This window comes from Miniopterus schreibersii (assembly GCF_964146895.1).
Source record: "Miniopterus schreibersii genome assembly, chromosome: 5".
Lineage (NCBI taxonomy): Eukaryota > Metazoa > Chordata > Mammalia > Chiroptera > Miniopteridae > Miniopterus > Miniopterus schreibersii.
This window is the reverse complement of record NC_138106.1, coordinates 70805226-70877314: the sequence shown is the minus strand read 5'-3', so window position 1 is coordinate 70877314 and position 72089 is coordinate 70805226. Positions and strand designations below refer to the sequence as shown.

The 72089-nt window shown below is 36.8% G+C and overlaps 1 protein-coding gene across 1 annotated transcript; it reads left to right on the top strand.

The window, feature by feature from the left end:
- The first annotated feature begins 42693 nt into the window (after window positions 1-42693).
- CHMP2B (charged multivesicular body protein 2B) lies at window positions 42694-70841 on the top strand. Its single transcript, XM_081138269.1, has 6 exons — window positions 42694-43172; window positions 56107-56198; window positions 61570-61764; window positions 64899-65001; window positions 68725-68831; window positions 69138-70841. The coding sequence occupies exons 1-6, from the start codon at window positions 43139-43141 to the stop codon at window positions 69246-69248; spliced, it is 642 nt and encodes a 213-aa protein (XP_080994395.1). The 5' UTR covers window positions 42694-43138; the 3' UTR covers window positions 69249-70841.
- The last annotated feature ends 1248 nt before the right edge of the window (window positions 70842-72089 follow it).

Genomic DNA, 72089 nt, shown 5'->3' with positions numbered 1-72089 from the left:
TTCAGAATTACAACTAACCTATACTACAACCATCATTCAGAACCACCTAGCTGAATGGAAGTCCTACAACAGGGCATTTAAAGAAGAAGCCACATCAAGACTGGAAGAAGGAATGGAGATGTGGAATGGGTTGGTGCCATACCCACATGTGGCAGTTTAAAATAGGGAGAGATAAATCAGATGGAGAGGTCCCCCTGAGAAGCAAGGGGTCCCAGCCCCACACCAGGCCTCCCAGCCGAGGAAAAAAGTCCCCTTAACATCAGACTATAAAATCCAGCAAGGATTGTGGCTGAGTGAGACCAAAGTCTTCCAGAGTCCCAGGCAGTTCCTCTTGAAGTGCCCCCACACGAACTTACTCAGACTTTCTCTCAGCTCCAGCACTGAGGCAACAGCTTGAAAGAAACCAAGGATGTTTGGGGAAGAACTGAATTGTCTGGCATCAGGGAAAATGCTGAGAGACAGCTTTCTGCCAGACAAAAGTGATGGCAAAGGCAGCTGATTTCTCAACAAAAACTTTGCAGGCCAGAAAGGAGTGGCAAGAAATATTCAAAGTGATGAAAAGCAAGGACCTACAACCAATATTACTCTACCCAGTAAAGCTATCATTTATAATCTAATGACAGATAAAGAGCTTCCCAGACACGAAAAAGCTAAAGGAGTTCATCACCCCCAAACCAGTATTATAAGAAGTGTTAAAGGGCTTTCTTTAAGAATAAGATAAAGAAGATCAAAAATATGAATAATAAAATGAAAATAAGTACATAACTATCAACAATTACTTTAAATGCAAATGGATTAAATACTCCAATCAAAAGACAAATGAAGGTCGAATGGATAACAAAACAAGACCCTTGCATACACTGTCTACAAGAGACTCACTTCAGATCAAAATACACCAACAGACTGAAAGTAAAGGGATGGAAAAATATATTTCATGAAAATGGAAACAAACAAAATGTTGTAGTAGCAATACTTATACCAGACATACTAGACTTTAAACCAAAGGCTCTAGCTTATGAACCTATGATCCAGGAGATTGTGGTTCAATTCTCAGTCAGGGCACATGCCTGGGTTGCAGGCTAGATCTCCAGTAGGGGTCATGCAGGAGGCAGCTGATCAATGGCTCTCTCATCATTGATGTTTCTATCCCTCTCTCTCCCTCTCCCTTCCTCTCTCTGAAATCAATAAAGATATATTTAAAAAAAATAAAAAAACAAAAGCTCTATAGCAAAAAACAAAGAATGACCCAGCAATTCCACTTCTGTGTATTTATCCGAAGAAACTCAAAACACTAAATCAGAAAGGCATATATATCCACATGTTCATTACAACATTATTTACAGTAGCCAAGATATGGAAGCAACGTAAGTGTCCATTAACAGATAAATGGACAAAGAAGAAGTGGTGATATATATATAGAATGAAATATAACTCAGCCATAAAAAGAATGAAATCTTGCCCTCTGCAACAACATGGATGAACCTAGAAGGTATTGTGCTGAGTGAAATAAGTCAGACAGAGGAAGACAAATGCCATATGATTTCACTTATATGTGAAATCTAAAAGACAAAATAAATGAACAAGCAGAACAGAAACAGAATCATAGATACAGAGAACATTTTGATGGCTGCTAGGTGGGAGGGAGGGTGGTGATTGGGTGAAAAAGGTGAAGGTGAAGTACAGATTGGTAGTTACAGAATAGTCATGGGGATGTAAAGTAAAGCATAGGGATATAGTCAATAATATTATAATAATTATGTATGGTGTCAGATGAGTACTAGATTTATTGGAGTGATCACTTAGTAAGTTATATAAATGTCTAATCAGTGGGTTGTACATCTGAAATTAATACAATAGTGCATGTCAACTGCAATTGTTGTTATTGTTTATTCCTGCTGATTGGCAATTTTTTAAAAAAATTTCATTGAATTCTCAAACTTAACAGCATGTGACTTTCTTTAAGTAATAAAAAGAAAACCACTAATATTATAAGAAATAAGTGCATTTAAAATATCAAAATATCATTTCTAAAGAATTGAACTTGAGAAAAAGAGACTTCAAGAACACTGGTAAACACTAACATCAACTAAAGTAGCAAGTAAGAATTTTTTATATTTTGAAATTTTTAAATACTGTTATTTTACAAAGAACACAGTTTTATATAGAAATAACATAAAATTAAAACAATAGCTCATTGTTAAAGGTTCATTCTAAGGATAGCAGAGATAATTGGGTTACATTAACTCACAGGAAATAGGACCCAGTGGTGATATCCTGATTACCATTCTCAATTAACACCACTGCATTTTTTAATGCTTATGTTTAATGTCAAAGCATTAAGAGTCTTCCAGGATAAGAAATCTATTAGTGTTTCAAAAATATGCTCCAAACCAAAGAGACTAGAAACAGAATGAAACCATATGTCATTTGCACTAAGGTGATAATTTCAGCAATGTGAATTAATCAAGTTCCTCAAGGGAAGGTTATAATTTAAAAAGTGGTAAAGAAATTCAGTGTTGAACACTAGATTGAATCAGCTTGTTTAAGACACAAAACAGCAAATCTGAAAAGACTTGAGAAGCGTTACACAAGAGGGAGAGAACATTTCCATATTCCTAAATGCCAAGTATATCTATTCAAATCAAATGATAATTTTTCCATTTGCTCTTATCACTGGTGAAGCTCACAGGGCCTGGTATTAAGTATGCCCTCAATATATAGTTTTTGAATGAATGAACGATCAAAGAAAAAAATCAGAGAGAAATAATAGTCAAAATTTATAATTATAATGGAAAGAAGACTGGAGCAATGCAATCTAGATCTGGATTCTAGTCCTAACTTTGCCATCAATTATTTTTGCAACTGGAGCAAATTATTTTGCACCCAATTATTGCATCTCTACATTTGGATTACTAGGTCTCTAAAATCCCTCCTAACTCTTCTTTCTGTCACAAAAGCTATGGCTTAGCTTGAAAAAAATTAAGCCATAAAACATTCCAGAAGTTCAGACAAAGAAAAGAAAATATGGAAAGTGGCCAAAAATTAGTAACGGTAGATGATTTGAAAGATTGTGTTTGTTTTTAAGATTGGAACCATCTGAATAAAATTAGATGAAAATAATCCCTTAGGGGCTGCATATATTTAAATAGAAACAACCAATCTAAAATACAAAAAGTATATCCTTGAAGAAAATAAAGAGCAAATTTTCCAAGTAGAAGAGATTATAAGTTTTTCCTTCATACATCCAGTCAACAAATATGTATTAAATGTGTTCTCCATGCCAGCTACCCTGCTAGGCACAGGAGGTTGAGAATAAAAATGAGAGAATTCCTGTTCTCTAGGAAGTACTAATCTGTCAGTGACTTCACAATCTAGTCTAGAAATGTAATTCTGAGGATTAAAAAAACAAATGCCCATAACAAAATTCAGACAATAATAGTGTAGTCTTCAGCTTAAAATTTAGGTATTTTTTGAAACATACAAAAATGGAATATAATTATAATTTTCATCTTGGATTTATTAGGAAAGTCAAATTAATTGATTTGAATATTAATTTGAAATAATGGCAAGTTAAATGAGTAAAATAGGCTAAAATAGTATGTTTTCTTGCCATTTGACCTAGGCAAAATGCAGAAATGCTCTAAAACATCCTTAATTAAGGTCTTAATAAATATATATTGAGATTCTTTTTTTTTTTCCTTCTCAAGCAAGAAATTTATGAAGACTGGAATTATTGGGTAAAGGAAGTAAACACTTAAAACATTTTAAAGGCAAACTAAATTGTTTTGCCAAAATGTTCCATTTAATTTAATGTATTAATTTGTATTGGTTAAAAATTTCCATCCATTCTCATGAACAGAGCATTTTAATTATTTTATATATTTGAGATATTACAAACTGTACTATTTTTAAAATTTTTTTATATGTTTTTATTGATTTCAGAGAGAGGAATGGAGAGGGAGAGAGAGAAACATCAATGATGAGAGAGTCATTGATTGGCTGCCTCCTGCACGCCCCCTACTGGGGATGGAGCCCAAACCAGGCCTGTGCCCTGAGCAGAAAGAGCTGTGTGACCTCCTGGATCATAGGTCTACACTCAACCACTAAGCAACTCCAGCTGGGTGCAAAATTGTACTATTTTTGTTTAAATATTGTTTCTTTCATTACTAGTAAGGTTCAACATATTCCAGTATGTTTACTAATGCGATTTCTCTTATGCAAGGGGTATGTGATGGCATTTTACCACTTTTTAGGGGCTTGCTGTTCTACAGTCTTTTAAATTTTATGTGCTTTTAAAATTGAATGTATTAAATCTTCATTATATTTTCTATAAATATTAATCCCCAATTTAGAAATTGCCTCTTTATTGTAGGCTTCTCTATAATTCTATTTTTATATATTTGAAGTTTAATTTATGAAATATAGTTTTAAAACCATATAATAGAATATTTTACTTAATGCCATTTGTAAAATGTAACATTTTAAATTACAAATACTATGGTTCTTAAAAATAATATAATTCAATGATAAAATGTCAACTTCTGGCATTGCAATGTAATCAATCAATAAATTATTTATAAATAAAATATGTAGTTCAAGTGTTAGAGTCAAAATAAGTCTTGAGAGTTAAAACAGGATTTATGAACAAAATTATTTTAGCTGGTGGGACTACCAACAGAGCTTTCAGTAAAATATAATAATAATACCAGTAAAATAACAACTATGGTTTTTTGAATCCCTTCTGTGTGCCAGGCACTGTGCTAAGTGCTTTATTACAAGTATTTACTCCTCAAATACCATTTGAGAGGAGAGTTTGGCCTTCCCTGGAATAAAGCCTATTATTTGGGGCGAGGGGGAAAAGTTCTGGAAATGTATAAAACATTGTCAGTGTTTGTGGCCTAGGGGAAATTTCTCTGTTCCTCAGATCAGTAGTTCCCTGAAATGTTCATAGGTGCTATTTTTATTTTATTTTTATTGCTGAATTAAAAGGGAAGCCCATGGTCAACGCTTTGGGGAAGTCCTGGGTTAAAACTAAAGTTTTCTTTCCTGCGGTACTTCTAAACACTTTTTACAAACGCCCATGCCCTGCCGCCCTCCGAGGGGACGACCCAAGGTGCAGCATTGCCTAGGCACAGTTGCGCACAGAGCTTATTTTTTTTAAGCCTCGATATTCATGGCTAATCTATGTAAGTAATGGATTAATGTATTTAAGTAATAGATTGCCCATGTGTATGTCGGTCTTACATGGAAAGGGCCGTCAGGAGGTGAGGTCAGTAAGGCCTTTCCCGAGCGGAACTGCGCCCTTGGAGCGCGCGCCCTGGCTGCACCACGCGCCCCGCCGGCCGGGTATGCCGAGGTACCTTCTGCCAGAGGGAGAAACTCAAGCGGCGTGGAGCTCGGAGCAGAAACATGTTACCAAAGGACAGCAGTTCCTCTGCGGCGTCCCAGGGAAAGAATTTCAGGGGCGCTCACGTAGGAGCTTTACCCCGTGGGGAAGCGAGCGCGCTCTGCGAGGCGAGGCTGGGGCGCGGGGGCCTGGCTCTGGAAGCGGCAGGCTTGCTTTCCAACGGGGCCCCTCCCTCCGGGCTTCTCCCAGGCCAGCGCCCCTCCCCTCGGAAGGTGGCGGTGGGGTTCTGCACCCGCATTTGCTGCGCACGCACTTGGTGAGGGCGCCCCCCCCCCAGTTTTCCCCTCCCCAAGCCCAGTGAAGGACGCGGTGGACTCCCCTGGCTGACGGAGAAGCTGTCTGTCCTGCCCGCTCGCGTGCTTTTGTCCGTTTGGCAAAGGATGCGGTTGCTCCCGAGTTAGTCCAGGGGTGACTGAAAAGCCTGTTTCCCCGCCGAGCCAAGCGTTAATCCGATGTCCCCCCTCTCTTGCTAGTATCTCACCAACTGCCTGCTGGAACAAAGGCGACGTGCTTTACAAGAGCCTTCAAAGCGCGAGGTGCTTTTCCACGTTCCTGTGGCCAGGAAGCTCAGAGTGCCCCAGGGGAGGTTTCTAAGTGTGTACACAGTCACAGATCCACCTGGGGACGCCAAGTTGGGGGGGGGGTCCTGGGGGCACTGAGAAAGCGCACCCGGAGCTCCCTCCGGAGGCGTCCGAGGACTGACGGAGAAGGGAGTTTCCACACGGATCTTGGCCCCCGCGCTGCTGGCAGGTGCCCAGGTGGTGGCACGTGCAGGAAGGGCAGTGAGGAACAGGCCTGAGCCCTGGGACAGCCTGCAGGGCGCGGGGGGAGCGGCTGGGGTGGTAGGTCACAGGTAAGGCAGGTGGGACCTGACGCTGGAAAACTAGTCAGGGATCAAATTATAAAGGGCCTTGTTTGTTCCTATGAACAGGATGCATACTCTTTGAAAGATTTTAGGCAGGGGAGTGACCTGAGTGGACAGGACGTTTAGAAAGGTCACCAGGGAACTTTGTAGAGGGTGAGGCTGGGACAGGGTGAGATTGAAGGCAACAGCTTTGGCATGGGACCCTGATAGAGAATTTTCTTTCAAAAGTATCTAAGAATATTGCCTAATTCTAATATAAACATCAGAAAAACTGCATAATCTTTAAGATAAATAGACATATTCATGGTATTTTCATTTTTACGCCTATTTATTCAGATCATAAAAGTAATACATTGAAACATTTAAGGTATAATTGCAGTGATATTTGATATTTCTTTTCAGTCTCTCTAAGCATATGAGTGGGGCAGTGAGTGAGTCTGCATGGTTATGACTATGTACGCTGGAGATCCAACTTTATACCACACTACAGCCTGTTTTTATTTATTTATTATTATGTCATGAATATTTTTCCATCCCTCTTTGTTTGGGCTGCTAGAACAAAAATACCATAGTCTGGGTGGCTTAAGCAACAAACATTTATTTCTTACAGTTCTAGAGGCTGGGAAGTTCAAGATCGAGGTGTTGGCGGATTCAGTTTCTGTGAGAGCTGGCTTTCTGGTTCTCTCCTCACCCTCTCTTCTGTCTAGAATAAACCTAGATAGCCATCTTCCCTCTGTCCCACCGGGTGGAAGGGCGAGGGAGCTTTCTTTCAAGGTCACTCCCAATCTGGAGGCCTGCACCCTCCTGACCCAGTTACCTCCTAAAGTCCCGGCCTCCTCACAGCATTACATTGGGGTTAAGATTTCAACATGTGACTATGACAGGCACACAGGAGTCTACGACACCATCGTTATTGTTCAGCATCGTTAAAGTTTGTTTTTAACTCTATTACATTTTGTTTTATAACTGTCTTACAATGAACGTTTCCCTCTTTTTTGAAAATTAGGTTGTTTCTTACTGTTCTCTCTTTTTTTCCATTTAGAATTCAGTGCCTTGATAAATATCTTTCACTTCTTTTCAGGTTTTTCTGATAATGTACTTGTCCTATATTCCTAAAAGTGAAATTACTTTGTCAGAGGGTATAAACATATTTTATGAATATTGAGATCGTTTTTCAGAAAGCATGAAACCTCATGCTACTTACTTAGTTAATCATTAACCACTTGACTTTTGATGTATTTAACCTATCCCTAAATTCTTTTTTCCAGTTATCATGCAATATTTTAATCCCACTGGTTTTGTATTTTAAAAAGATTAGCTAGAGATTGAATTATTGCTAATTATATTTCCTTAGAAAACGCATTTTTCTCTTCCTAAAATAAACCACATCATTTCTTTACAGATTTTGTTTTTTATATATTTTTAAAAAATAGAAAAATTGATCAAGAACAGAAGTTATTTACCTCTTATATGTTTAATATGTTTTTCTAGTTTCTGCTAAAATTAATATTGCTCATGGTATAAAATTTAGAACAATATGACAATATCTACGGGAAAATTATTACAAATTACAACCCTACCATCCAAAGAGGACCATTGCTAATATGCGTCTCACAATGGTAGTTTGGGCTTTTTTTGTTGTTGTTCAGAAATCTGACCCAAGTGTCTAGAACAGTCTATGGTATATGGCTGGTGTTCAACAAACATTTGTTAAATTCATGAATATTTTTAGTTTAATTTCCAATATTTTACATAGATATTTACAATAGCTGACATGTATTGATTTATATACCAAGTCTCATCATGCTCAATGCTACATGCAACATCTCATTTAATACCCTAGCCTGTTTGGCTCAGTGGTTAGAGTGTCAGCCCTTGGACTAAAGGGTCCTGGGTTCAATTTTGGCCAAAGGCACGTACCTCAGTGGCAGGCTTGATCCCCTGCCCGGGAGAGTACCAGAGGCAACTATTCGATTTGTCTCTCTCACATCGAAGTTCCTCTCTCTCTCCCCCCCCCCCCACTTCCTCTCCCTCTCCCTTCCATTCTCTTTGAAAAAACAATGAAAAAAAATATCCTCGGGTGAAGATTTTAAAAAAATTAAAAATACAGCAACCCTGTTTAGGTCGGAACCAGTATAGGGCTCAACTGGCAGATGTAGAGCCTGAGCTTTAAAATTATTAAGTTGTCCATAAAATGTCCCATGATAGCCAACAGTTTAAACTGTGGCAGGTCCCCAAGCACCCTGCTTATCTATGGAGGACACACTTCTAACCACTAAATGATTCTACCCCCTTGATAAGGCAGATAAATCACAATCATTTTATTAGCGTTTGCTATTTTAAAACTGCTATTTTTTGTAAACCATTTCTTAAATCCCTGAATGTTTGATTCCTTGGATTTAGTAGCACTTACTAAAACATTTTCATTGTTTGGATAATTCCAATATTTTACTATTTTAATATTGTGATGTTTATTATTATAAATAACATTTAGTCTGCCTTCTGATGATTCCTTGAGATTTGATTGTTATTAGTGAAATAATTAGTTCAAGAAAACGATCATTTTTTAAGTTGCTGATTCAAACTAAGTAATTTACTCCCTGAAAGACTGGTGATGTGCTCTCTGAAACTGCATAAGCAGGCCGCAATTTTTTGATCTCAGTACTCCATTAGATTCTTAAAACTTATTGAGGACTCCAGAGAGCTTTTGCTTATGTGAGTCACTGTTGCCTATATTTACCGTGTTCGAAATTAAAGCCAGGAAAAATGGAAACACATAAGCACACATTCCATTAGTTATCAGAATGATCATTCATCATATATTAGGTAACCTCTAGAAAACTCTACAGTACACTTATCAGAGGAGAGTGAAAAGGGAAAATGATGTCATGATGTTATTATGAAAATACTTTGCAGTTTCTATGAAAAGCTCTAGGGGATTCCCAAGGGTCCCCAATTCCTCTTTGAGAACCACTGCATTACACCATACTTAGTATTTTAACTTACCATGTAAAAAAAAAAGCCTTTCCATTTTGAACAATATATTTTCCTTGTTTTAACTTGCATTTACTTGGATCATTGTTCTTGCTTCTCCTTTTTTATGATCATCTCTTCTCATATATATTTGTCTTTCACTTTTCCTAATTGTCAGATTCAAAATCTCTTCACATTTTCACTTGAAATGTAGGCAATAATACAACTTTGCTTTTCATTTTCTTTCTATTTTGCTGAAACGAATTCACAATACTTGTTATTGACTGTTCTAGCTGACCTTAAGCTCATGCCAGGGCTGATTTGAGTGTGCCCTGCAGATACTTCGAGGGAAAGTTTCTGTCTTGAAATACTGATAATCTGTTTAACTTCTCTCTGAATGTTTATAATATATAATCCCCCTAAAGTTTACCTAAAGGTAAACTTCTCACTCTTTCCTCCTTATTCTGTTCTCAGAAGTAAAAGTCAGAGAAAAGTCTTAGGAAAAGACACAGAACAGACATGAATACCTCCACTGACTGTTATTGTCCCACCCCAATTTGCATTTTAATCTTTTGCCCATTTAGGTCTTCAAACATTTGTTGTGAATATGTCTGATATTTTATAACACCAAAGTCTTTTGCAATTTAATTTCTTCTGTTGACTTTACAAAGAATTATAATGCCTACACTTAAATTTCTAGACATCATCTGTCAACATTTTCCAGTTTAATATATAAAATTTGGATGTATTCTTAATAGAATATTGCAGGAACCACACTGTTTCAACTGAAATTGTATTGTCTTGTCTAGAACTTAGTCATATTGCCTTCAATTAAACATAATTTCCCATGATTAAAAAAGCTAATTTGATTTTTTTCACAATATGATTGAGTTTATAAAAAACGCTTGCAGCATTTAGGTTTACAGAAATTATGTTCTGTCAAAATATTTTATAATGGCAACATTAAATATTGCCCTAAGGAAAAATATTGCTAAAAGTTGACTGAGAAATAATATCTTGGTGCTATGTGACATTAGAATAATTTTTTATTTCCTGGAGATAATATATTATGTCTACACTTTTGAAAGAGAATCTATATTTGCCCACAAAGTAGAATATTTAAATGGGAAAGTTAAGGATTCATGATGCATTACTAAATTATGAATTCAACTGCCACCTCTGTACATTTCTACTCATAAAAGCCCCCTTTCCGCTTTGGACTAAATGAAGTGGTTAATAGTTTGGGCAGAGTACTTAGCTTCTGAAAATAGCCTGCAGATAACAGATGACATTGGTGATAAATTTAATATCCCACTGACAATTTACATACAGTCCTGGTGCCCACAGTATAGTGCAAGATGATTAGCAGGCACCCCTGGCGACTCTCTCTACCCTCCCCTCCATCTGTTGCTTCACTTTGAGTTTTAAGCAACTAAAATATTGAGTATTTGGAATTATTTTAGTGTTGTGAAATTTAGTTGAAATATATATTTAATCAAACTATACGCATATATGTCACATGATACAGTAAATCAATAATATCAACTCACATATTCAAAAACTTTCCTGTCTGTAACATTGCTTAGGCTAAATATTCAAATATTTGAAAGACAGTTTCAGCCTTTATCTGGATATCAAGCATCTCTTTAGTTCTCAAAAGATGGTAAAATCAATTCTGAGTATTGTGAGTGCAATATTATAGAAAAGATTACATGAAGTGTTTTAAAAGAGCCCATACCAGGGAAAGGATGTCATGATTTGAGAGAAGAAATATTGTCTCTTTTATGGAATATGAAGCCAAATATTGGATGATATCTACAATGTGATGGACTCAGAAGGCAAACTTACTTTATAGAAGTTATTAAAATATGAATGATAATCAGATTTCCTGGGTTAAAATCCATATTCTGCCATTTATTAGCTATGTAATGTTGGTCAAGTTTCTTTACCTCTTTGCTTAAATTTTTCTCTTTTTCTCAAGTTTTGTATTTGTAAGATGAACATAATAGGACCTGCAGGGTGGTTATGAGGTTTAAAGGAGCTAATATTCATAAACACTTATAGCAGCGTCTGCCACATTGTAAATTATATATGTGATTGTAAAATGAATAAAAATGCTATGTTTAACTTATCTTTATTAATTTTGGCCTTGAAACTGTGCTAGGAGGCTCAAAGATGTGATCATGCTAATTAATTATAAAATTCTTATTGCTCTCATTTTGTTCATTTAAAAATAATTTTATTAAATAATAATAATATCATGATAGAATGAATTCAGTTGATTTCTATTCACATTTTATCATAAATTAAAAAAACATAAAATTTTCACTTGAAAGATATCTATTTTCATACTGACTATTGCTTTTTGGAAGTGTTTCAAATGAGATTTAGGTCAATTAATATCATAACAAACTGTGCTTATTCGTCAATTTACCAAAAATTCTTTTGAAAAGCTACAGAAAATCTTATATTGCATGTGATCTTTTTTAATTGAACAAGAGACCATAACTAAAACCCTGGAGGTATAGATTAGATAATTAGTCACAGTGTGTTCTTTGCTGATCCCAGTAGAAATTAGCTAAACCACTAATGATGGACAATATAACATGAGAGTAAATGGGTGGCCCTATTACTCTCTACTTGCTGATATTTTCCTTTTAATAGCACGTTTTACATATATAATTTTCTCTATATTTTGTCTGAACATCTTTACTTTTAGGATGAAAGATTTTATCACATAGTTATAATTAGCAGTAAAAAAGTAATGCAAAATGGACAAAATATTGCTTAACTCTTTTCTATTTTGATATAATTCTGAAATATAAAGGAAACAATTGAGGAAATTAACTTTTGTTCCCTGTTTTAAAATATCAATACCACCAATATTCCATAAAATTCAAATAATCAAAGATTCTAAAATTAGAAAATAACCCTCCAGTCAGTCAGTGTTGTATCTGTGTACTTTATAATAATTTTAAAACAACATAAATAAAAACCTATAGTTGTGGCCAAAATCTGGATGCTTCTTTTACATGATCACTAGTATTATATACCTAGTCTAATAATTGGCTCTTATGGCTGTCATTAAATACCTAACAACAGAGCTTAGTAAATGTCTCAGAAGGTAGGAGATTTGGTCAGATTAAGCTTGTCAATAATTTATTAAGAAGGGCTCCTTTATCAGTTAGCTTTTGCTATATATATTACAAACCACCCCAAAATTTAGTGGCTTAAAATAACCATTTATTATTTTTGATGAGTCTACAAGTTAACAGTGTGGTTCTGATCTGAGTCAGATCTGACTGATCTTAGCTGGATTCCTACATACATCTGCAGTCACCTGGTGGGATGGTGGGTTCTGGCCATCTGGGACAGCCTAGCACTCATGTCTGGATGTTGCTCAGCTGACACCTGGGGACAACAAGGGTAGCTGGACTATTCTCTGATTACACAGCAGTTTGGCCTAAGCTTGTTCACACGGCAATCAAGAGAGAGAAAGTGAAGAAACACACAGGACCCTTGATGTTGGGGCTCAGAACCAGTACTTCACTCTGCATTATTCTATTGGTCAAAGCAAGTTACAAGGCCAGTCTGGATTCAAGGAATAGCATAATAGATTCCACCTCTTGAAGGCAGGAACAGAATAGAATTATAGTCATTTCTGGAATCTACAATAGCCACTCTGGGTAATTTAGGAGTAAGTCATATTAACTGAGCTGTGGCTTCAGTACATGAGCCCCACAACTGACAAGCAGACTTTTTGCCTCTGCAGCCTATATAATATTAACAAGGAGATGGAAGCATGAAAAAAGAGCCAGTCCATCTGGCTTCAGAAAGTCCTGAAATATGTTAGTCATGTTTGAACTAAACTATTTAAATGTTGATTTACAAAAAAAAGATTTCCAGGCCAAAGCCTTTTGATTGCATGTATTAAGTCAAATTTCTACCATTTCTTTAAATTAGCTAAATGAAAGTAGCCATTTCAGTGGTGAACAAAGTTTTATTCATTTAAAAATACTTACTCTATGGGGCCTCAGTTGAAGTGGCTCCCAAGCTCCAGCTTAACAGTCTAAAGTCAGCATCCCAGCCACACACCTGTGATCTCTAGTTGGAAGTGTGTATGGAACAGCCTCGAGGGCTCTAGTCACTTCTAGTCACCCTCCCTCCACACCCAGACAGACACGGGAGTGCAGGTGTGCACACACACGCTCCCAAACATTGGGTACAAGCAATGCTTACAGTTTGTTTTCTTGTTCCAAGCACCAGCATCTTGCTTGCAGTTTGCAACGGAGGCAGCCCGATTCCTGTGCTTCTTTGTGAAAGAATGTTCCAACTTGGGTCCTTATACAAGTGACAGAAAGGAGTAGTTGAGAAGAATTTGCATGATAAACGTTAATGGGGGCATCGATTACATGCCTCTATGTGTGTGAACACGTATCTGCCTTTGCTAGGTGACTGACAGGATCTTTGACATCACCTTCCACCCAAGCTTGTTTTCCTCTTACGCCCTCCATCTCGGTGAATGGCACCACTCTGTTTTGCTACTTTAAGCCAGAAACCTGGAAATCTTCCTGGACTTCTCCTCTCATTCATTCCGTGTCTGTAGTGAATAATCATGTACAGACTCTAATTCCTTCATATCTCTGCCACCTGACTTCACTGCGCTAGCCTTCACAGTTGCTGCCTAGCTGTAAGCCTGATTGAGTTACTGCAGTTGTGTCCCGACACTTCTTAAAATCAGCCTCATTCCCTTCAGTCCATTGCCTATGCTGAATGGATTTTCTAAAACATAGTGCAGTTTATTTCATTCACCTACCTAAAATTACGCAGGGACTCTTCATTCAGGATAGAATCCAATCCCACATCTGCATGAAAAAGGGATTTTAAAGCACAACTCTTTCTGCATTTATTACCACCAGGTCGACGACAAAGCAATGAGTGCCATAGGTGGCCCGGTTCCAGAACTGAGGGCGTGCCCTTTCTCTGCGGAGTTACTAACAGAGCGGCAAAGCTTGTTTTGCAGCCCTCAGCTGAGGTCGTAGGGATTTCAGGGTGCTCCAGCTTCCACCCTCCCTGCACACCCAGACATACAGGGACCTGAAAAGGGGATCATAAGTAGAATGGACTGTTTGAGGCCAGTATCGCTCACCTCAAAGACACTGCAGTTGGAGGTCCCCAGCAAGACATGTACCTGAGGAACCCAGGGAGCGCGTGCCCACCCTCCCTGCACACCCAGACATACATGGGAGCACATGCCCACCCTCCCTGCACACCCAGACATACATGGGAGCACGTGTCCACCCTCCCTGCACACCCAGACATACACGGGAGCATGTGCGTCCGTGCACACACACTCCCAAGTAATAGGTAGAAAAGGTGGCCCTTCCCTTCTGGCCTGAGCCAAGTAGCAAGGGCTTTTAAAGTAATACTCGACCCTTGAAATCTGTTAGGTACAGAAACTGGCACTGGAACTCTAGCTTAAAAAGTGACAGAATGGATGTCAGAGAATAGAGCCTACAGAGGGAATACATTTCAGTAAAGGCAGAAGAGACCTATGTGATGCTCTCCGGCCTGTGGCAAGACGTGCACTGTGTGCAGGCTGAAGCCCTTTCAAATGTTACATACATGACTGCCTGGTGGGTGGACGGCACCCTCCCAGAGGGATGGACCTCTGGATGCCCAGGGACCTGAAAAGGGGATCATAAGTAGAATGGACTGTTTGAGGCCAGTATTGCTGACCTCAAAGACACTGCAGTTGGAGGTCCCCAGCAAGACATGTACCTGAGGAACCCAATCCACCAGGGAGAATCAGTATTAGCCAAGGACCACTTTCACAGGGCCCTGGGGCTACACTGCCCTCTGCCTGTCAGTCAGCTCTTTTCTATTTCTTACATCTCCCAGGTCTAGTCACTAAGCCTGCAGCTAGGGGATGAATTGGGGGTGGGGGGAGAACAGCAAGGCGATCCTCTCCTTGGGTAAACTCTCCTTACCTCTGCCAGGTAACTTGGTTTAGTACTGTAACACCTGAGAATGAGAAATGAAGGCAGGTTTGGGGATCAGATAAAGATAACACAACTTTCTTTATGCCAACTTTCTTTTCCCAGAAACCGACTAGAAAGTTTTCTAGAGAATCTATTGATGTACAATATTCAGAGATATATAAAAACCTGATGATATACCTTTGCAGTACATATTTGGTTCTTTCCTCTGTCAACATAAGAAATGTTCAAACCTGTAGAGAATTTTCAGGAGTTTATTTGAGCCAAATTGACAATATATGCCAAGAAGCAGGGTCACAATGGATTAAGAAAATGCTCTAGTTTTGCAGCTTTTTTTTTTTTTTTTAATCCTCACTAGAGGATATTTTTTTCCATTGCTTTTCAGAGAGAGTGGGGGAGAGAGACAGAGAAACATGGATGTGAGAGAGACATATCAATCGGTTGCCTCCCACACGAGCCTCGCAACCCAGGTACATGCCCTTGTCCGGAATCAAACCTGGGACCCTTCAGTCCCTGGGCCAGCGCTCTAACCACTGAGCCAAACTGGCCAGGGCTGCAGCTTATTTTATACGTTAGAGTCAAGGAAGGAGACATGAGGAAGGTTACATGAATTAATTGGTGGTAGATTAACAAGATGGGAGAAAACATAGTTGAAAAATCTCTAGGACTGGATAAAAGACAAAATGGAAAACCTGGTAGTTTTTCCATCGGTGGGTGCAGGAAAGTTAATAATTAACATTTACAAAGGGATTACATGTGTCAAGATGGTATGTGGGGAACAGTGGGTGGCCCTGTGATCTTTAACTCTTGGTACCTGTGATTGTGCCTTCAAGGTGCAGGAAAAGAAAACTGCTCAGACATTTCAAAGATGTTATCCTAGATGCATAAGAACAATGGACAGAGCTCACTTAAGGCAAAGACTGACCTTTGCTAAGGAAGTTATAGGCCCAGGATGTGACTATCTGCTATGACCTGATGTGTTAGGGATTTGGGATCAGACCATCCTGAGTGACTTTTGGTCTCTGAGTTTGTCAGGCCCGCCATGTGGCCCCCCTGAACATGTCAGGTTTTTTGCACAGCCCCTTTTCATTCATTATAGAACTAACCTCCTCTTAGCCATAGATAAGCTCTGTATTTGAAGAGATAATACAAAATGCACTAATGTTTATCTCAGAAAGAAAAACAAAACACCAAAACCTTGGAAGTTTCCTCAATGCTAACTAATAAGTGTTTATAAAACACAGGGAACTGTCTGATTAAAGGGATTAAAGAACCTGGGGAAATATTCTCTGTAACCCCTCTCGCACAATTTTAATTATAATGCAGGCCCCCTCCCCAGGCAATGAGTCCAGTCTATTATATTATGAGTAACAAACTACTTACTACAACACATTAAGAAATCTAAATATCTGGAACAGGTCATATCTCATTTGCCAATGCTGATTAAAACAAATAATGGAGTAAGATGGCTCTCTCTCTTTCTCTCTCTCTCTTTAATCACCACTGTACTGTGTCCAAGATTGTTTTAAAAATAAAGCTAATACTTTAATACTTGAGTAGATATAATTCTCTAAATTGTATTAATCATATGAAAGTTAGAGAACTATTCTTTTGAGAATTTTTTTAGTGATGTTTAGGAACTCTCATTTATCAATACTTTGTGTCTTTTGTTGAGTATTTCAGGGAGGTCCCTTCCACTCAGGTCATCACAGGGTGCAAAAATCTGATATCTTCAGTTATAGAAAAGTGAAATCTTCGCTATACATTATCTTAATCATTTGCATGTTACCTCCAGTTCCTATTTTTTTCCCCTCTGTGAATTACAAAAATGGCACTTAAAAAATGACATAGAGCATGCCACTAGATGCTCAGCTGAGCGAGAAACAGTGGGAATAGCTGAGCCCATCCTAGACCTGTCTGTCCATGCCCAGGGTTAGAGGACAGACCGCCTTTTCTCCACTCTCACTCACATCACAGTTACCAGCTTTTTTGTGAGTTAAAGAAGATTTCTCAGACTCCTGTTGGTCTATCATTAGTTCCACTTTTCATACAAGACAAAACCTTGAAAAGACAGATTATCTATGCATAGAGGAAATGATTTTCCCTGAAGGGCATTTTCTTTTTCTTTATGCAGTATATTTTTAAGCGTCTCAAGTGATGAGGCTGGCCGTTCCACCAAGTTCACGAATAGACTTTTATTAAGCCCATTATCTATCATTGTGAATTCAAACCTGCTGTTCCTCTCTGCTGATAATCTATCATCTAACGAGAGCAGGATGACTTTAAACCACAGGAGCAAAGAGCAGTCATGGACTTGGCTTGCAAGGAGATTTATACACTAAATTCCACACACTGAAAGGCACTCAGTATTTCCTTGCTCAAGTTATATGCACGCTCCCCCTCCCACCCTTTTGGGAAACTTAGATAGCTACTATGGAGAATTAACCAAATATTAAAAAGAAGAAAAATGAATGGGTCAATCTAAAATGTGGTCTCTCAAAATTCATTTTTAGAATATTATTTTTTAAGGGGAATGAATCACTAGGTTCGGCGCACAGATTTTTAAGGTTCGTCCTGCCGAAGGACTGTCTCTCCTGAATGCCCTTGCTCTTCCTGCGCGATGCCCTGTGTTCCCAGGACGGCAGCATTCATTTGACGCGGCTGAATTATTCTACTGCTGTTCCCCGTACAGCACTTTCCGCGCCTGAGGCTGGCTTTCCTGCTCTGGGGATAGGGGCACGAAGACATTTCTAACTCTACTATGAGAAGCAATTAGGCTACAAGTTGTTTAGCTGTAAGCAGTTCCCATCACAAACCTAATAAATTATTTGATGATACGGAATGCTCAGGACTTTGACCTCTTTGGTAAATATGCATGAAATTGCAAAACTTCTTCTCTTCGTTTTCATTACTGAATTGTTTTAATATTTCCCGTCTTATTCCATGCTCTGGGATAACAAATAGGATGGGTGCAGATTTCCTCCCTTGGATCATTTTGTCTCTGCCGCTGCTGCTATCGGTGTGTCGGCTGAAGACAGCACCGCTTTTATTTCTGCAGCATCTGAAGGGGAGCAGCGTTTGTTAGTTTCGTATTCTACTCAATTAAAAACAAACAAGCAGGGATAAAACCCTTCATGGGCGCTAATGAACCCAAAATAGTCTGTAATTAATTTCGAATTCACTACCAGTTTCAAAAATTAGCTAACACAGCAAATTGCATTGACCATGATCAAGCCTTAATAACAAGCCCCCTGTATGAAATGTGCACGTCAGCAGAAACCCAAATGGAAGCCTTTCAGCTTCCAACACTTCTACGGCATGGGAACAAACAAAGCAAGATGAATCTGAATTTAAAAAAACAACGTTTAAGCAGCTATGTCATATACCAGATCAGTTAATAAATCATTTCAAAGTGCACTTTTTATTGTACATTCCTTATTTGTGTGGTCAACTCATAAGAGATATGAGAACAAAATTCCACCTTTTTTTCTAGAACCTCAATAGTAACATACCAGGAAGTCTTAGTGGGTCATTTAAGTGCTCATTATAATAGATAAGTATATACAGGATCTTTATTATGAAAATTAATTTGAAAATATGCAAAATTAAAGTTTGCACTACTATTTAACAAAAAATAAATAAAATGTTGGAATATTACTTTACATCTGGACAATTCTCTAATTCTGTTTATGTCTAATTATTCCTGAGATTTCATTGTTTTTAAAGTACCCTTACAAGTAAATCACAAATTTATTTTTATTCTCACTTTCTCTTTATATTATAGCCATTATGTACATATTTAAGGTAATATAGACTTGTAATAATAATTCCACGTTGTTTGTATTTGTTGTTATTTATTTACTTTTAAAGAAATACAGCTTTGAGCTATGATGTTTAAGATAGTCTACATGATACACATAGCATGCTGAATCACAGTACATCCTCAAGTATCATACTCTCTGGGTTTAAATTCCAGTGTCACCATTTGTCAACTTGAGGCAAATGCTAAATCTATTCAATACTTGGATATGCTAGTCCTATATTAGAGATGATTACCTATTTCAAAGGGGCAAAATTTGCAGGGGTAATCTTGAGGATTGACTCAAAGAATATAGAAAATATATTTTCTTTTTCCATAATTGTTCTATTGATAACCACTTTCTACCAAATTCATATTCTTACCCTCTCTACGCCTCCCAGGCAGCTCAGGAACTCATGGTCAGTCTTTTTGTTTGTCATTAGGTTGCTGCTTCCAGACCTTTCACTCATGAGAGTGCTGCTTTCCCTCATTGAAACTCTTTTTTTTTTAATATCTTGTCAATGAAAAATTTATGCAACACTACTTTCTCCTGTCCTTTGAAAAATCTCTTTCCAAATTCTTAATGACTTTCCCAACAAAAGAAAAGCAGATGCTCCCCCCCCAACTCCAGATGTTGTACAACGCCTGCCACCACACATAGCTGATTTTATATAAATTAAAGATTCATTTTTTTCTCTCCCTTAATTTTTTCTATAGCACATTGTTCTGCTTATGAATGTTATACATACAGTCAATTATCCAAGCTAATGGAGGCGAGCTGTGGGAGAGATAATTAAGGACAATAGATAATCTACCCCGCTATTAGTGCAGGTGTCAGCAAAGAGTCTGGCCTGAGACATCATTGCAGGGGGTTTGTGATGGAGATAAAGGCAGCTTGTAGTCCCAAGGCAGTTGTAAAGTGGCAGGGAAAAGACTACTAAGGAGGGGTGAAGGAACCAAGCCTGGTGAAGAAGACAGGTTAAGGCAGATGATCACTGATTAATATGAATGTTGTGGATAATTCAGAATTTACTGTTATGTTTAAATGGAGGCTTGCAGTGTGATACTAATTACTCTAAAGTCATATGTTTGACTCATACTATTAGCAGTTAGTTTCCCCTTCCCCATGGTTATACTTTAAGGTGACAGATCCTACCATCAGTCCCAGAAGTCAATATCACAAACATGCCCTTGTGATCAATAAAGGAACTGGCATAACCCAATACCAACATTGGGAAATCATTTAATATACAGATTCTGTCGATTATAGGTCATTGCCATTAATTTTGTACATACAAGTCAGAAAGTATACCCTAAAATTACGACCAATTGGTTTTCAGTCAATCTTTTTTTTGGCATTGTTTCAACCAAGTGGTCTTTCAAATGTGCAAGAATATGTGAGCATCTCTTTACTAGTTCAGTAACGATTAAATAAAGGCCTATTATACAGTTTCCTGGCCTAATTAAGTTTACATTTTGGTGAGATCGTGCTTATTTTAGAAGACAATGGACTCTATGTTTTAAAGACATAGTAAACATTTCAATACTGCACATATAGAATAGAATCAAAGTTATCAACCAATGAAAACTGAAGAAATTACAATCTGCATGGGGATGTAGCAAGAGTAGTTCAGAAATGCCTTATTCAGTGGCTTAAAAGAACCTGATAATAATGGAAATTCCTTGGAAATCTAAGAAATTATGTCATTTTTACCATCAGTAGCTTCAAAGGACAAAAAGAGTGGCAGATTCAGGCCTTTAAATGTATAATCATTTTCCCCATAGCTTTATGCTGTGGGGTCCTTAGGGCAGAAACACTCCAGGGTCTCAACTAGTGTGTTTTTCAAGTACTGATACCATCCTGCCCTGATAGATAGGAAGTGATAAAACACCACGTAAGAAGTAATTTTTCACAATTCTTCAGAGTCCAATCCAGCCTCAAACCTGCTTCTCTTTCCATCCTTCATGCCGTGGAAGCTGAATTTTAGTGGATTCCACAGCCTCAGAGTAGAATCACTTCACATATTTTTCAGTAGATTAGTCCCTGGAGTGGTTCTCTCTTACTCTCAAAGTCTGGTAAACCAGAGTATAGCCTGTAAGCATTCTCACTGAGGAGACATAAATATCAACCCAATATTAAAACAGCCTTGCTTTACAATATTTCAAACAATGGATTTTCTTTTAATAAACATCCCAGCATTTTCCCAACTAGTTGAAGAAATCTGAAATAATTAGATGAGGCACTCAAGAAATAAAATCCCAATTGATTTATATACCAGAAGTTACAAAAAGTATGAAGTTCCTTTGCTTAAAAGAGAATTGAATGTCCAAGGAAATTAAATTGCAACTTGCCATAAAATAACTTCCTCTTTCAAAACAAGGATCAATAATAGATTAAATTATTACAAATTAATACAGTCAATTACAATTGGCTTCACTTTTTAGGTTACTAGGTATTAACTTTCATTTTTATAAATTATTTCCATGCTAATGACTCCAAGATCTATTGTGCTGAGGGTTTTCCTGAGGCACAAGAAGCTAGGGTTGAAAGCAGTTAAGGGTGCTTGAATTCCTTTACAAGCCTATTAAAAGCCAATATTCAATCAAAATAATCATTGCTAGCCATTAAAAAATCTACTAAGTATCAAGGGTAATAACTCTTCATGCTATTACTGGGAATTCTGCAAAGCAAAAGGCTTTTGTACTGCTGTTTGCAAAGACTGTTTAATTTATTTGACGTCCTTGGGAGAAAAAAAAATGCCGTTGAATCAGAAGAAAAAAAAAAATAGCTGTGTCCCCATTATCTCAGAACAAGAAGTGTCAGGAAGCTTCAGGCTAGAATTAACACGAGATAGGCTATTACAGTTGTAAGAGCATTTAGCAGCCTTCCCCACTGACTCCAGGGTGATAATATATACAGCCCCATGTAATCTGTCTCTTCTGCTGCTGTTCTTTGCCTCTCTCCTCTCCTTACTAATATACAGGCCTTATTGTGAAGCATGATAAGAAGAAAGCAGCAGCATTTTTTACTAAAGTGACACTATTAGTTGGAGTTTTACCCTCGGCAAAGTCATATAAGGAATCACTACTTTGCTTATAGGTCACCATTTTTTAAAGCCAACCCAACATTCAAGTAAGTATAGGTATATTTCGTGACTCACACTTTACAAAGTAAGCTATATCTGGTATTATTTCCACTAGAAAAGGTGTTTTCACATATTGTTAATTTGCACAGATAGGGGATGCAAATATAGTCAAATTGAAGTTTAAGACAAAAATTGTTTAGAACATTGTGTCTTGCATACCTCATCAAATAAAATGCAGTATTGTTAATAAGAGGTGATGATGTATTTTGAAGGTTCACACTATCCATAATTATTATTATAAATAATAATATCTACATGGAACTGAGTATGACCCAAAGCACATTTAAACCAAGGCAGCCCCTTTCTTGAAACTTAAAACACAGAAGATACCGAAAGTGATGTTTGAGCATTTTTAGTTACTGAATTTGTCCAGGTGTGTCTAGCTTAACTCTCTTTAAATTAATATTAATCTCCTTGAAATTAAAAATGCAAAGCAAAACAAAAACTACACAAATATATCATTTAACATTTGGGAAAACTTAGGCAGCATTACAAAATCTAAAAAATAACAAGGTATAACAAGTTAACATAAGATTAAATTTCTTTCTCTACCAAAATTCTTTTTAAGGCAGGTGGTTTCAACCTTGGCACTATTAACATTTAAAGCAACATAATTCTTTGTTGTAGGGGCCTGTTCCCCGCAGTGTGGGATGTTTAGCAACATCTCTGGCTTCCATTCATTCAATTTCATTAGCACTGTCCACTCCATCCTATTCACACACCATGAGTTGTGACAACCAAAATATCTCCTGGGGCAAGAAAATATCACCCTCATTGAGAACCACTGTTCTAAGTGGAAGACAATCTAAACTTGACAGTATTTATTTACATCATTAACAAGGAGAAAAGGAACCATCAACAAACTCTCAGTTGCAAAATATGATTTATGAAAATAATACACATATTAGCTATGGCAAGACAGAGCTGGGCTTCATGTACGTTCTTATATACGTTCTGGGAAGCTGAAATATTATTAAGAATTTACAAGAAGCTTAAGATTCAAATACTCTGACAATTTCTAAATACCATTGTCTTAGTCTGTTCAGGTTGCCATAACGAAATACCATAGACTAGGCTGTTTAAACAACAGAAATGTATTTCTTGTAGTTCTGGATGCTGGAAGTTTCAGAGCAGGGTGCCACCATGGTCAGCTTATGGTGAGAGATTTTTTTTCCTGGCTGGTGGATGGCTGCCTTCTCACTGTGTGGCTCATGAGGCCTCCTCTCTGCGTGCACAAGGTGAGAGAGAGAGAAAGCAAGTTCTCTGCTGTGTGTTCTTACAAGAGCACTAATCCCATCATGAAGACCTAATCCTCAAGACCTCATCTTAACCTAATTACCTCACTGAGGCCCCATCTCCAAACACCATCACGCTGGGGTTAGGGCTTCAACATATGATTGGGGGGGGGGAGGTGCAGAAGCATTCAGTCCATAATAACCACTCCATTTTTAGCTTAGAAATTGGGTCTTGGTTCAGATAACATATAAAAACATCTGTTTCTCTGCTCCTGAAAGATAAACAATTGTGTTGCTTTTTAGTATTTTATACATATATTCATTGTGTGTTCAAATTAGATAAGCATTATTAACATCACTTGACGCTTTTATTGGTATTGTTTAATTTGAATTATTGTGGGTCTTGAACTTGTCATCAGTTTATGTTTTATTCATACATACATAAAATAAAGAGAAAAAATAAAGAAGGTACAAATTCATTTACCCCAAAGTTACATAAATCACAAAAACTAAGTAAAATAATTTCATACTGTTTATTATGAAAATAATCTATACTGTCGACCTCTGTATGTGGTTACTTTTGGACAAGGGAAAGGAGCAGTGACCCTGAGGGGTTTTGAGGACAGGTCTGAGGGGTCCCTCTGACAAGTAACTGAGAATGATTCTTGGGGGGTCATTTTATGATCGAAGCTGGGTACACTTAATGATTTATAAAGTTGAACACTTAGGATTTGTACAATTTTTATATAGTTTATACTGTAACAAAAATGTTTAAAAACTTGTTTTGAATTACATAGAACCTGAGTCACACTTTTATTGAATTGTAGATTCAAAGATAAATCAGATAGCCTCAATCTTCAAAGGGGCCAAAGTCTCAAGAAAGATTCAGACCTGTAAACAGACAAGTGACAAGTGCCATATATGAGCAGAGTTGTTTGAGAACACACACAAGGAAGTAATTAACTGTACCTGGGGGAATCAGGAAAGAATCTATAATAAGCAACATTTGAACAGGGTCAGGAAGAATGATAAGAGCCCGTGTTGCTACTTATTAGTTTTCATAAAGTAAGCTAGCTTTGGCAAAAATGTGTAAATACAAGTTAACTGATTATATACGTATAGATTTCAACTTTCAGGTAGTTTCAATACTTTTGATCAAAACAAAAAAATACAAACTTGATGCAACTCAGAAAGAAATCTCTTGCCTTATTACTCAGAACTTTATCTAAATAGTAAAATAGTACAATAGGAGGGATGGGTATTTTTACACTCTATTTTATGGCACCTTTGTCATTGAAATAAACTTTGTTTTTTACCATGTAACAATTAAACACAAAGGGTGAAGAAGACAATAGAAGAGATGAAATAAAATGCCACATAAATGCTGATGGAGTACATTATGCAAATTGGTACTATGCAAATACTCAAGCCTGATCTCAGAAATAAAGAGATACGAAAACATGAGCAAATTTTCTCAACAATGATTTCCAATCATCAGTGACTGACCATGAATACAAAAACTCACCCTTGAAGTAGAGAAATGATCATGTTCTCATAGATTTAAGCTTTAACCTTGAGGGAAATGAAGGCTTCTAGAAGAAGAGTAGCAGCAGTGACCACATTAACCAGAATTTGGGGTCAAAGCATTGCCTTTGGACCTGTGTTCTAGCTGAGGGTCTATTTCAGAGCTTGGCGAGAAAGAGAGTTAATTTTTATTTCATGAAATTCTATTTCGGCTTAGGAATTTCTGTGTTTTTGTTGGCATTATATTTCTGAGAATCACTTTTCTTTGAGAATTGCACTTTTGACAGCTACTATTGAAGAAGAATTGCTCAACTAGACATAAAAATTCAAATTATTTAAAACATCTATTTACCAAAAGGATTTTAATTGGGGGATGTCTCTTTTCTCCTTCAGTAAAATTCTCTCAAGATGAAATACTGCAAGTAGTTGACTCTCAGGAGTGCTCCTAAAAGCTTAACTTCTGACATTAAGCTATCCCTTCCTACAATCATATATTATTTTACGTTTCTCAAACTCTGTCTCTACACTACATTTCTGCTTTGACCCAAACTAGAAATGCTATAATTATCCCCACCCTTCTTTAGCAGCTCTGTGTTAATTTCACCATAATAACATTTTCACTACTTTCCTGAATTCTTTCACTTTCTCATCTTTCTACTGCCCCTCAGAACCAACCCTTGTCCATGGAGCAATACAAGCAGGACCTTCAACTCTCTTTTATTGTCAATGCCTCATACACAGGTGAAGATGAATCACATAGCAGTGTTTATTGGCATTCACACTGTTATGGTTTCTAATTTAAACTGTACCATTAAGGCGTTTACTATTAAAATTCTCTTCTTTTCCAATTCCTTGAGACATTTGGTATAGATGTTTATTATATTCTTTAAATCCCCAACTATAGCCTACACTGTTAGAAAAGATGCATGTCAGTCAAGAGCTTCATAACTTCCTTGCCACATTCAGTATCTATATAGAGTGCCACACATGCTTCTTTTCTTCTGTCTCTGAGGTCAGATTTCTCTTAATCTCAGAGTAAACCTTTGACCCATGAAATGGAACTTTTATTGTCTTTCCTTCGTCGGGCTCTCATTCCACTAATTATCCTCTTTCTCTTTTGCATTATTGAAACTCTTTTTTACTTACCTAATGAAACTAGTTCAAGTCTTTTTCAGTCTAAAAACAATTCCACCTCCCCCCAAAACCTTGCCTCAATATTATGTTACTACCTTCACCAGTTACCCGCTCATCGCCTTTCCTCCACTGTGGTCAAACTTCTTGAAAGAATACTTTATACTTACTTTTGTAAATATCCTAAGTTCCCATTTACTTCTCATCAATGGTATATAGAGTAATGGGAACCTGGCTTTAGAAAGCTCTATGTCATTGGGCAAGTATATTAACTTTCCTAAGTCTATAAAATGTTAATCCCCACTGTGAAAAGTTGCTCAGGAAATTCAATGGCACAATGCCTGGCACTGTGTAAGCCCCCCACAAATATCATTCATCATTATTCTATTCTTTGAGATTCTTATTTCTATTATTGCTATTCAACCCACTATAACCCACTTCCTGCCCATAAAATCAATAATCCTGTGGAAGTGCCCTTGCTAGAGTAACCAATGTCAAACCGAATGAACTATTTTAAAAGCTTTATCCTGTTTGTATATCCGTATTTGATGCTTTTCAATATTCTTGGCACTTGAAATACTTTCCATATTTAATGCTTACAATGGCTTTTACTCTTAGTTCCTCTGGTTATGGTGTCCTTTATTGACTTTTTCTTAGTGAGCTCTATTTTATTTTTTAAATATATCTTTATTGATTTCAGAGAGAGGAAGGTAGAGGAAGAGAGAGAGAGAGAAACATCAATGATGACAGAGTCACTGATCGGCTGCCTCCTGCACCCCCACCCCCGCCCCCCACTGGGGATTGAGCCGAAATCCATGCATGTGCCTTGACCAGGAATCAAACTCCTGGATCATAGGTCCAGGCTCAACCGCTGAGCCACTCTGGCCAGGCTTAGTGGGCTCTTAAATGCCGAGTCTCATCAAGGTTTCATCCTTAAATCTATTTTCTTCACCATCTTGCATTTTCCTTCAGAGAGTTCACTTCAACTCTAGCTCCACGTCTTCTCTGAGCTCTGAACTTATATTTCCAATTGTGTACTGGAGGGCTTCCCACAGATGTCTCATACACATAATATTTCTACAGTGGAACTCATTTGTATTCCCCTAAAATAATCTTCCTCCTGCAAACTTTATTTTAATTGTCCTAATATACTAGTCTCCAATTCTAATTATGGTCCTATCATATCTCAGTTGAACTATCCAATTCATCTTTTTTTCTAATGGCTTTGTAGTCCTGTTTATGTGCCACAAAATTATCCTCTCAAAAATCAAATGATGGCTGCACAACAGGAATATACTTGCTACTACTGAACTGTACACTTAAAAATGGGTTTAAACTGGTCAATTTTATGTCATGTATATGTTACCATGATAAAAAGAAATTTAAAAATTAAATGTATCATATCCTGGGAAAAATTCTTTAGTGATTCCCATCACTATAATCTCATTATTGCAAACAAGAGACCCCAAATTCTGGTTGCAATGTACCATCTAAGTTCCTCTGCTCCCAGTGTTTTTGTCAACCTGATCTTCACACCATTTGTTGAATATTCTAGGACGCTTCATTACCACTGGCATTCTTGTATACACCTTTACAATAGTGCTTCTCACCTTATACTGTAATTTATTTCTATTTTTATCCTCAACTAGACTGTGAACACATTAATCACAAGACTATGCCTCATTAGCCTTTTTATCCCTAGTTTTTCGTGGAGTTCCTAGGACAAAGTTGTTACTTATTATTGGTTGCACAAATGGATGAATGAGTGTGCATAGAAAGAAAAGTGGCAGATAACATCGTAAAAATTCCAGTTGCAGTACTTTATTTAATCTAAGATGCCATCAATTCCCAGAAGTCCCATTATTTTATATGTGATTGAGAAGGAAAAAAATGCTGCCAATTAAACTATGCCATAATGCTTTTCTAAAAGTTACTTTTTTAAATGTTTTATACTTATCAAAAGAGCCTTTTTAGACTTACTAAGACATGCAAAAGTTATTAAATATAATTTTATGCATACATATAAAAATATAAGCAAACTATATCACTTTGGGCAGATTACATAACTTTTCTAAGTCTCAATTTCAATTGGTTATAGAATTCCTAAAATATATTCACTTTGAGTCCACTCTTTTGAATCCCTTTATTTGTCAGTTACCATGCTTTCATGCTAATTATCATCCTCTGTGCTGTGTTGTTGATGCAGTTATTTCTTACATCTTCACTATTTTCTTCAAGATTTTCATTTAAACTCTTGACTTCAATTTGGCAGTTTTTGATCTCTGACACTTTATCAATTTTACTAGCAGGTACCAATAGAGAGATTTCTCTCAACATGGACCCAGGCATTTCTTTAAATATTCCTTAACTTGTTGGTTGATTGAAAATCATGAGGTTGCAGTTGTCCCCTCAAATGGCAGCATAAACAACTAAGTCATTATAGTTTTGGGTAAACTTATTTTTAAACTAGTCCAGCACAAGTCCACTAACTAGAATCAAGAAGTAAAATGTTAACACTTATGAAGAAAGGTTCCTAGGTGTCACCTTTAGAAAGCATTTATGCAGTTTATCCATTCAGCCATACGTCTGTGTGTGTATGCACACGTGCATCCATGCATGGGCATGCAAACACAGAGTAACATTTAAAAATATATATCTCTATTGATTTCAGAGAAAGGCAGAGGGAGAGAGAGAGTTGAAATATCAGTGACAAGAGAGTTGTCACTGATCGGCTGCCTCCTGCACCACCCGGACTGGGGATCGAGCCCGCAACCCGGGCATGTGCCCTGACCGGGAATCGAACCTTGACCTCCTGGATCCTAGGTCGATCCTCACTCCCTGAGCCATGTCCGGCAGGGCCACAGAGTAGCATTTTTGAGGAGCTATTGTTTAGAAATATATATTTTTGAGATTAGAATTCAACCTGAAGGAAACATTTGGCCATTGGTATCAGGCACAGCTTCATGGGAATACATTGCCTTTTTTCGCCCATGCTCATGATCTTCATCTTTTTTGGTGCTTTGGTATTGACAGTATAATTTTGCAGCATTCAAAGAGCTCCAGGATTCATCAGCTTATTCTATTTGACTAAACATATATTTATTCAGTTTTCTTCAGCGGAATCACCTGTTGCTGAAAGTGAAAGAGCCACTATTCAATGAACTGGACATTTCTGACCAATGGATGTCAAACACCTTAAAGATAATCCTGGGCTACAAACATCTCAGTAATAAATATTTGCATATCTTATGTTAGTGGATAGCATTAAAGCTTTTGGTGGCTTATTTTTTGCAAGAGATTATAGAATTGTGTTCATCCCCCCTCTGATGAATATTTACTTCATTCGCATGAAATTCATGCCCCACTGCTCTGTTTCCATGCTTTCCAGGGTACAAAAATAGCTTATTGTTTCAATGCTGAATCACAGAGAAATGTTTTTGATGACATTTTCAACACTGCACATACCTCAAGTTAAGCGACAATATGAGTAGCCATGAGCAAGTTCCCATATGTGCTGAAAACAGAAGTTACATTAAGACTGAGACAGCAGTGATTTTAAGTTGCCATTAGCTGTTAAAATGTTAGGGGGGAAAACTGTGCCTTATAAACAACAAAGCAGGACTGGTTCCTAGGGAATTCAGCACAGTGACCATTTCAAAACGTCATTTTTTTCTCCACTCAAAATTCCAACCATTTACCTCTTGCTCAGTATAAAACTTCTCTTCTGCATTACTTGGAGAAATGAGAGGTGTGATAAGCTATTTCGGTGCTCACTTGTCCACCTTTCCTCAGAACTCATCCAGCTTATTTTCCCTTGTTTGAATCCGGGGCAAAGAACCCCCTTTTCCCCCCAAATATAAGTTCTTTTGCTCTTTGCCTGACAAATCTGTGACGCAGATGAGCACTCCAGGTGATTGTGGTGTCGGTAGTCTCTGGTGTCACCCTCTTTCAGCTCTGCATCTCCACGAGGAGCTCTCATGTTGTTATGAATATATTTGTGGGGAAATATGTTTTCTGTCCCTCTTGAGCACTTCCTTCCTTTAAGGTGGTTTATATGAATAGAGAAATGTTTGCCTTTTAGATGTTACCCTAAATAATCCAAATGCTATAGACTATTCTAAACTGAAGACAGAATAAAACCCCAAAACAACACAATTAGTTGCCTTGACTGCAGGGCACGCTATTCACCTTGGTCCCTTGAAGGTGAAAATAAAGATGAAAAAAGAGAAAAGCGATGAGTGGTTAAAAAGGTAAAGGTGCCTTTGAGACAGCAAGGAGGGACCCGGGGAGGGTTATGCTAATCTAATAAACCAGTCAGAGAAGGGCAAATATCACACCATCTCACTCTATGCGAAATCTAATGAACAGAATAAACCGAGGAACAAAGCAGGACCACGGACACGGAGGCGTGGAACAGATCAATGACTCTCAGGGGGGAGGGGAGGCGATGGGGGAGATCAACCGAAATCGACGTGCGTCTATGCATAGCCCCTGGGCACAGGAAACAGTGTGCTGAAGGCCAGGTGGAGGAGGGCAAGGAGGGGAAACGGGGGACATCTGCAATACTATCAAAAATAAAAGTAGCCCGGCCGGGCGTGGCTCAGGAGTTGAGCGTCGACCCGGGATCCAGGCGATGGGGGTTCGATTCCCGGTCAGGGCACATGCCCGGGTTGTGGGCTCGATCAATGACTCTCTCATCATTGATGCTTCTCTCTCTCTCTCTCCCTCTCCTTTCCTCTCTCTGAAATCAATAAAGATATATTTTAAAAAATAAAAATAAATTAAAATTAAAATTAAAAAAAAAAAAAGGTGAAGGTGTTTGTGAGCACCCATTCAAGCTGATAGGGCATGAACTACAGGGAGCCCTGTACAAAACATAAACACATTTCTCACCTTTTCCTGTAAGCAGTAATTAAAGAGTTTTCCTGGACCTATGCACATACCACCAGATGTTGAGAGGTTATATTTTCAGTGTACTGGAAACAATCTACTCCCTTTTATTTAACTGAGAATTTTAAAGTGTGTCCTATGCTTGTTGACTCCACTTCCTTCCTCACCATCAGTTGCTCTTTACTTCCAAGTACTTTGACCTCCTGCTCCTACACTAATGAAACTGCATCTCTGAAGGTCACCAATGATAATCACAACATAAAACGGTCTTTCCCCTCCATGCTTTTCATCCTCTGAGCATGATTTTAACAGTTTTGACTGCCCATCCTTGAAATTCTCTTTCCTTCTGACTTGCCTTACATTAAACCAGAGCTCTTAACTTATTTATTTGTGTTATTTCATTTTTCTTGTAAGAAGCTCAGATTTAATAAATGGAAGACGGGAGGTCAGTAAAAGAAAGTGGTATGTTGAGAGCAAAATCCTCTTAGAAAGTCACATAAAGAAATTTGAAAATACACAGCTTCCAACTCTGCATTTCCAAACTCAGATTTTTTTTCCACCGAGGGTAAAGGAATTAAGATACAAAGATGTTTACTGGGCAATAGATGGTAGGAAATGTTCTCTCAAGCTTGTAGAGAAGAAAGTGCAAGTGTTGTCTTTTTCTCATATAACAAAGGATTACAAACATTTAGTAACATGCTTTTAGAAGTCACCACCTAGGGTGATTTTTTGGCTTACAAAGATTTTTCCTGTATCTGGTGACAGTCGGTTATTAAGCAAAAGTGGGAGCTTAGTGACTACATGTGCATTCTGACCTTTCTATTCTGAATGTACCTGAATATGCAAGAGTGGACATCTGACCAAATTGGGCATAGAGATTTGGTATCTTTGGAATTCAAAATTTAGAAGGGAGAGACACAAAAGCTTTTGGGCATTTTACTTGTTTCATGTTAAGAAATATCAATACCTGGAGCAAAAAGACATTCCTTTGACTCCTAACAGTGGCCCCAGTCCCTGCTCTTCAGATATAGTGTGCTTTTTAATCCTTCAATTAAAGGTGTGATTTAATACTAAATACTGCATAGACTTACAGTGAGAATCTATCATTAGCTGATCCTTCAAGTAAGAAATACAAAAATACTGTACGGTCAAGGTGTGATTTCTCCTTTGTTGTCCCTCATAGACTTTGGAATAAAATTCCAAGTCCAAATCATGCACATCTTATAGATAAAATTAAGTCATATGAAAATTTTGGTAGGTAAACATTGCTAGAAAATGTGTGTGTGTGTGTGTTTGAAATCAGGTTAAATGTGATTCTCAGAGTTTGATTAGAAAGTTCAACCCATTTCCTTTCCGTCCCTTAACCATTTGTTTTCCTTACAGTCTGGGCTCTGAGAATGGTTGTATGTTCAGAATTGCTTTTTATTGTCTTTCCTTTATAACACACCTGTGAGTTAGCGGAATATGATTATTCATACTGTACAGATGGTGGGACTAAGGTATAATGCCATCTAAAAGCTGAATAGCTGAGTCGGAACCAGAATTTATGATTCCCCAAACCACCTGTACAGCAGCACTTCCCGAGATATCCCTGCCCTCTCTTTAATGTTTATGAACAAAAGGCTGCATATAGTCGCAATCTCTAATCAAAATGCCAACAACTTTTTCAAAATGCATTTGGCTCTTTCACTTTAATGGAAAAATGTATTAAAGCAGGGAGAGAGTGGTTAGCAGTAGTAATCAGAGATCTTATCTGGTATCGATATTTCCATTTTCCAAGTTTGATCACAAACATAAAGTCAGTTCATTTTTATATCATCTTAGTTGTGTGGCTTTTGTGTGTGTGTGTTGTTGTTTTTTAACTTGCTACTTGTCTTCTTTAAAGAGTGTGTCAGCAATATAAGTTTTAGCTGATTTTGGAAAGAGCTATCTTCTGCGTTATATGTAAGTTTAACTTCTTCCTTGCTTGATTTCTTATTTAGCGTATGTTTATTAAAAAAAGCAGTGGTCTCTGGTGAGAAAAAAAAAAAAAGCAAAAATGTGTTGTTGAAAACAGCATGAAGCTAAGCTTTTAACCCTATGCTCCAGGTCTGGAAACCTGCCAGCTTAGTCACCCAGGAGAAATCACATTTATGCCAAGAAATATAAAAAGTCACATTATACTTATTTTACTACTGGTAAAGAAAGGGAGGAGAAAAATATTTTGAACTGATACACTTTTGTTATTTATAAAGCAACTATACATCAATATTAACAAAAAGGGTCCCCCCCCCCAATCTAAGAAAGAAAGAAAAGATATCACCCTAACCTAGTATGTGTTTTTCCCATTCTTTTCTTCTGGAGCTAATCTTGGAGTAACTAGGTTAATTGAATATATGGGATAATATCATAATTGATTTTTCTATAATGTAGAAATCAAAATAAGTGTTCGCTATATTTACTATTTATATAATATCCAAGGTAAAATCTCTGAAAGGGTTTGCAAAGTTTAGCTCACCACCCATGTCATTCGGACCATTTTTCTGCCAGCCGGTGACGCGCAGGGGCTAACCTAATTCAGATGATTCCCATCTGTCATCACCGCAGCAGTGATGAAGCCAAAAATGAAATTCCATTCTTCATTTAATTCATAGGGCTTGATATCAGTCAGGTAATCAAGCACAACTCCTGGGCTCTCGTGTTTTCAGATGAGGACACTAAGGTCAAGTGACTTGCCCTGGGTCACACAGCAAGACATCGTAGGAACAGGGAAAAGCAGTAGCCTTGGACTTCTCAGACGTTGCCCAGACCATCCAACCATGCTACCTTCTCAGGTAATTGCCTTCTCTGATATTAAGTGGGTCATATTTTATTACCTCTATTTTTCTTTTTAAACAGGATCCTGTGGGTTTTTTTTTTTTTTTTTTTCCTTTCCTCTGTTCTCTTCTTCTTTTAAACAGGCATTTAGAAATGCTATTCTCTGCTTAGCGTTTCTGGTAATTATCTTCAAGGAAACCCGAATACAAATTTAAAGCCCTCATTAACATGCTGATTAGAAATTTCTCTCAAAGACTCAAAAGGCTGGCAGAGACCCCCAGAGATCATCTGATCCAGGCCCGCACTTCAGGCATGTTTCACCTAAACAGTTTCCAGCAGATGGAAAACTGTATTTATGACCCCCAAGGAGAGAGTCCCCGACCTCCCTTGGAAACAAACATAGCTCCGCTCTTTGATCTGCTTTACCATGTGATGGGAAGGGGCAAAATATAGAAAAAGAAAGCCCTCCCTCGTAATGTCAGATATTACTAAAATAACTAAGATTAACCATAATTTATATTTGTAGGCATATTACTTATCTGACCAGCACTTCTGATTCTATTTTTTTAAAGTCTTCCTTGTCACTAGGCACTCTTTTGGCATGAAACCTGTTGTAATTTATTTTTCAGTTTAATATGTATCCTATAAGATATGGCACCCTTGTAATGGTAATTGAGATAAACTGTATGCCCCTTTTATCTTTATGCTTTTGCTTCTGCAGTGCAGAATGTGTCCCACAGGAATGCTAGTACTTTCTCTCAATCCCTACCCCCCCTGCCCTGTTCCCGGAGAACCTTAGGCTGGCTTTGAGGGGACTGTGACAATTAAGAACTGCTTCTGATGGCTTAGAAATTGAAAGATGATCTGGATACTTGTGTTTCGTCCTGACTTATTCATGGGAACTGCCTTCACAACTTTCTAATTTTCTTAGCAGACTGTAGATAGGGCTTCAAAAAATCTCATCTCTGCCCTGGCCGGTATGCTCAGTTGGTTGGAGCATTGTCCTGTACACAAAAAAGGTGGCAGGTTCGATTCCCTGTCAAGGTACATATCCAGGTCATCGATGTTTCTCTCTCTTTCTTTGTCTCTCCCTTCCTCTCTCTAAAACTCAATTTAAAAGAAATTTTTTAAATACCATCTCCATAATCCCAATCCCATTTCTGCATCATTCTTTTCAGGGACTGATTTCATATCTGCCCTTTCATGCTTCTAACTTAAAATAATTTTTGTCTTTGTTAAAATCAGAATACATATCTTTATAAAAAATATTAATGAGTTCGCTACTGAATCTCCATATTGAATAGCAGAAATAATTTGCTTAAAGGAAAAATTTCCTACCTCAAATGTGCATAGGAGAATGAGTTCACTCAATGGCCTAGCCTCTCATATTTATACAACCAGCCTCTATAAACTACATGAATTATATCCTGGCCACTGAAGGTGGTGTAATATCTCGCTATTTCATCATAAATCAAATGTTTAAATGTATCAACAATGGCTGCAGATTCCTCAGAGACTGCTTTTCAGATCTACTCTCTTCTTTAGTCTCTGCTTTTTTATTTTTTTTTCCAGGGGCTGATTATATTTTTTATTTATATTGCACTATATTGCTGACTATATATCCTGTATGTAATATCAAGTCATTTGAACGATTAGGTAGAATATAAATAACTAAACGCAGAAATAATTCACACTTTCATTCATTAATTCAACTTTAAAAATAAGTACCTGCTAGATGCTTAATACTGTTGTAGATGAATGGCTGATACAAAAAAAAAAATTACACTTAAACATTTATCACCTATTATATACTAGGTATTATGCCTAGGATAGTCTCTGCTTTTTTTTTATTAAGATAGATCTATAGGCCTGGCCGTGCATGGCTCAGCGGTTGAGCGTCGACGTAGGATCCAGGCGATAGGGGTTCGATTCCTGGTCAGGGCACATGCCCGGGTTGCGGGCTCGATCAATGACTCTCTCATCATTGATGTTTCTATCTCTCTCTCTCCCTCTCCTTTCCTCTCTTTGAAATCAATAAAGATATATTTAAAAAAAAAAAAAAAAGATAGATCTATATAGGACAGGTCAAGTATTGGCTTGAGAGTTGGGTCATCTGGGTTCCTAGTTGTAGACCTTCCAGGGACCAACAGTGAGGTTCAGCAATATTTTTTCATGGATCCTGATATGTCTATTTGTAAAAAGGAGAGTCTATAATAGATGACCGATAAGATCTCTTTCACCTCTAAAATTGTAGCATAAGTGAATGAACAAAGGAAGAAAGGAATTACAAAGTTATTGAGCATTTTAGTCTAATTCTTTTTTTTTCTCTTTTAAATATATCTTTATTGATTTCAGAGAGAGGAAAGGAGAGAGAGAGGCAGACAGAAACATCAATGATAGAGTCACTGGGGATCAAGCCCACAACCTGGGCATGTGCCCTGACCAGGAATCAAACCACAATCTCCTGGATCATAGGTCGATGCTCAATCCCTGAGCCATGCTGGTCTAGCTAAAATAGCTTATTCTTAATAGGCAGAGAGTCTGTAATACATCTTTATATCTCTTTACACCATATGTAGAATAGGTAATCACTAAATGTGATTATTGATAGTATTATAACAAAATTCCAACAAACTGAATACATAGATCTTTGTTTATAATATAAATGTAATATCAAAATTTTAATCTTTTTATTCTCTGTTTTGAAATGGTGGTTTGTAGCTTAAATTGTAATTGTCACAAATAAAGTAGAACTAGAAAGAGAAAAGATAAGCAATTCTTGTATTAAACTGTGAAAATGATACAGTATTCTCCCAGAGTCTGAATAGTATATACACTCAGATATTATTTATCAATACTATTACGTTTATCAGTCAGTTCAGGTTTATATACTTTGTAGATTTGTATATTTTTTGCATCAAAATATCAAAAATTATTTTCAATATTGTTTATATTTTTCATGCATTCTTAGGCATCTTTGAGCTTCTGAATCACTTCCTTGCACATAAGAGAGACAAGTTTAAGGTGAGACATTTTAAAAATGAGGATATATTTCTAAATACAATATATTAATTAGAGCACAAATATCTAAAAGATTTCCAAACATCAAATTTATAGTCATAAAGTCAATTAATTTTTTAATTTTGTTAGTGACCCCAAGTTTTACAGCCATATAGTGTGCCCTGTTATTTAATTATTGATGCACCTCTAATAACTTTATCTGACTTTTAAATTCTCTAGAACAAAATTCATGCCGTTTATTTTTTGACCCCACAAAATTACTAACATCACATATTTTATATAGTAGGTGCTCTGTAAATATTTGTTAGATGACTTAAAAAAGTAATGAAGAGAAGGCCACTTAAATGTAGCTTGAAATGGGTATCATTATAAAAGGGCCACCTTATTTGTATAGAAAATGCAATGCCATTGTTTTAGTAAATTATTCATACTTACTAATTTACCAAAAGCTAACATGCAGAGCCTATCTTGATTCTTAGTCATTTGGAATAGAAAGTAAGATAGCTATTAAGGTTTATTTTATTATAGAGCCAAATCCATTACCCATATATTGAGGTTCATTTTTATTTTGTATGGTAGTTGTTCTGCACTCTAGAGCCCTTATTGGAATGAAAAGCAAATATATACATATGTTCTGCTATGCCAGAGGGCACGAATTCTGTCTTGATTTAGTCACGTGCAACTACTATTAACACTGTGAGGAATTCAGGGCAAAGTTTAGTTTATTTTTCAAAAAGGATCCTATTGTTACATATTCCAAATAACACATGAACTCTTTTAGACTATAAAACCAATGATGTGCAGCCACACACATTTAGGGTACTCATTTAGTTTTTTCATTGACTAAATGTCTGACTTGTCTGACTCATGCTTTATGGCTATATTTTTTAAAGCAAGATTTGACAAAGAGAGAAATGAGGTGAATTTCTAGAGCTGTTAAAGCGTGAATGCAGAAATTGTAGTTAAAAAAATCTAAATTTTAACACTAAAACCTGGTGAGCCTGCTGAAACATGGGAAAACGTTGCATACACGATTTGGCTTGAAATGGGCAAAAATTGTCCATGTGTTTGAGATCATCTCACCTGAGTGTTGTCCTTGAGTCAGGTAGAGTAAGTGCCGCTTATGTGCTCTGAAATCGGAGGAGTTGAGAGCGTGAAGTGTAGATGTAGGGCACTCAGATGGGCTGGGAGCCAGGAAGGAAAGGTACAACGGAGAGCTTTCTCTAGCTTACTGTCCCGAAGTCAAACCTTGTATCCCCTGTGACTGACTGCTGGGAGAAGCACCTTTGTCCACACTTCACCGTCCTTGATTTAGTATAAACAAATTCAAAGGTAGCTGCAATGCTTCAAAAGTGCTTATAAGTTAATCAATGCAAAATGAATGGAGGTCTCTAGTGATTCATGTGAAGTTCTGTGTTTGGGTTAAAATTGTCTATCAGTCAAGTACAGGATGAGGAGGGCTGAGTAGGAATTTATATTTTTAAAAATGTGCTAAAAGTTTTACTTGACTAAAAGTTTGAGGCAATTCAAAGACTATGATAGTCAAATAAGTTAATGCAATAAAAGAAAGTGCTGTCAGAAATAGAGTGTATTTTTTCATTAGCCTTTTGCAACGGGTCTTTTAATAAAGCCGTTTTTTCCCCCCTTTAAAAAGAAGAAATAGAATGTACAGAACAAAGGAGGTAATAGAGGGCATAATTCTATGATAGAGTCTAAATAGTTATGTTCCACTCGAGACACATAATGAAGGGACATAATTAGGTGAGCAACCTGGATGGTAAAAATTTGGACATTTAATGGATGAACAACAGAAGTTTAATCTGGAAAACAGATGGGTGAGTGTGAGTGTGCACACAGGTGTGTGTGGTCCAGACATAAGTAAAGACAATATGTTGATCTGGTTTTGAGAAACAGAATAGCATGATCTGGTTCACACTTAACAGGGCCACTCTCCTCACAAGAGTGGAGTGGGGAAAGAATGGGAGCAGGTAATAAGACAGGTGGTAATGACTCAGAGAGTTGAAGGATACCTAAATCAGGACAACTTGAAAGAGTAAAATGCTGTATCTTTTTGGCTTCATCATATCTTTAAAGGTGAAGCCAACAAGATTTGATAGTATTATCTGTAGGGTGTGAAAGACTATACACCAAGGTATTTGGCCTGAACTATATATTATTCATAATAAAATCCCAGATATTAAAGGAATCTTAGAAGTCTTCCAGTCAAGGCTTTGACTCTTTAAAGGAACCCTGTTTCCACCAACTTCCTCTGCTTGAACACTTTCTTACAAGGAGCTCACTATCTCATACAGCACACATCCCATTTAAGGGTATCTCTGGCTGCCCTGGCCAGTGTGGTTCAGTTTGCTGGGCTTCATACCACGCACCATAAGGTCGCGGGCTCCATCCCCAGTAGGGGGTGTTCTCTCTTTCCCTTTCCTTTCCTCTCTCTCTCTAAAAATCAATAAAAATGTATATATAAAAAGAAAAGCTCTGGTTTTAATAGCTCTTTTTTCTTTTTGTTTCTTTTTAAAATTATTATTATATTAATATTATTATTTTTAATTGACATACAATATTATATTAGTTTCAAGTGTACAGTAAAAATGATTCAATATTTGTATATTGAAATGATCAATATACACAATAAGTCTAGTTATCATCTGTCACCAGACAAGGTTAATACAATATTATTGACTATATTGTACATGTATATTGACCATGTTGTACATTATATCCCTATGGTTTAGTTATTTTATAACTAAAGTTATTTTTCTTATACTAAGCCAAAGCCTGCTTCTCTGCGACGGACAAGTGTAATATTGTGATTTATGATAAGAAATATACATTTGGTTTCTGTCCCCATTCCAAGCTCCTAAAGCCCTTGGAATTTCTTAAGCCATAGAGCTATAAGGGTGCCTTGAAATTCATAACAAAACCCTTTCAACCACACCTCAGTTTATGTTAATGAGGCGACTTTGAGAAAGCACCTAAGGATGGGGGCTGGTCACCAGGGGAACCAGCCATGTGGTTAGAGGATTGGAACTCTCAGTTCCATCTCCCAAACCTCTGGAGAAGGCAGAGGTACTGCAGTTCAGTTTAGTCCCCACTGGTTAATGATTTAATAAAGCCTGCCAATGTAATGAAGCCTCCATGAAAACCCCAAAGAACAGGGTTTGGGGAGCTTCCAGGTTGGTGAACCAGAACGCTTCCATGTGCCACCGTGCCTGGGCCTCAAATTCCAAGGGAAACAGAGGCTCCTGCATTCAGGATCTTGCCCTGTGTATCTTTATTCTGGCTGGTGATTTTTACCCTTCCATATCTTTTGTAATAAATCAGTAATCTTGTGAGTAAATAGGGTTCCTGAGTTCTGTGAACTGATCTAACAAATTAATGGAACCCCAGGAGGGGGTGATGGGAACCTCCAATTTACAGCTGATCTGTTAGAAGCACAGGTGACAACCAGGACTTGCTATTGGCATCTGAAGTGGGAGGAGTCTTTTAGGACTTAACCTTTCACCTGTGGAATCTCATACCATCTCCTGGTAAATAATGTCAGAGTTGATTTGAATTATAGAACACCCCACTAGTGTCTGAGATTGTTTGGTGTGGGGGGAAAACAACACATTGGAATTGGTGTAAGAATTGTAACAAGTGAATGAGAAAAGATGAAAAGCCTAGTAGGAGGATGGGTAAGAGAAAAGGGGGAAGAAACTGTATTTGTGTTTTCCCACAAACTGTATTTGTGGTATGTCCCCAGCACATGGCATGGTGCATGTCATTAGGTATGCAATACATATTTTTCACTGTTTAAGCATTTTGGAAGAAGAGTATTGGATCATAATAATGTGATCATAGTATATTAGTTAATTATTTCTTAATGAGATTTAAAAAGAGTAAAATTAAAATGTTTTCTCTATCCACTATGCTTATATGTGTCCCGTTGATTTAGTGCAGGGGTGGGGAAAGTCTGGCCCACGGGCCATATACGGACTGCAAAATCATTTGGTCTGGCCTGGGAAGGCAACTACAGGCAGGACTTGAAATTCAGTAAATTCAATTAAATGTTTCACCAAATATAGCAGGCTAGTTTTTAAGTTGATAATTTTGTATGGCTCTCGAATGATGTTATAAATATCCAAATGGCCCTTGGTAGAAAAAAGGTTCCCCACCCCTAATTAGTGAGTTTGTATGGACAGATAGCAGTTTTAAACAAATGAAAAATACCATATTATTTGTAGTTTATGGCTTCTTGGTGTCCTAAATCTCAGTTATATGCAAGTGTACATGTCCTTCGCATAAAAACTGATGTACATACGAAATATGTACCACTGTAATTTGGCCACCAACTAATCAGAATGGGTGCCAGACAGTCTAGTGCATATCAGCTAAATGTCAGCCTGTTTCAAACTATGGGAGAATCAAACTACTAGAGTGCTGGGTTTAAACACTACATATTTCTATTTTGTCTTTATTGTAATGAACAAGCCCTGTCTTTAGCTCCTGCTGTGCACTTTTGGAGGGTCTTCCATATGGTTGCTGTTAAGTATTTTGGCATTTTCCCAACTGTTACAATTGGGTCAGTGGGGGGGAATCTGTAGGAGTAATAAAACAGGGGTGACTGCAGCAGGGAGGAGTACATTACTACACACATAACAGCTTATTGCTGCTCAAGCATTCAAGCACAGCTCAATGCCATTCATTACAACAGGCAGCCAGGGCAAACCGCCTTTTTGCCAGTTTATTGCAGGAAACACCAGGCCTTGGGTGCCCAGACTGTCACCTCATCTACAATTTTTTCTGTTTCCTTCCTTCTTCACTTTCCCATAATACATGGAATAACCTGAGGAGCAATACAGTTTTACCTTGCATATTACTATGTCATTCTGAGAAAGTTTTCATGAGCAAACTCTACGCTGAATTTCAGTGGCAGCAGCAGGATTGTCAGTGGCCCTGAGGGCTTTCATATCTTAGGGGGGGCGGGGGAAGGGAAGTCTGAATAGGACAAATACTTAAAAATCCTTGAGACACACAATTCATATAGACAGAGGTGACTGATACTATTCACACTATTACTGGAGTGTCTTCCCCATCAGAAAACATCTATGAAAAAAAAAAAGCCATTGTTATTTGTATCCTGTGGAAGGCAGTGTTGCTCAAAGCACTAGTAGATTGGAAGGAAAGGGTTCAAAGCAAACTTAAGAGTCTAAATAGTGAAATAACACATTAAACTGAAATATGTGTACACGCACATGAAATGAAGCGAAACAATGAACTTAAAGTTCTGATCCACAGATTGTGTTTCCCATATTTATGCTTATATACACAAGGATTCTTCAAATTACTCATTATGCTTTTCCTTTCATATGATATAGGGGGGGCTTTTTGTTCCCACAGTAAAAACAACTTACAGTTACATAGCATTCTAACAGGTTCACATCTTAGCCATAATTTTTTCTTGAGCAATTGTAAGAAATCGAGACTTTTTAAAACAGAGTTGTATACATACAAATACGTACAGAGCTTTTGTTGTTCATGTTTCCAGCCAAGAACATTGAAGTGCTGCATGAAGAAAGTTGCTCCCCAGTTCCTTCCTCCCCCTCGGCCACCCCCGCGCCCTGAACCCCGGCCCCGGAGGCCGACCCGGGGGTCAGAGCCCCGGCCCAGCGCCACGTGGACGCCTTGGCCCCGCCCCGCAGGGGGCTGCGCGGTGGGCGCCGAGATCGCCGAGCGCGTTAGGGCGGAAAGGGGCGTGGACTCCACAGACACCCCAGGGCGCGGACCTCAGCCCCTGCCCCGAGGAAAGTACTGATCTGACGGCATCGGGGTGACCATAAACCTACTGGTGCCGGACCACCCACCCTGTCCAAGGACGGGGGGGACCCCGACTTGCAGCGTCCCCCAGGGCAAAGAGGAAAGGCGCGTCTCGGCCAGCACTCGGCCGCGACCGGCGACCTCCGCAAGCCCCCGCTGCACCGCAGCGCCCCGACCCCGAGCGCGGGAGGACTGGGCAGCCGCCCGAGTGAGGGCAGCGGCGGCGGCTTCTGGCGCCGCAGTGCGCAGGCGCGAGCTGCCAGCGCGCAGGCGCCGCCCAGAAGTGACTTCTCCAAAAAGTGTCTTAGTTCACAGTCACCTGAGCGCCGGGAGAGTCGGCTGCGGTAGGCTTCGCGGGCACCGACCTCGGCGCTCCCCGCTGCGGGCCCTGCCCTCTTCTCCCGTCCTTGGGCCTCGCCGCCCCGAGCCCTCCCAGGGCCTGTCTTTGCCCTCCTGTCCCTTCCCAGTCGCGCGCCGGGCCAGACCGGACCGGACCGGACCGGGCCCGAGCCGGGCCGCCTGGGCGCGGTCCTTGACCATGGCGTCCTTCTTCAAGAAGAAAACCGTGGATGGTAAGTTCCAGGCCGGGCCAGAGGGCCCCCTCTGTGTTTCCCAGGCGCGTTTTGGGTCTTCCGGGCGGCGGTCCTCGGCGCTGCCCCGGGGCGGGGCCGGGCCCCACAGGTGACCGCCCGCGAGCGTCGCTGCGCTTCCGCGGTCCCCTCGCTCCCCGCCTCGGGCCGGCGGCCGGGGCGCGGGGCGGCTTGCTGCTGACGACGCAACCCCCAAACCCGTTCTTCTCCTCTAGCGGAGGCGGCAGGATGCTGTTGGCCCTGGAGTGTCAGCAGACTTGGTGATTTAGTGAATGTCTTGTGAGTTTCGTCTGGTTGGCTGGTCCCTCCTCAGTTTGGACCTGCCCCACTTCTGGGCGTGCGGACCGAACCTGTGCCGGGGGGGGGGGGGCTCCAGGTACCGAAATGAACTTGGGGTCGGTTGGCCTTGTCCTAGGAACACCCCATCAGTAGAGATGTGAAACAGTTCTTCCCGACTGATTCCAACAGGAAAATAAAAGAAACCCAAGGGGAGGGCCTGGGTTTGGTTCCATAATGCGCCTTTCTCCCTTGTGCTTGTCTTTTGCTCTCTAAAGAGCAGTGGAGTGTGCTATCTGCATAGCTAAAAGTACCTTACGTTTTAAGGTACTTTCATTGTTTCAGACTTTTAGCTCTATGTTATCTTCAGAGGAAAAAAAGGCGATGTCCAGGAACATGCAAATTGGTGTTTATAATCGATGCCTGTGACGTGCGTTCCTATAACACTGATTAGTCTTGATAGTCTTGGTATTTTCATTGGCTGCTACCAGGAATCAGAGTCATTCAAGTTATTTAAAAATAGTGTTGCCCATTGCAGGTTGAGTCTGGGTTGCTGCTGGTTCAAGCAAAGAATCACTTCTTTGTAAGGGTCTAACTCTGCCACAAAAGGAGCAGCAGCAGCTAGACAGTGATTGGTACAAACAGGGTGCTCAGTCCACACCTGGGGTAACTCCTTCATTTTTTGTATGGACTGTTCCAATGCCAGCAAAATTATTTTGGGAAGGATAACAAAGGCATCATTTTTACTCTGCCACCCTACCCTTCACTTCAACACATAGCGTCATCTTACCCCTAATGATATATTTTTACTTGCCCTGAGTGGGTGAAAAGATTTTTAAGTGTGTTGACTTGTTATTAACTGGGACTTTTTATTAACCATTTATAATACCGGAATAACTACCAAGTTGCTGTAGGAAGTAATACAGTGATGTGAAGTGGGTTTTGTGTGTTACTCCTGAGAATGCTGCTTATTTAATCTTTAACATGGTACTTTATTTTTTTTCAGCGTTCCAGTACTAATATTGTGATTTTCGGGTGTCATGTAGTACTCCAGGGTAGGAAAAAAGGTTTATTTCTTTGTTTCAGTTTTATATAGTGAGAATTTACTAAACAGAGAAAAAAGGTTGCATCTAAAAAAAAAAAAATTTAACATTAAAACTCAAATATCCTACTGTGAATTGCTTAATAGCTAATATTTTTAAAGACATAAATATCAGTTCTATATTCTCATTGCTGTGCTTCCTGGTGCTTTTAGCAATCTGGTGACTATTGTGCTTGAAGTATGGAGCTGAATAAAAATAAAGACAGTGAGGGTGTTTAACTGTATACTCATTTGCAGTTGGGTTAATTCATCCAAGAAATAATGTTTTTGCTAAATAGACTTTTTGGAGGGAGGGGAGTCTTAAAGACTTTTGCTAGGAACTATGCTACTGATTTAAAGATCTGTATATGAAATTTCTGAATATAAATTTGCCCACCATGTACATATACTATAACTATCAAACTACATGATGTTTTCTTAAGTTATCATGTCAATTCAAATCACTTAATAACATCTTAATTCTAGAGCTGTACTTTTATTATTTTGATATAGAACTTTACTGATGTTTTTACTCCTTGTTTTATTAAAAAGTAGTTCTTTTGCTTGTTTAAAAGGTAACAGCATTCTAGCAGTAATGAGACTATATATTATGAAATGTGCTGTATTTTTATGCATTTCTCCCAGGTCTTTGGCCTCGTTGATTATTGATCATAAGATCTTTTACTATATGCTGTCTTTTTATCTGTTTCAGCAGTAATGAAATTCTGATATATAAGGAAAGTATGTAACTGGTTATAGATCTGGAGAATAATTGAATCTTTTTGTCTCCTTGGATTGGCTGGAAGAGTTGCATGCTACATCATTAAAGACAACTGCACATGTAAATTCAAAAGGGAAACAACATTATAGCACTTATTACTATTCAGAGTTATGTTTAATTCATTTTTGACACAGATGAACAAGTCTCTGCACTGTATACTTTGTTACAGAAATTAATGAGAACTGTACCTCAGTGCCATAGAAAAGGAAGGTTCTTTTGAATTTGAAATTAACAATTGAGTCCTTGTTCTTCCTTTTACTGATTTATAAGATATATGCATATATATTAGGGTAAAGTGTTTACAGTGTTGTCGTTTTTTCCTTAAGTGTACAAATGGTGACCTATTTATTGGAGCTAATTGTGAACCTGTAAATCAGGATGCCATAAGGACTTGTCATAAATGCACAACTAACAATGCCTCCTAAAAAGTGAAGTTCTTTTTGCACTATGTAATTTTTGTCTGTTATCTTGAATAATGACAAATTTGAGGTCCTACTGTAAGCCAGCACCAAGTTAGCATTCTATCTGTATGCAGTATCTTATTATAATCCTTACAACATCTATAAGTACTGTTATTATCCCCACTTTGTAGATCAAGAAATTGAAAGACAAAGGACTCAGTAACTTACCCAAGATCACACAACTACTAAGTGGCAGAGCCAGGGCCTAATCTCTTTGAATATTATCATTGTTATTTTTTTTTTATTAGATAATCCTATGGCACAGTTTAATTTTGCCGTTCTTGCTAAGTACTTGAACTTCTCAACTTTTGGTTGGTACCATGTAATGTTACCTTCTGTCTGTGAACTAGACTCGTTTCTCTCAGAATGAGTGGTAGAACTTTAGTATCTAAGGGTGGTAGAACTGGAAACAACCCTCCTTGTCCTGACTCCTGACCTCATATTTCTTAGGCAGTATTGTCCTCCTTGTGCTTTTCATCTAAACCTATTGCAGGTGTAGTGATGGATCCTATCCCCACCTCTTTATTTCTCAGATGCCCCCATTCTACTGCAGTTTGCTTTGATGTAATGAGATTTTGTTAAGATCATCAGTTACTTCTAGATCACCAAAATCTAATCGCCATTTTTTAGTGATCATCTCTTGGGCCTATGCTTTACATTTGAGTCTGATAATAATTTCTTCTTTAAAACTCTCTTGGCTTCTGTGACATGATTGTCCTCATATTCCTCTCTGACCACTCTCTTTCTTTCTGCTTTCAGGTTTTTCTTTTCTTTTTTCCTCCCTTCCTTCCTTTCTCCCTTCCTCCCTTCCTGACCTACTCCTTAAATGTTAGTGTTCTGTTGGTTCTCCTTGGGCTGCCATTATGCTAATTGTACATTCTCTATTTGTGTGATCTTATTCATGCTCTTACTGTTTTAATTATAACCTAAACCTTGATGGATCCCAAATTTACATCTCTTGGTATATTTTTCTGAGAGTCAGATCAATACATCCAGTAGTTTGCTAAGTATTTCTACCTAGACATCCCAAAGGATGTCAAATTAAAGAGATCCCAAACAGAATTCATCACCATCTCCTTTACGTCAGTCCTGTTCCTGGGTTCTCCCCCACTGTTTGAGAGTTCTTGATTTTGCCCTGTCTTTAGTTAATTACCAAGTCCTGCTACGTTTGCTTCTTAAATATTTGACACATGTAATCTTCCTCTGTATGCACTTTACCTCATCACCTTTCTGCTTTTCTTTGCTATAGCTTCACAGCCCTTAAGTGGCTCACCTACAAATTTGCTTGTGTAATTGCTATACCTGAAACCCAGATCTTCCTACGCTACTGCTCAGTGTAGACTCCTTTATTGACTCTGGTACCAACAGGATCGAGTGGGTGCTTTTTAATAAGGCATATATGGCCCTCTTTGATCTGCTTTCTGGCCATGTCTCTGGACATAATACCGTCCAGCTACACTGTTCTCATATCCATCTGTATCTACCATACTTTTCTCACTCTGACATATTTTTACTTATGATGATGCCCTTATGGAAAATTCATCTTTTCCCTTCCTGTAGCTAACCTGAACAGTCTTGTGTTTTTCTTTCTCTAGGAATTCTTTTCTGATGCTACTTCAAATTATGTTAAATCTCTCACTACTTACTTTTTTTTGTTTTTATTTAATTTTTTTTTTTTAATTTTAACATTTTCTTCCTGACTTGCCTTGAGTGAAACCAAAGTAGATCCTTTTGTTCTTCCAAAGTTGGCTTATGCTTATTCAAACTTTTCCAAGGTTGCAGAATCTTCAGCATAAATGAAAATATCTCTGCAGCAGTTTGTAATTTAGAGACTATATTTGAAACTAATAGTATTTACTAACTCAAAGTAGTGTTTCCAGTATAAAGAACTTACTATAGCCTGCACTCATATCATTGCCTCCCACCTTGAACTTCAGTGCAAGTTGAGAGATAATTTGAGGGACACTACTACAAACAGGAACAGAGCCAAGATCTTAGTCTTTGCCTCATTGGGCTGTTATCCATGCATGCTAGTTGTCCAGAGTGCAGAACCTGTGGAGTTTTGACGAAGTAGGGATAATCTCCTGTCAAGAGGTCAGTTGTGAGGCCAAATTTCCAGTAGCTCAGAGGGAATAAAATGTACCATGTATATAAACTGAATTCCCTCCAGAAACATACCTGCTTCCAAATAAAGTACATCATTATTGTGCTGCTACCTGGAGTACTCAGATCTTTCCTAGGATGATGGGTGTTTCCTTAGTGCTTATTATTTTGAATATTTAAAATCTCAGATTGTACTTTCTATTTGGCTCCTGCATTCTTGGCACACTAAATTATTATTATTATTATTATTATTATTATTATTATTATTATTATTGCATGTGGGATTCAGGAGCACAGTACAGTCTTCCTAGCATTTTTTTTTGTTGTTGTTGTTGTTTTGTTGTTGTTGAGCAAAGTTCTCCATACTTTTAGAATGGATATTTGTAGAAAAGTGTCTTCCCTCTGTATTTCTTCCTCCCTATCATAACACCAAAGGCTAGTATTTCTTTTCATGTTACCATTGCCTGCCTTCAAGTCCAGGTGTCTGTGAGACTTTTTTCCAGAGGTGCTTTCCCTCTCATTCCCTTATTTAAGCTGAAAATGATCTTGGCGAGATTTCTGAACTTAAGCTATTCTTGATGAGTGTGCCAGAGCCTGTGTCTTTGAGAACCAAATGTGACCCAAAGATCTGTTCATAGGCATCCCATCCCAGTACCTTCAGCTCTGCAAAAAACTGATATTTTAGTAATAATAATAAATTCATTTCAATGAATTCTTCAGGGTTTGAGTGACTTTTGAGAGTTTTTTGTTGGGGGAGGGACATTCTTTTTACTTTCTTTAATGCTACCATAGGGCTAGATTCTCCTGTTTTCTCTTTAGTATTCTGCATCTCCCTTCCAAGCAAGTGCTGCTGAGTTTTTCAACTTCAACCTAGTTCTTAAGTGGATCCTTGGCTCCCTGAGCCACATGTAGAGTAAAGCTGTTGGCCTGATCCTCCACTGCCCTTTCTGTTTCCCATAGTTTGTATTTTATTTTATTTTATTTTTTCTTTATCATGTATCAAAACTGGTTAATTAAGCTCATATCATTCCTCCCTGGTTTCTGATAAACCATTTCCAAAGCTTGAGAAACAAATTTACTTTGCATATCAAATTCTGATTCCTCCTCACCCACTCTTATTGTCATTTTCCTTCTGCCTCTAAGTAAATTTGGTCCCTGGAACCAGCATTTTCTTGTTACTGACCTTTAATGTTTCTTATCCTTTACCCTTTGAGCTTATAGCATTTTTGCAGGTTTTTTCCCCCATCAACCCAAGAAGCTTGTACATCCCCACTCAGCCAGGACCTGTTTCTACTTTATTGTTCATTGGTGAGCTCCACCATGCTTACTTTTGCTGAACTCACACTCCTGGCTCTTGTTTTCATAGTCATGATCAGGGTTTATGAAGTACCCATTATCCCACTGTAGCAGTGCCACAATACCCACCATTTCCAGTGATACCAGCTGATGCAGAGCTTGTAGATGAAATCTAAAGGGGAGTTCCCTCTCCTCTTGGGATCTAGGTCCCAAAAACCAGTTGACAGAGATGGTAAAGCAGGATGTGGGAACATTTTATGCTCCTATCTCAATGCATATGATGGTTAGATTCAAGATAATTGACAGGAGTAAAGATGTATAAATCAAAATGATTTTTATCCCGAAGAAATACACTTAAAAGCAGAAAATATATTAGATTACAAAGGCCATCATGACCTTATAGTAAAGCACAAAACCCAGTATATGGTAGAGTGGATACTGTCTAATAGACCAGCTGAGATCCTGCTGAGTGGTACTATCTGCATGTTGTGCCTCGTGCTCATGAGACAGGAATCCTGAACTGCTTGCGAGCTTGAGACAGCCCCCTTCTCTCAAAGGATAGGCACTAAAACAATATTCCTCACTGATTAATGAGTCCATATTTACAATTGATAATTACTTTTCTTTAATCCTCCAATGTGCAAATTGTATATAAATGAGCAGGGTCTGGAAGGGCAACCATAATTCAAGTTGGAGCTTGGCTCAGACCTCACTAGAGAATCGTAGTGAGCTAGGTGAGACCACATGGGAGGCTATTTTCGATTTGTTTTTAATTTTTGGCTCTCTTTTTTCTTTTTCTGTAAGTAGATACTCCTTATTGATTTAGAACCCCAGAAGGCAGAACAACCTTTTCTGTCTGTGTCTTCTGAAGTCCCAGATTTAGGTCTGAGATTTTATTGGTCTACTGCATGCATGTGTTACCTTGTTCAGTCCTAAGAGTCTTAAAAGCTTGAGACAGGCGTTTAATGCCAGGAGTGGCCTGGGTGGCCTTCTCTACGTGTTGCGCTGAGTGTGGGCAGGGAGGGGGGGGGCAGCCCCCAGACCCTTTTTACCTCACCACATGGTGACAGATCATGGGTGTCCTTTTGAAATTTTCAGTTAGAAAGTTTTCTATTCCCACCTATTATGAAGTGCTTCACCACAGCCCACAAGGTGTAGATGAAGTGCTGGAGTATGAGAATTCAGGGCATGCTCTTTTACCTGGGGCGGGGAGCAGGGGATTGACAGGGAAGCACAGGATGGACAGAAGCCGAGCTCTCCATTTCTCCTGATGTCAGCAATACTCTGTACATGTTTCTGTCATTGTCTGAACTCATATTGAAAAGAGGGAAAAGCAGAAAATTATAAGGGAAGTAGCTGATTATTTCAGTGCTCCATTTTTCCGTTGTAGAATGATACCTATCATAGTTCATATTTTACTATTGTTAATAATCACCTTTCTTGATAGCCAGTAGATTTTATTTTACATTTTAAAGGAATGTGTTTAATATGCCTATAAAGGAAATTCTTTTACATTTTGGTATATGTGTTTATACACCCCACTGTTAACTAATATATTGGGATAGTAGTTGGCATGAAGTAAGGTGGGAATACAAATAGATAAATAAATAAAATACATGCATTTTTGCTCTTAAAGAGCTTATACTTTGGAGAAGAAAACAGACCTACTAAGAAATAAACATAATTGAAAATAAACGTGGCCTAAAAACATTGAAAGTGCCTCAGAACCTTTCTCATGTTATTCCTTCTGAATTATCTGGAAGACAGAATCATTAAATGTGGGTTTAGTATAGAGATTATTTTTTAAAAATTAAAGAGCAATTTGTTTGTTTTATAGGATATACCTATCATCGCATATGAAAAATATTTTACTACCTTTTTCTACTTACCGTAATATGTTTTAAAGTATTATGACTGTGTTTTAGTATATAACATTATATGCTCTCAGTTTATAGCTTAGAACTGTTTAAATATTAATAGGTCTATTAACAATAGACTGTGGAATTTGCAGTAGTTAATTTTCTTTATTTTTCCTTCTCTAATATACAGTGACAGTTATGGTACACATAGTTATAAAATTAAGAAAGGGGAAGTCAGACTATTTGATTAAATTATGTTTTGTTAAAATTTCGTGTCATAATACTTTTGTTTTGTTTTGTTTTTATTGTTGACACTATTACAGATGTTCCCTATGCCCCCCACCCTTTGCCCCCTTCATAATACTTGTTTTTCAACAAAGATGACTATATCTAATCTATACTCTGATTCTTTGACACTAACTGGGTGTCTCTAGTAATTCAGTTCAATTGTAACATAACACCCCACACACAGATTAACGGCTCAGTCCCACAAGACTGCCCTCACTTAGGATGCCAGTTACAAGTCCCAGGTTGCCACCATTACTTCTGACCAACTGGTTATAAATTCAGGTGTCATAACACCCTCCTCAGATTTGATAATTCATTAGGAAAACTCTCAGAACTCTGGAAATTGCTTTACTTACTATGACTGGTTTATTACAGGGATAAAACTCAAGAATGAGCAGCCAAATGGAAGCAAAGGTGAGGGGGTACACACAGAGCTTCCATGCCCTCTCCAGGCATGCCACCTTCCCAGCATGTCCATTTGTTCACCAGCCCAAAAGCTCTACCAGTCTCTTTGTTCAAGAGTTTTAATCACCCAATATTCACCCACTCCCCTCTCCTCAGGGGTGCCACTGAAAGTTCCCACCCTCTAATCAAGTATATGGTCTTCTGGTAACCAGTCCCATCCTGACACTGTCTAAGGGCCCCCCTTCCTGAGTCAAAAGACATTTCTGTCACTCAGGAAGTTCCAAGGGTTTTTAGGAGCTCTGTTCCAGGAACTCAGGACAGAGATCAAATATATATATTTTCATTATACACCCTAGTAATGAAAAAGTGTATATTGGTAGAATTCTAGATCTGAGCAATCAAGGCTTCAGTGGTTGCTTTGCACCCTTGTCAATGATCTGGCCACAATTTAACTTATTAAACTTTTTAACATATGGTGGCTTCTTTTACAGCTTAGTACTCTTGTAACTTTAGAAGACCATCATCACTATCTCAATACTTCATCTTATACAAAAAACTAGGGAGTTTTTAGTACACAAAGGGGTTTATACTTCAAAAGTTCATTTGTGATTTCACAGTTTTAAATTTTGAGCATATTTTTTTTATTGAAACAGTAGGGTAAATGGTAAATGTTTTCAAAGCAATCCATTGGCTTTGGCAAGATAGGGAACTAACTCCAAAAGGAAAAAAACTTGTGCCTGAGTATTGAGGGTGAAAAGGCTTATAATTTTTTTTGAAAGATTAAGAAATGAGAGCTTTCTTTGCTATTTTGTTTGGTGTCTATATATGTCAGAGGGAAGACATTGTGTGTTGTGGATTGAATTGTGTATCCAAAAAATTCATATGTTGGAGCACTAACCCCTTTGTAACTACATTTGTAGATAGATAAGGTCTTTTTAAAGATGTAATTGAGATTAAATGAGATCAGGAAGCTGAGCCCTAATCCAATAGAACTGGTGTCCTTATAAGAAGAGACACTAGAAATGGGCATGTGCAGAGATAAGGCCACGTGAGGACACAAAAGTAGGCTATCCACAAGCCAAAGAGAGGCTCAGGAGAAATCATGCCTGCCAACATCTTAATCTTGGCCTTCCAGTCTCTAGGACCAACAAAATTAATTTCTGTTGTTTAAGTCACCCAATCTGTGGTGTTTTTAATGGCAGCACTAGCAAACTAATAAGTCATGTTATTTTAGAATAGGATTTCAGCCAGTGCTCCATGGAACATTAGTATCTAGGAAATGTTAATAGAGATTTCTTGAAAGAGATTCTTGGCTTAATAATTTGGGAAATGATCTATAATATATTCTCCCTTAAGAATGTACAATGCATATTCATATGTTAAACATACTTAGAAACCTTGAAGTAAAGAAATCTGTTTAATTTTTTTTCAACATCAACATTTCTCAAATATATTTTGTCTACAGAACATGTCTCTTTTTGTTACGTGAACTATGCATTTTCCTTCTGGAAAAAAGTGGCTGGGGGAGAGTCATACGCTTCTTCATCTCCCTCTCTCTTCATCTCCACTAAAGATATGGTACAGTTTTATATTTCTAAATATAGGGGACATATAAAATGTGTTCTTAGTAAATCCTGAGCATGACATATTCACCAGTATAACTTAGCTGAAAAACAGAGTAAGCAAAGAAGGGGGAGTAGATGTCCTATATGCCGACATATAGGATATGGGAGTTCTGGCATCTTATTTTAACTTGTATTCAGAAAGTCATTGTAATTGATTAGTTAAATTTTATATAATGACTTGAATGTTTTCATTCAGTTTGAAATACTGAATGTTTTTATTGATATGGATCTATATTTATAAGGATTATGTCTCTGATAACTTTATTTCTTGTTTGCCCAGAAAGCTTCACAGCAGCATAATACAGTAGTTAAAATCCGAGGGCATGGAATCAGACCACCAGTATATGAATCCTAGCACTTTTCTCCTTGGGCAGATTAAGCTCCCCAAATGCCAGTTTCTTGCTCTGAAACAAGTGCGATAACAGTACCTACCTACCTTTTGAGGTTGTTGTGAAGCCCCTAATATAGTGCCTATTACTCAATATACTTAGTTATTTTTATTCTGAGAAAAGTTACACTATACACAGAAATGTGTAGAACATAACTTGTGATGCTCCATCATTAAAAAGGATAATGGTAGCTGGCTTTGTTATTTTAGTGGAGGTGAAATTCACATAACAGTAACCATTTTAAAGTGAACAGGTCAGTGGCACTTGGTACATTCGCAGTGGTGTGTAGCCATTACCTCTGGTTCCAAAACATTTTCATCACCTTAGAATGAAGCCCTTCACCCACTAAGCAGTGACCCACCGTTCCCCCTCTTCCCACTGGCAACTACCAGCCAATCATCTGTCTTCATGGATTTATCTAATCTGGATATTTCATATGGGTATAATCCTAAAATGTGACCGTTTGTATCTGGCTTCTATGTAGCATAACATTTTTGAGGTTTATCATGTTGCAGTAGTATCAGTACTTGGTTCTTTTTATAACTAAATAATATCCATTATACGTGTATGTCAGAATTCCTTTCTTCTTTCGTCTGTTCATGGACATTGGAGTTGCTTCCACCTTTTGGCTGTTGTGAATAGTGCTTCTATGAATGTTCGTGTAGAAGTATTTAAGTACCTGTTTTAGTTCTTTTGGGTAAGTACCTAGGAGTGGAATTGTTGGATCATATGCTAATTTTTAACTTTTTGAGGAACCACCAAACTGTTATCCACAGGGGCCTGAAATAACTTGCATTCCTATGAGCATGGTACAGGGGTTCGATCTCTGTGTCCTCATCAGTGCTCCTTATTTCCCCTTTTTGTTTTTGATTATAGCCATTCTGGTGGATGTGAACTGATATCCCATTTTCCTGGGGTATTTATTGCCATTTGTGAATTTTTGGAGAAATGTCTATTTAAATCACTCACCTAGTTTTTAATGGGGTTGTTTGTCTTGTTTTTTAGTTGTAAGAGTTCCTTATAAATTCTGGAAAGTAGATTCTTACCACATATATAATATGCATATATTTTGTTCCATTCTGTAGGTTGTTATCACTTATGTTCTTTGATGCAGTTTTTAATTCTCTTGAAGTTCCGTTTATATTTTCTTTTGTCTCTTGGGCTTTTAGTGTCGTTTTGAAGAGCCCATTGCCAATTCCAGGTCGCGCAGATTTGCTCCTGTGATTCTTTTAATTAGTTTTATGATTTTAGCTCTTATATTTGGGATGTTAACCTTTTTTGAGTTAATTTCTATATATGGTGTGTTGCAGGGGTCCAGTTTCATTCTTTTTCATCCAGTTGCCCCCACACCGTTTGATAAGACTACTCTTTAATTTTTTAGTAAATAGATAGATTAAAAAAAAAACACTCTAGTGAAGCGATTAAGATTCTGGAGACAGAACACTTTGGTCCAAATCTGGCATTACTGCTTACTCCCCTGGGACCTTGGGCAAGTCATTTCAACTTCCTAATACTCAATTTTGTTGTATATAAAATAATAGAAAAGTCAACTCCTTAGCATTATTATGAGCATTATGTTGCATAATATTTGTAAAACACTTAAAAGATTCCGGACAGTGACAGATCAGTTTTGGTAAGAATTACCATCCATATCTGTGATCCTTTGAAGAAATCACTGTTAGTAAAAGCTAACCCTAATTATCATCCATCAGTCTAGACTAATACTTTAATTCTTCAGAGGGTGAGACTGATGGACCCAGATGAACTGAGATAAATTAGACATTGAGAGGACACTTATGGTATTTCAGGGCATCATGTATGTTATTTACTCTTAACAACAATCCCTATTTTATAAGAAACCTGAAATTTAGAGTGTTAACTAACTTTTCTAACATATAATGAATAAGTGGCAGAGGTGGCATTCATTGGAAGGTCTGGTGCTTCGCCCTGTTATGATAATTTAGTGTAGAAAAAAGATTTAATAAACACATGACCTTAATTATTTCTGGAATTTCATATAATACTGGAGTAAGGAAAGATGAAAAGTATGTATGTGTGTGACATATATATGTGCCATATAAAACATGGATACTAGTCAGTTCTCTAAGGGAATATTTTATTGTGACTTATATGTTCTTTTAGCTGACTAGATTACATTGCACTCACTTTTGTAATATAATTCAAGTTTAAATATTTGTCTGAGTTTTCAGTATATTGAATTGAAAGAAAAAATTTTAACATCCAATAAATCAAGGTTTGTTTTTTACTGAGATCTCTGAGTCCAGTATTTTAAATGGTATTAAAGAAAATTTTACAACCTGTACATTTAGGTTTGTTTTTTCCTTCTCTCAGATGTAATAAAGGAACAGAATCGAGAGTTGCGAGGTACACAAAGGGCTATAAGCAGAGATCGAGCAGCTTTAGAGAAACAAGAAAAACAGCTGGTAAGTAGAACATTAAATTTCAGTTTAACTTTTCAAACAAATTTGGAAATTAGTGTTGGAATAATTAGCTAACTAGGAAAAAGACAGATGGCAGGTGGTAAGTGATTTGCTTTACTAAGAAATGGCACTTAACGCCTTCCTGCAGTTTCTGCTTACCTTTGCTTATCGTGTCATTCTGCTGACTTTTATCAGGATTCTATGTATTCTGCTGATTATAACATCAAATTATTTTTCAGTGTGTAAAAGTCATAAATGCCTAGGAAGAAATATTGCTTAAAACAGAGCCAAATTATTCTTCACTAATAACAAAGATAATGTAGTCCTTGAAAACAAGAGAGGGTTAAAAGAAAATAATTATGTTTGCTCATAGGTGTCTTACTTGATATTTTAGCTGTCATTGTGTCTGTGATAATAAATGTACTTTAAAAAATTGGCTATCTTTAAATATTTTGTTATGTTTTAAAATATGTGTTGCTTAAGGTATTTTAATAAACAGCATAATTGAGGTATAGCTGACATGCAATAGTCTGTACATAAAGCATACAATTTGATACATTTTGACATATGTATTAACTAGTGAAACCATATTGCAATCAAGGTAATGAACATATCCTTGATCCCTAAAAGTTTCCTTTTTCCCTTTGTAACCCCTCCCTGTCTTCCTCCTCCTCAGTCAGGCAAACACTGATCTCTCACTGCAGATTAGTTTACATTTTCTAGAGTTTTATATAAATGGAGTCATAGAATATGAACTCTTTTCATATGGCTTATTTCATTCATAACTATTTTGAGATTAATCAGTGTTGTTACATGTATCAGGATTAATTCCTTTTTACTGATGAATGTTAGGCTTTTGTGTGAATGTTCCACAATTTGTTTATCCATTTACCAGCCAATGGACATTTGGGTTATTTGAAATTTTGCCTTTTTTGAATAAAGTTGCTATAAACATCCAATTGAAGGCTTTGTGTGAACATGTGTTTTCATTTCTCTTGGGTATATTCCTAGGAGTGGGATTGCTGGGTCATAGATTAAATGTATGTTTAACTGTATAAGAATGCTCAACAGTTCTGCAAAATGGCTGTAATGTTCTATTCCCACCAGCTTTATATGCAGGTAAAGTTGTTTCACATCCTGGCCAAAAGTTGAAGTTAACAGTCTCTTTTCCTTTTAGTCATTCTAGTGGTGTATAGCAGATAGTCATTTTAAATTGTATTTTCCTAATTGCTAGTGATGTTCAGCATCTTTTCATGTGCCTGTCTGCCTTTTACATATACCGGCTTTGCCAAAGGGTCTACTGAAAGATTTTAACCATTTTTTTTTCAAGTTGTTTTCTAATTATTTAGTTGTAAGAATTTTTTATATATCCTGGATACAAGTACTTTAGTAAATATATGTTTTGAAAGTATTCTCCCCAATTCTTGGCATTGTCTTTATTTTTCCTAATAGTGTCTTTTGAGGAGCAGAGATTTTTATTTTTATCAAGTACAATTTATTATTTTTTTATGATTAGGACTTTTAGTTTCCTAAGAAATCTTTGCCTAAATCAAAGTCACTAATATTTCCTCTTATGTTTTCCCCTGGAAATATTTTAGTTTTAGTTCTTACATTTAGAACTGTGAACCATACTGAATTAAATCACTATATTGTCAGGTGAGGGTAGAGGTTCACTTTTGCATATGGAAATTCAGTTGTTCCAACACCATTTGTTGATGACATCTTTCCCTGTTCAAATACCTTATCATCTTTGTAGAAAAGCAGTTGTCCAAATACATGTAGGCCTCATTCTGGACTCTATGCTGTTCATTGATGTATACGACTATTGTTAAGCCAATACCACACTTTTTATTAGTATAGCTTTATAGTAAGTTTTAAAATTACATTTAAAGTTATATATAGTGTTAACCCTTCAACTTTGTACTTCTATTTTCAAAATTGTTTTGGCTATATTAGGTGCTTTGCATTTCCAAATGAACTTTCAAATAAAATAGACAGTTTCTACAAAAAAGATCAGATTTTTATTAGAATTACATTGACTGTAAACTAATTTGGGAAGACTGAACATCTTAACAATATTGAGCCTTACAATCCATGAATATGCTGTACCTTCCATTTATTTAGATCTCTCAATTTTTTCAGCAGTGTTTTTACTTGTAATTATACAGGCTCTACACTTCTCTTATCAGGTTTATCTCTAACTATTTTATATTTTTGATGTTAGGTATTTTGAAAACATTCAATTTCTGATTTTTTGTTGCTGGTCTATAGAAAGAAATACATTATTATTATTATTAGTAGTAGTAGTAGTAGTATATTGATCTGGAATCCTGTACCCTTCCTAAACTCACTTATTGTAGTAGCCTTTTTGTGGATTCTATTAGGTTTCTACATAGACAATCATGATCATGTCATCTGCTTGTCATCTATGAATAAATTAAACTTTTCACATTCCTTTCCCGTTTTGATGCCTTTTTGATATATACGTTATTACACTGGCTAAAACTTTCAGTGTTACGTAGAATTGGTATCCTCCTATTTTTACTTATCTTAGGGGGAAACATTCAGTCTTTCACCATAAAGAATGATATTAAATTTGTAGGATTTTTGTAGGTGCCCTTTCTCGGGTTGAGGAAGTTCCTTTTAATATAGTTTGTTGAGACTTTTTATCAGGAATGAACTTCTCAAATGCTTTTTTTATTTTTTGCATCTATTGAGGTAATTATCAAGTAGTTTTTCTTTAATGTGTTAATGCAGTGAATTACTTTGATTGATTTTCCTAAGTTGACTTAAACTTTTGCTCCTGAGATAAATGTCATTGGTGTTGATGTATTTTTTTGAAATACTTTTCTTTCAAGTTGCTGAGAGTTTGTCGAGAATACTTGCATCTGTGTTCATGAACCGTATTCATCTGTGGCTGTCTTTTTGTGTAGTGTCTTTATTTAGTTTTGACAATGCTGATCTGAAAACACGAATTCGCAAGTGTCCCTTACTCTTTCCTTTACTAGAAGGGTTTGTGTATTCTTTAAATGTTTGGTAGCTTTCAGCAGTAAAGCCAGTGGGAGTGAAGTTTTCTTCGTGGACAGGTTTTTAAACTACAAGTTCATTTTTTTTTAAAAAATGGATATAGATCAGACTTTCTGTCTTTTTTACTGAGTTTTGGTAGTTTGTGTCTGTCAAGTAATTTGTCCATTTTCACTAAACTTTACTGTCCTTTAACATCACTAGGATATAAAGTGATGCCCCCCTTTGTATTCCCCATATTTGTAACTTGTGTGTTCTCTCTGTCTCGGTTGTTTTCTCTTATCTGTCTGGCTAATGGTACATCAATTTGATCCATTTTTTGTAAAAAAAAAGACAAAACAAAAAAAAACCCTGTTTTGAATTTCATTAATTTATCTGCACTTTCTTCCTTTCTAGTTTATGGATTTCTTCTAGTTTATGGTTTATATTATTTCTTTTGTTTTCTTTGTGCCATAAATACTTCCACTTCTCTTTTACTTTTCTTTTGAGGCTTTTGACATTTTAAAATAATACCACCTTTTTTTGCCTTTATTATTTTGGGTAATTTATTTTTATACCTCTTTTTTATTTTTCAGTTACAGTTGACACTCAATATATTAGTTTCACATGTACAGCATAGTGTTTAGACATTTATATAACTTACAAAATGATAATTCTAGCACCCACCTGGTATTGTCATACCTAGTTATTACAATATTATTGACTATATTCCCTATGCTGTACTTTCCATCTCTGTGACTATTTTGTAACTACCAATTTGTACTTCTTAATTCCTTTACCTTTTTAAATATACTCTTTAATTCTATAAATTTCTCCCTAAGAACTGTTTTAACTGCAGCCCACACATTTTGATATGTAGTGTTTTCATTAAGTTCAAAATATTTCATTTCACTTGTGATTTTTTTTTTCTTTAACCTATGTCTTGATCATTTGTGATTTTTCTTTCATATTTTTCTTACTGATTTTTAGTTTAATTTTATTGTGGTTAGAGAACATACTTTATATCATTTCAACCCTGTTAAATTTATTGAGCCTTGTTCTCTCATGCAGAATATGGTATATTTTGTTGACTTCTTTTTCATTGTATGCTTGTAAATGAGGACTCTGCTGTTGTTGATGGAGTTTCCTTTAAATGTTGGCTAGGTCGAGTTGGTAATAGTATTTTTTGTAAATCTTCTGCATCAGATTTTCTGTCCATTTTAACAGTTACAGCAATACTTGAGAGGAGTTTTTGATATTCCTCATGCTAATTGTATATTTGTCTGCTTCTTTCAGTTCAGTCATTTGTGCTTCTATTTTTAAGCACTGTTCTTAGGCGCATAGACATTTAGGGTTGTTTTGCATCTTTATGTATTGATTATCTTTATGAAATGCCCCTTTTTATTTCCGGTAACATCCTTGTTCTCAAGTTTTGTTTTCTTTTTTTGTTTTTTATGTGATGTTAATGTAGCCACTCTGGATTTCCAGATTTTAATAAGTATTTATATAGAATACATTTTTCTTTTTTTCTTTTTTTTTTTTAATATATCTATTTATTTCAGAGAGAGGAAGGGAGAGAGAGAGAGAGAAACATCAGTGATGAGAGAGTCATTGATCGGCTGCCTCCTGCACGCCCCTGACTGGGATCGAGCCCACAACCAGGGCATGTGCCCTGACTGGGACTCGAACCTCGATCTCCTGCATCCTAGGTCAATGCTCAACTGCTGAGCCACGCCAGGCCGGGCTATTTTTCTATTCTTTACTTAGCATTTTTTTAACTGAAGTTGGTTTCTTGATATAGTATATGTTTGGGTTCTTATCTAATCTGATAACCTGCCTTTTATTGAGATATTAGGTGGACCTTTTGACTTAATATTTTTATAATATTAGCTTTAAATCTATCTCTGTGCTCTTTTTGCTATGTCCCACCAACTCTCTTGTGTTTTTTTTTGTTATTTTCTATCTACTTTTGGGTTGAGTTTTTTAGTTTTCTTCTGGGCTTATATGAGTACTATTTTGTAGACCAGCTTTGTGTTTGTAGATGAAGGTACTAGTTCTCTCTTTCTTATGGAAACGTGGAATAAATTGCCCTCTCAAATTACTCTTTTCTCTCTGTGACTTTATGACAGCCCCTGCCCACTTCAGGGTCAGGAAGAAAAGGGTATTATACAGGGGTGGGCAAAAGTAGGTGTTTCAATTGTGAGTATGTGAAACAGTTTATTCTCGTATTATTTATTAATTACTGTATTTCCTGTGTGAACAACGTAAACCTACCTTTGCCCACCCTGTATATATTTGACCTATTCTTTTGGAATAAATTTTGAGGCCTATCCCTCAGTGATTTTATTCCCCTCTTTTTATTTCCTCTCAGGAATTAGAAATTAAGAAAATGGCCAAAATTGGTAATAAAGAAGCTTGCAGAGTTTTAGCCAAACAGCTTGTACAACTACGGAAACAGAAAACAAGAACTTTTGCTGTAAGTTCAAAAGTGACTTCTATGTCCACGCAAACAAAAGTGATGAATTCCCAGATGAAGATGGCCGGTGCAATGTCTACTACAGCAAAGGTCAGTAGAAGCCTTTGTGTCCATAGACTTAGAGTTTAATCTGAGATATTTAAACACCAAGTTTCAAATCAGATTCTAAAGCACTTCCTGTTCTATATGGAGTATCGAATCTGTGTAATTTTTATCAAAATGAATTATAATATTAGATAATCCAGAGAACTATTTCTAGGTTCTTTATTGATTGGTTTTAATATAAAATTTCTTGTTGTAGGACATTTCCATTGTTCCAAGGCTACATGTAGCTTCTAAATTTTTTAAATTGATTTAAAACAGTGTTTGCTTTTATCTCGTAAACTGTCCAAGATTTGTGGGCTTCTTATTTCATTAAGCTATAAGTTTTGAGTGCTTTAGAGTAGTAATTTCCTCTTGATTCATTTTTATGTATGTGTCAGAAGGACACATGAATACTGTTAGAGGGTTTATCAGATAATTTCAATAGGAACTTAAATTTAACTTACAGTCTTTATATTAAAAATGTTTTTGCTATAGACCTTAAAGAACTCTGAGCCTTTTGATTTTTTAATAAATAATGAGCTCCTTGATGCATATGAAGTACTGTGAGAAACCAGAAGCTTAAGGCAAAGACTCTACCCTCACAGATTTTACAGTTCAGTTGAGGGCTGGTGTTAAGATATGTCTGAAATGGAAACTATCTGCTATTCATCAGGCTGTGCTGAGCTTCAGTGAACTGCACAGATCTTTGAATAGAATGATCTGAAAGACTTTGCAGAAAACCTAGGTCTTAAAAATATCACTAGGTGTTTAATATAGGAAAGGAGGAATATCAATATGAAGAGCAAAGGAGGAAGAGCCATGGAGGAGGAGTATGAGGTTCATATGTGGAAAATAGTACATGCACTTGATTCTCATTATTTGCAATACTTACTGTTCTACAAAGTTGGGAACATGAATTAGCGAATATCAAACCATTGCTCCAAAGGGAAATATAGGGTTAAGTTCCTGTGAGCTTTTGGTTACATTTTTGTCAACTAGCATATACCTAAATTTGTTTTGTTTGTGTTTCCATTGAAAGAAACCATATTTAATTGTTGATTCATTAACTCATGGCAACAGCACTATAACTCATGCATGAACAAAGTTGATCTAACAAAGTGTATTTTCTCCATAAGCACATGACAGCCTTGTTGCACTTAGGACACTAAATGACACTTTAGTTCCATGCTTGGGGACTATTTTAAACAGCAAAATCACCAATAAAGGCACAAGAATGTGGCAATAAATAAACAGCAAAAAGGACACTTGTTTATAGTATGAGAGCTGAAACAAGAAGGCAGTGTTGCCTTTTTTGACCTCAGCTGAAAATGTGCCTTTTGGGCGACTAAATTTTTTGGTGTTCTGTGCATGTCCACGAATGAGCACAAAAGCACTGCAAGTTTGATTTGAGGTTACAAATAAACTTTAGTGAGGAGGCACATTCAAAAATACGGAATCCAAAAATAATGAGGATCAACCTCATTATTGTAATTGTTTTGCAATTTTCTGTAAGCGGTAGGTTAGGAAAAGATACCTAATGTGGTTATGCCATATACAGATGTCTGAATTGGAATTTTCACTTAAATTTCTTAGAAATGTGTTAATTCAGCCTATATTTGTTTAGATCCTAAAGGCAAGAACTATATATAACAAGCGGTAGGGATGAAGTAGAGAGCAGAACCAGGCAGGGGCTTCCCCTGTGCTACGTTAGAGTCTTTTTAAGAAGCAGCCCACTTAAGAAGCAATTTATTTAGTGCACTGATTAGGATCCTAAGTTCTGGAGCCATATTACCTGGGTTCAGATCTCACTTCCACTTAGTAGCTATGTAACCAGGTCAAGTTATTTCACCTTTCTGTGCCTTCATTCTCCATTTGTAATATAGGGAAAATGGTGCTACCTGGCACATAAAGATTTGTCAGCTTCAAATGTTATTTAACTTTAAATATTATTATATATAAAGTGCTTAGTGTCTGTGTGTCTGACACACAGTAAGGTTATATAGGCATTAACTACTCTATTATTATTATTGTTATAGTATTTACAACAATAATGTAAGTTGGAATTAAAGTATTATAATTTACACCAATAAGTATAAAATTTTATATATACCTAGTAGGATGTAATTAGGGGTATGTATTAAGTGTTGATAGTAAAAGCAAATGGAGAAGAGCACTCCAGGTGAGAGGAGCATATGCAAAGGTCCTGTGACAGGAGAGAGCATGGCACATTCAAGGAAATGAAAAAGCGGTGTGACTGAGGGCAGTGGTGCAAAATGAGACTGGCTTAATAAGTAGAGTTTAATTGATATTTGCTCTCACAGGCCAATTATGGAATTTGGCTTTTAATAGTAAAAGCAATGGGAAGCCATTGCAGAGTTAGTTATGTGTGGGCTGGCTGGGGATAGGGGTATGTAGTATCCTAAGATTACTTTAACTGCAGCATTGCATACAACTTGTCAGAGAAAAGAATGTGTGCTTCATATCTTGGAAACTGATAATGTTTTCTGTTGTATAGTGTCTTTGAATACTGAACTTAATATATAACATATATATATTATATATTTTTTATATATATAAAATATTTTGTCTGTATTAAATGGCATTAATCTCTTTTAATGAAGTAAGTTGTGAACATAAAATGTAAAAGAATTCTTTTCACATATTTTTGCAAAACTCAATGTTTTATTTCTTTAAACCGTGAAACCATTTAAAATGTGTTAAAAGATTTAAGTATATATGCTAGTGTATCCTTTTTACTTTAAATATTAATGATTTGTAAAAAATTAATTTAAAATTATTTTAAAATTTGGACATTACCTACTTACCGCATAGTAGGCAAATGTAGTTTTCCCATCTGAATAGCAATGTATTTTTTATTGACAGTGGTTTTTTATTACATAATTTTTTGCCTGCTGTTCATATGCGTTTTTTTCCACGCCAGTCATTATATAGATGTTAAGCAGATGGTTTCCAAATGAGTATTTTATTTTTTTCTAAAATACTTAACATTTTTATATTTGATTATGCCAGAATGTATATCTTTTCAAAGCCTGTGTCTACTTGATGTGTTCTCTTAGGACTTATCCACAGTAAAATTTTCATAATTATGTAGCTGATTTGGATTTTTTCATATTTTGAAGACAATGCAGGCAGTTAACAAGAAGGTGGATCCACAAAAGACATTACAGACAATGCAGAATTTCCAGAAGGAAAACATGAAAATGGAAATGACTGAAGAAATGAGTAAGTTTAATAGTTAGGAATGAAATTTACAGTTTTCTAATGCTTGAATGAGCTAAGTCTGTTTACTAGCAACCTCATGTTCTCATCAATGAAAGCACAAATACTGAAAAAAGAAATGGTACAGTACCCTTCTAAATAGGCGTCCATATGGTAACTATTGTATTTTTTTAAATTTACCTTTACTGTTGAAAGTATTACAGATGTCCCCTCCATTGTCTATTGTATTTTTAAATTGGCAATATATAATGGCTCAAAACTCTATTAATGTTTAACTGAAGGAAAAATATAAAATAAGGTATGCCATATTTCTATGCCATTCCAGCCCCAGCTGTTTTACTTTATTGATTTTTGGACCAAAACCAACTTGTGGATAAAATAATTGGTTCTGGTCTACTTGGATAGTGTCAGATTTGCATTGATTCTTTCATGCTACAGGTATTGGAGGTAGAGATAATGGAGCTCTTTCATTCCTTTTTCCCCCTCCCAAAGTTATTTAATATTTAGTTTTTTCTTTCTGACTATAAACCAGTTGCATGTTGTGGTGGAAATATGAAGACTACAAGGAAATGAAGCGTATTAAAAAAACTATCTTCACACCACTCAGATATAGTTACTGTTAATGTTGTATGTTTCTTTCCTATACTTTTCCATATCTTATGATCATATGTCATGTGCAATTTTGAACCTTATCCAGCTTTTCAAAAACATAGTATATAATAGAAGCATGTGCTCCTGTCATTAAATCTTCTCTGAAGTCTTTTGAAAAAAATGGCTTTAATGTTGCATAACATCAATATTAAGTAACTTCAACTCTAATTTATTGAATCATTCTTACAGTGGTCAATGAAATTGCTTTAAAATGTTTAATCTATTTGATAATGCTTTCATAAATGTTTCTATTTTTGTCTAAATTTCTTAAGTCTCCTAGAGTATTAACTTTTATAAGGCTTTTGGTTCATACTACCAAATTCTTCTCAGAAAGACTGTCCCAGTCTCTATTTCTCCAGTAATGAATGAGCATCGTGGTCAACACTGAATTATTACTTACATGATATGTCAAAACTGGCATCATTACTTTGCAAAGATGTTTTCTAATTGTTTTACAACTAAGTAGGGATATGCCAGTTTAGCTTTGCTAGTATTTTAGTTTTACTGCATTTTGTGCATAAATAGTATCTAAATAAATTACCAAGGTTGCTAAACTCACCATTGCTCTAATTATCTATTTCAGATTACCTATTTTGCTTTTAGGATTTAATGATACTGTGCGTGTATTTTTGATAGTTCAAAAATTCTTCAGTTTTTACTTTGAATCTTTACTTTGAAAACTATGATTATTTGAAACATCATTAGTGAATTTTTAATGACTGTAAGAATTGTCATTTATATAATGATCACAGTACCCAATATGTTTATTTGGTTTCCAGTGATGGCACAGGTGTGAGCAGATCTTATCAGAGGAATTAACTTTTCCATTAAGCTCTAGTGAAGAGAATTAATAAGCTCATACTTAAAACTCTTATTCAACACAGTTCTTATTTGTATATTAGTACTTGCAAGTGAGTGTGAAATGATAGTAGTTACTGGTGGTTATTTGTTTTTTCTATAACCTAATAAAGTATATTAACATTAGTATTTTCATCCAAAGATAAATTTAAGTTTAAATGGAGATCTTTTTTAAATGAGAGTTTATATTATGCACTGTTGCTCTAAAGCTAGTTCACATTCAAGTTTTGGAAAAAAGATCTTTGAAAAATCTTTACTATGTCCTTGATTAATTTTTTTACACTTTTTCTGAAAGCATTCTTCTCTGTTAATCCCTGGTTACAACTCGCTAATCTTTCTCATCTGTCACCCTCTTTCATTTTTCCTGCTGCTACTTCTTCATTGAAGCCCTTATAAACTCTCACCTGGACTCCCCCACTCCCTTATTACTTCACTACCATTTGAGTATCGCAACTGCGAATTTATTTTTATAGAAGCTAGAGGTGAACTTAGTGTGCTGATCAGATTCCTTCAGTGGTTTTTTGCTGATTACAAAATAAAATCCCCATGTCATAAATCATAAACAGTTTTCAGGTCAAGCCCCTTTATTTTGCCAGGGAGAATACTGACATCCAGATAGGTAAAGTGACTTTCCTCTAAAGTTGCATAGGTATGAAATGAAAGAACTGAGTTTAGCATTCAGTTTACTTCTTCAGAGGTGTTATTCAATTTCTTTTGGCCTCAAGCTCTTTAGCCTTTTCCAAATTTACTTTATACTATTGAGCTAACACAAAAAATTCTCAAGTCATGCTTATACAAATCGGAGGTCTTAAAGAATATCAGTATTTATTACTAATGTCAAGTATACAAGCAATTAAAATGGACATGCAAAACAAGAAAAGGGCTGGGACATCCCAAATAACTCCTGAGATCTTTTCTTATCGGACACAAACTCTGACCCAGAATGATAGGTGGTGCGTGTAATGAGGTGTACGTATCTCATGTTGAAAGGAGCATTTAAATTATGAAACATCTTAAATTTATACCTCAGATGGTCACCTACCTTATGTGACATTTTCAGAGTGTCATGGCTCATAAGCCCATAGATTGTAGGTTTGTTTACTAGCACCGTCCTAAACCAAGGGCATCCTGCTAAGAGCATTCCACAGACAAGGTCTCTCTTGCTAGCAGATGTAGGTCTGTTTAGCAGGAGCACAATTGACAGCATGTTTACAAGGAGATCAGACTAGGTTACCTGTCTCCTTTCCTTTGGAGACATCCCCCAATAATCAGGAGAGTGATCGTGGGCCAGCTGCTTAATTATTTCCCTCACAACTGTTTTCTGTTCATGCACCTTAAATAATAACCAAACGAAAGAACTTGCTCTTCCCTGTGTATCCCAATTGCCTTCCAGCATGTCTTTGTTCATTGTGTTCCCTCTGTCTCTGTTGGGTCAAATCCCATGTATCCTTCAAAGACCACCTCACATGTTACTTCCTCCTAGTTGGACATAATCTCTTTCCTTTTTATAATTATTTATTTCTCTATCACAATCTATTATTTTTCTTTCTTTTTTACTTAAGTCTAAACTACCTGAGATCTTCATTTTTTTCCATCTATCAGTTGTACTTGCAACATGTGCCAGGCACTTAGTTTTGAAGATAAATGAGACATTCCCAGACCTTCAGAAATTTCTTCCCCAGAACTCCTAATATGATGCCTTTTATACAGAAGACTTTCCATAAGTATTTTGGGAAGGGACAGGAGGAAGTGGGGAGAGGGTATAGCAACAATAATCGTTGCAGGGTTAAATTGGACAAGTTTAATAAAATACTGTATCTTAAACTTTGTTAGACTATCCTACATACATCTTGAATGAAAAGTTAAGAAAGGTGAAAATATAATTTAGGTATAAAAAGAGTAAATTGTCTCCCAAATATTTACAGGATATTGTTCCATGGTCAGGTGTGACCAGTACCAGCTAAACAGATTCATGTTTAAAAACTTCATTCTTCTACCTGTGAATATCATATCGTTCTTTATTAAAGATGAAATTTAAATTTAAAAAAATCAGAGTAGACTTGTTTTATTATAGGATAATTTTTGTTGAAATCAGCATTTTCCAGATTTAGTGCCTCAAAAAAACAATGTGTGTGTGTATCTGAGTGCCTTTTAAAAATATAAATCTAGCCTAAAATCTGTTTGAAAGTAACTGCTTTTTTCTCCCCATCCTTCAAGTCAACGACACACTTGATGACATCTTTGATGGCTCTGATGATGAAGAGGAGAGCCAGGATATTGTGGATCAAGTTCTTGATGAAATTGGAATTGAAATCTCTGGAAAGGTATGACTGTCTTCTTTTCTCACTGGGAAATACAGGAGTGGGCGAAAGTAGGCTTACAGTTGTGAGTACATGAAACACAGTTTATTTAGTATTTTTTATTAATTATTATATCATTTGTTTGTATTACAACTGTAAACCTTTTGTCAGCCAGCTTTTGTCACTTGTTTTACGTTGTCCTTTACTCTTAAATGCATGCTTTTCTATTTGTTTGAAAAGTAAATTAAACGTCTTTGCAGCACATTCTTTATGTTTTGGTCCAGGTGCTTGATGGTGCACATTTTTCTCTCTTTACTCTCTTCATTGTAGATGGCCAAAGCTCCGTCAGCTGCCCGCAGCTTACCATCTGCCTCTACTTCAAAGGCTACAATCTCCGACGAAGAGATCGAGCGACAGCTCAAAGCTTTAGGAGTAGACTAGCCAAAAGCTATAATATTTTGCTTATTTATAATTATTTAGTTATAATTATAAACCAGGCATATTGCCAATTCCTTTTATGAAACACATTTATTTTGCAAAAATGAAGACCATGAGTGAACAGTTGTTTCCTAAGCCATGGCTATTTTGAGTCCTTTGCCAAAGAATGACAGCGATGCAACATGGGAACAGTTTGGATTTTAACTGGAACTGTTTAGGAGTGATGATGTGTAAAAAGCTCACGACTTTCCTGCATGGCATAGAGGAATGAATTCATTACCTAGTGTAGTTTATGTCTAACTCTTTTCACACTGAATAAAAAAATCTTGTTAAATGCCACTAGGCACCAACCTAAAGAGTCTTGTAAAAATATTAAAAGTATATTATTCTGTATCTGTTGCTTGTCCTTTGTTAGCAATATGTGTTATGACCATAGGTGAGTTAGCTGCCAAATTATTTTTAAATGGTCTGTAAAGAAGAGTGCTGTTTAAACATCAGTCTTAAACAAAAACTGTCATGAGCTTTCCTTTTTTTTTCTTTTTCTCCTTTGGGAAGACATTCTAGTTGATAAGTTTATTACCTTCCGAAATGCGCTTGGCACCTGCCTTAAACAGCACAAACATTGTGCACATCCTTAAATTATTTTAACTGACAGAAGAAATCAAATTTTAAACTAAAATTGAGGCTCTTATAAAAATTATCCAGGTTGTCTTTTGTAAAACTTATAAAAGTGAATTGAATATATTAGCAAAAACAGACACTGAGTTAATAACATTGTATAGTAATAAAATGATATATTTTGGTCTTTCTTCCAAGAACTGAGGAGGTTTTTTCCATGTGAATTATAATTTAATCTCTGTTTAATTTTGAACTGTATTAATATGTATATTGAGCTCTCTAAATTGAAGCCATCATTCTCAATTAAATAACACTATGACAATACTCTAGCTAAATTTTTAAAAAACATTAGCACTTTTTTCTTGGTGAATAAACTACAACTTTGTCAGAAATTACTGCCTAAATGTGTGTTAATGTCTTAGCAGTATTTTTAAAGGTAAAATTGCTTTGGTATTTAATGTATGTATAGAAAGTGAGAAGAAATGAAGAAGTAGCAGATTATAGAGAGAGAATTGAGAATTAGGTTAGTTTTGAAAAATGATGTTGTAATATAGAGGTTCTAACACATTCCACCACAAAAGCCCTGGAGGAGATTACCTGGTCAATTTGGGATGATGGACATTTTGGACTAATATTTACAATATAATGCATTTTAGAACTAGTATACATGTGGTATATGGATTGGTGGAAAGAATGAAAAGATAAACAATATAGTTTATAATCTATGATCCATCTTATGTTCAAAGATAAGGTTCCATTATTACTAGTATTAAATACAGTTACACTGAGCATTGATGGGTCAAAAGATTTTACTAGATTATGGGATGTTAACCCAGAACTGTTTTGATTCTTGGATGTACATAGTAATGCCAACTAACTTTATTTACTTTCTTGTTTACATGTGGGGGCTTTTGTTTTTAAAAATTATTTTGTTAAAAAGATCCCAATAAAGATTTATTGCTATTATGCTTTTTTAAATCTCTTTTACTCTATTTTTGGCTTCTGCTAAGTTAAAATTGTTATATATATGTGGTACTTTTTCAAAATAATGATTTTATTTTTCTAAAAAGAAAATTAGATAACTCTGCTTCTTATATTTAAACAAAAAGATGTCTTCTTAAGAATTAGTTGGTATAGGACATGTTTGTGAATGGAATAAGCCTAAGAATTAGAAATTGATCTGATAATTCCCTTCCTAGAACTTACAGGGGATAAACATTTTAGAAAATATTTTTTAAACAGGCAAGTCTTAGTGATTTCTATTATTTCAGTCAAACATGGATGCCACAGGAGACTTTGGGAATCCAAAGGAGAAAGTAGAGTCATGATTTGGCTACATTTATAAAATGCTCGATGGCAGTTTTCACAATCACTATAAATTTATAATGTTATGGTTTCCTTGGCTAAAAATAAAACTTCCTTTTGGTCCCTTAAGTTTGGAAAACAAGGATTCTCATACATTGAGTTTGATGAAAATAATTGACCTCTTTTAAAACTTTTCCTAACTTCCCATTTTTGGCAACTGTATTCAAACAAGAGGTTGCCAGTGGAAAGAGAGCAGAAGAGAGTGGCAGCTTCTATTACTGAAGAGGATGCACCCCAGTCACATCCTGTGATGTAAAACTAGTGGATGGAGATTTCAGAGTATCGAAGAAGTAGAAGGCTGTGGTGTCAATACTAGTAAAAGCTCCTAGTCTTAAGTAAACCTAAAATGTCCATGTCAGGTAATTGTGCTCTATAGACCCATGCCTGAGGGGAATACCTGGTTCTGACAATGGCCTGGTGGAAAGGGGCTCAAGATTGTGACCCTATAGATTAGAGGGGGAACCTGGCAGCCAGTGGGCTGTATTTTATTTGCATTTGAATGCCTTTAAGGGAAGCCTGCACTCTCACTCTGGCCACATGCGCATTCCTTGCTAGCCCAGAAGTCCTACTTCTAGCCTGATCCCTGTGGGCCTAATTGAAATATGTACTCCTGTTTCAGACCCTCCCAAGCCAAAACCGTGTGTATCCACGTCTGAAAAGAGACCTATGATTACTTTCTCCTTTGATGCTATTACTCTGCATGAATTGGTGTTTGCAGCTATAGAAAAACAGATCAGCTTTCCAATTTTCTCTCTGTAGAAGCTGAGTCCTATAGAGGGATTTAATCTATTCTTCTAACTTTAATTCCTTTAAGAGTCAATTGGATCGAATTTGCCTTAGAGGAAGCCTGAGGATTGTGAA

Coding starts and splice junctions, on each gene's coding strand:
- CHMP2B (XM_081138269.1), top strand. CDS start 43,139: ATGGCGTCCTTCTTCAAGAAGAAAACCGTGGATG. Junction 56,199..61,569: donor AGAAACAAGAAAAACAGCTG/GTAAGTAGAACA, acceptor ATTTCCTCTCAG/GAATTAGAAATTAAGAAAAT. Junction 65,002..68,724: donor GGAAATGACTGAAGAAATGA/GTAAGTTTAATA, acceptor CCATCCTTCAAG/TCAACGACACACTTGATGAC.